The sequence below is a fragment of the Musa acuminata genome, chromosome BXJ1-3 (assembly GCF_036884655.1).
Source record: "Musa acuminata AAA Group cultivar baxijiao chromosome BXJ1-3, Cavendish_Baxijiao_AAA, whole genome shotgun sequence".
Taxonomy (NCBI): Eukaryota; Viridiplantae; Streptophyta; class Magnoliopsida; order Zingiberales; family Musaceae; genus Musa; species Musa acuminata.
Window position 1 is genome coordinate 29,700,072 of NC_088329.1, and position 72,089 is coordinate 29,772,160.

Here is a 72,089-nt window from a genome sequence, read left to right on the forward strand (position 1 = left end):
TCAATCAAAATCATTTTGTTTGTTTATCATAAAATATGCAATTTTATCATTTTCGAAATTACTAGCATGATCATAATATATTTTTTTAAAAAAAATATTAATTCTAAACTAAAAAAGAAAATACATCATGAAAGCATCAAGTAATTTCAAAATAAATCAGGGGGATTTCGATTACCTCATCATTGAAAGTGGTTAAGGCATAGTTTGCCACCTCGCCTTTGTTGATTTTCTCCTCGTCTTCGGAGGAGCTCGATTCATCCCACTTTGTGCTCTTCTTCTTTGGCCTCTTCCTTCATTCAAGTTTATTGTTTATTTTAGATTTTTGTTTAATAAACTTATTAAGATTTAGTATTCGAAGTTCAAGTTCATCATTGTCCTCATCACTTGAGTCATCGCTCAAGTGGTATTCATTTTTCCGGAGTTCCAAATCCTTCCTGCTCTTTGGAAGGTGATTGTGTTCAACATGTTCATCATGTGCATTGTGCACCATTTCATATGTCATCAATGAACCAATTAGTTCTTCAAGTGGTAAGTTGTTTAGGTTTTTAGCTTCTTGTATTGTAGTTACTTTTGGATCCCACTTCTTAGAAAGAGAACGCAAAATCTTGTTTACGAGTTCAAAATCCGAAAAATATTTTCCAAGAGCTCTTAAACTATTGACGACATCCGTGAAACGGGTGTACATGTCGCCTATAGTCTCGCTTGGTTGCATTTGAAAAAGCTCAAAATCATGCAATAAAATGTTAACTTTCGAGTCTTTGACTCTACTAATTCCCTCGTGCGTGATTTCAAGTGTTCGCCAAATGTCAAAAGTCGTTTCGCACGTAGAAATCCGATTGAACTCATTTTTGTCCAAAGCGCAAAATAAGGCATTCATAGCCTTTGCGTTTAAAGAAAGATACTTCTTCTCCAAATCCGACCATTCGTTCATCGGTTTAGAGGGAAGTTGAAAATCATTTTCAACGATATTCCATAAATCCAAATTCATAGAAGTCAAGAAAACTCTCATTCGAGTTTTCCAATAAGTGTAGTCCAATCCGTTAAACAACGGTGGATGAAAAACCGATAAGCCCTCTTGAAAGCCATGAAGAGCCATTTCTCTCGGGTATAAATCCGAAATGAGAAATACCCTGCTCTGATACCAATTGTTAGGATCGAGAGCACTAAGAGGGGGGGGCGGGGGGGGGTGAATTAGTGCAGCGGAAATATTTCAGCGATTAAAACCGAAAGCTGCGTTCGAACGATAAAAACAATTTTTGTGTGAAAGTCGATTCTAAGCAAGATTAAAGTCAATCTATGCAGGTAGTTTGCAGCTATGATGAAAACCAGAATATAGGCGCAAACTGAAATCTGACGTTCGTATGAAGAAACTGATTTACGTCCAAATGCTGATTCGTAAATCACTTGATTAGGCAAGATGCAGTTTAAGCAAGAGTATAAAGGCAGTTTGCAGTTATGGTAAATATCAAAACGTAAACGCAATCTGAAATATGATGATCGTACGAAAAAGCAGATTTACGTCTAAACGCAGATACGGAAAGTAAAAGGCTTAAAACCCGATCGTAAAAGCGCAGAAGGCAGTAAGCTTCAGAGGAGGTTTGAAGTAAAGATAATATGCTCAAAGTAAATGCAAACCGAGATTTAGAGTGGTTCGGTCAATCTTGACCTACTCCACTTTTGGCTTCCTCCACCGACGAGGTCACCGACGTCAACTAGAGGTCATCCTTCAATAGGCGAAGGCCAACCACCCTTTTACAGTTTCACTCCTTTTGACGGGCTTAGGAGACAACCCTTACAGAATTTTCTCTCCTCTCTTTACAACTCAGAACTTGGAAGAACAGAGAGAGAAGAACTTTTGGCCTTTACAACAATTTTGAGCTCTAAGAATCACAGAAAAGGATCAAGATTTCGGTGTATGTCTGTGCTCTTTCAGTGCTGAATGGGTGGGGTATTTATAGGCCCCAACCCAGTTCAAATTTGGAGCTCAAAACTGTCAAATCCCGGAATTCCGGGATCAGGCGGTTGCACCTCCTGACTGGAGCGGTTGCACCGCCTGGCAGAGCTCGAAGACTGAGCCTCTGGGTAGTGCCACCTCCTGTCAGGGGCGGTTGCACCTCTCTGCCAGAGCTCGAAGGTTGAGCTCAGGTGGTTGCACCTCTTGACTGGGGCGGTTGCACCGCCTGCCAGAGCTCGAAGACCGAGCTCAAGCGGTGCCACCTCTTGTCAGGGGCGGTTGCACCGCCTAGTCTCATTCGGAGACTGAGCCCAGGCGGTGCTACCTCCTGGCTGGGGCGGTTGCACCGCCCAGTCTCGCTCGGAGACTTAGCCTAGGCGATGCTACCTCCTGGCTTGGGCGGTTGCACCTCCCACAGTAGTCAGGGTCCGATTGGGTTGATTCATTCGGCCCAATTTGGGTCTTTCAGGGGCCCAATTGCCCCAAGGTTAAGTTAATGGGATCACCTCCCATTTCCAACTTAATCATTGTGCTAACTACGATTTTTCCTAAGACATTTACTGCAACTTGCTCCGGTGCGTCAATCGCTTCTTCCAGCGAGCTTCCGGCGAACTTCCGTCGATCATCCGATGAACCCTCGGTGATGCTCCTGCGGACTTCCGGCAAACTCCTGGACTTGCGACGATCCACTTGGCGAGTTCCGACGAGCTTCTTTGGCAAGCTCATGGACTTCTCGGATTTGTTCCCTCAGAACCTCCGACGACAGTCCGAACTTCCGTCGAACTCTCGAACTCCCAACGTGATCATTGTCTTGACTCCGGCGCAACTCCTGTTGCATGTCTTTCTTCCATCGTAGTTAATCCTGCACACAAAACTTCGATCGAGATAATTAATCCTAAGCAATTAACCAAGCTGTCCGGCATGTCATTGGTCCCTCGACGCTTCGTCCGATTCTTCGGCGCATCGTCCTCTCCTGCAGCCTATTGCCCAATCGGCCAGTTGACTCCGCAACTCCGATATCCTTGGCACAATACCCGCTCTTCTTGGCCTGATGCCCGAGTCCACGGCCCGAAGCCTTCTGTCGATACGTCGACCGATCCACCGGCCCGACGTCCAATCTTCTGACATGTTCCTCCGGCACAACATGATTTTCCTGCTTTAATTGTCTCATCCTGATCAAAGCATCCTGCGTCACTTAAAACGCAGATTAAATCATAAACATATATCAAGTAGTTTCATCATCAAAATATGAGATTCAACATAAATACCCCACCCTTTCAGCACAGAAAGGGCACCCAAATACCACCGAAATTCTGATTTTACTTTGTGATTTTTAGAGCTCAAAAGTGTTGTATAAGTTGAAAGTTCTTCTTCCTCTTTTCTTCCAAGTCCTAATCTGTTAAGAGAGGAAAGGAAATTTTGTAAGGGTTGTCTCCTAAGCCCGTCAAAAGGAGTGAAACTGTAAAAGGGTGGTTGGCCTTCGCCTATTGAAGGAAGGCCTCTAGTTGACGTCGGTGACCTCGTCGGTGGAGGAAGCCAAAAGTGGAGTAGGTCAAGATTGACCGAACCACTCTAAATCTCGGTTTACATTTACTTTGAGCATCTTATCTTTACTGCAAACCTCCTCAAAAGTTACTGCTTTCTGCGCATATACGATTGGGTTTCAAGCTTTGCACTTTCCAAATCGGCGTTTAGACGTAAATCTGTTTTATCGTACGATCATCATATTTCGGTTTGCGTTTACGTTTTGATTTCTATCATAACTACAAACTACCTCTATATCCTTGCTTTAACTGCATCTCGCTTAATCAAGTGATTTATGAATCAGCATTTAGACGTAAATCAGTTTTTCCGTACGAATATCATATTTCAGTTTGCGCTTACTATCTGATTTGAACCATTACTGTAATCTGCATTTATATCTTTGCTGCATCTTGCTTAATCAAAAGTTAAAGTGATTTACGAATTTACTTTCTTACTGAAATCACTTTTATCGAACGAATGCAGTTTATTTTTATCGTAGAAGGTTTTCCGCTGCACTAATTAACCCCCCCCTCTTAGTGCTCTTGATCCTAACATGAACGAGAAATATATGAATTGATGCTATGAGTGCCATATTTGAATTTAATGCTATATGAATTGATGCTATAAGTGCCATACTTAAATTTAAATTATGCTGAAATATCAAAAGATTGCATCGAAATATATGATAAATTTGCGATAGAATTGCTATGATTGCCATATTTGCACTATGCCATATTTGCACTATGTTATTGCTATATTTGCACTATGTTAAGATATCTTGAACTTACATCGCAATTCTACTAAACACTTGAACTATTTGCATTATGTTAAGATATCAAGAACTTACATCGTAATTTTACTTGTTGATATCTTGCCATATGATGAATTGCTACAATTGCTATCTTTCACATTTGAAATGTAAAACCTGAAAATGGATGTCAAGCCTTGACATCATTTTCAGAGAAATACATCATGATAGGAATCATGATGGGAGTATTGATAAGGTTAAATAATCTTAATTTATCAATATATCTCTTGAATTCAAAGTCTTCGAATTCAAGAATGACTTATTTCAAGTATGGCATATAGATAGGGAGAGTTAAGGTTAACTCTATTATCAATTGATTGTCAACATCAAAAAGGGGGAGATTGTTGAATCTCGGATTTTGATGATGAAGTCAATTGTCATTTGTTATCTAATCCATATGTTGAGATAAGTGTGCAGGATTAACTACGATGGCAGTAAGACATGCAGTAGGAGTTGCGCCGGAGTCAAGACGATGATAATGTTGGGGGTTCGAGAGTTCGACAGAAGTCCAGATGGTTGTCGGAGGTTCTACGGGAACAAATCCGAGAAGTCTAGGAGTTTGCCAAAGAAGCTCGTCGAAACTCGCCAAGTGGATCGTCGCAAGTCCAGGAGATTTGCTGGAAGTCCGCCAAAGCATCGCCGAGGGTTCGTCGGATGTTCACCAGAAGTTCACCGGAAGCTCGCCGGAAGAAGCGATTGACGCACCGGAGCAAGTTGTAGTAAATGTCTTAAGAAATATCATAGTTAGCATGTAGATTAAGCTAAGAATGGGAGGTGATCTCATTAACTTAATCTGGGGGCAATTGGGCCCTTGACAGACCCAAATTGGGCCGAATGGATCAGCCCATTCGGACCCAGATTTCCTGGTCGGCGGTGGCACCGCCCATGAGCTCAGTCTCCTAGGAAAGCTAGGCGGTGGAACCACCCCAGTCAAGCGGTGGCACCGCCTAGGCTCAGTCTCCGAGCAAGACTGGGTAGTGGAACCGTCCTAGTCAGGCGGTGGCACCGCCAGAGCTCGATCTCCGAGCTCTGTCAAGCGGTCGTACCGTCCAGTCTGGCAATCGTATCGCCCAATCTGGCGGTAGTACTGCTAGGACCCCGGAAATCCGAGGGATGACATTTTTTAGCTCTAAATTCAAACCAGTTTGGGGCCTATATACACCCCACCCTTTCCTGCATGAAAGGGCACCGAAAATCCAATCTTACTCTGTGATTTTTAAAGCTCAAAAGTGTTGTAAAGGCTAGAAGTTCTCCTCCCTATTTTCTTCTAAGTTTTGATCTTTTAAGAGAGGAGAGAAAATTCTGTCAGGGTTGTCTCCTAAGCCCGTCAAAAGGAGTGAAACTGTAAAAGGGTGGTTGGCCTTTGCCTATTGAAGGAAGGCCTCTAGTAGACGTCGGTGACCTCATCGGAGGAGGAAGCCAAAAGTGGATGTAGGTCAAGATTGACTGAACCACTCTAAATCTCGGTTTGTATTTACTTTCTGTTTTCTATCTTAACTGCAAACTACCTCCATAGCTTTACTTTAACTGTACTTCTCCTAATCTAAGTTAAAGCAATTTCTGAATCGGCTTTCATACCGAAATCACTTTTATCGTACGAACATCGTATTTCGGTTTACAATTATATTATGTTCTCTATCTTAACTGCAAACTGCCTCTATGTCTTTACTTTAACTGCATCTCGCTTGATCACAAGTTAAAGTGATTTCCGAATCGGCTTACTTACCGAAATCGTTTTTATCGTACGAACGTTATTTTAAATCATCGAAAGTTTTTCACTGCACTAATTCACCCCCCCCCCCCCTCTTAGTGCTCTTGATCCTAACATCCTCTGTCTCATTTGGGGACTACGGCATAGTAGCCTAGTATATCCGTAGTCGATGAGTCAAGCGAATTGTTATGGAGATAATAATTCACTGAGCCAAAAGGAGTTCTGACAGGTATTACTCACAACCAACTCGATATTGGGCCTAGAGGGTCACACACATATGGTAGGTATTACGATGAGTAAAGGTTCAGATATGAGATATCCGTTGGAGCCCCTATCTTATTGGATATCTAATAAGCACATAAATTATTGGATCCTATGGATAGGATCCAATAAGCCTAAATAAGATATTATTGAATGGAGATCCATTAAGCACCTAAGAGACTTGGGTAGTTGGATGAATATCTAATACCCAATAGATCATTAGGGTTAAGTTGATAAGGGGCCTCTATAAATAGGAGGGAACCAAACACCCATAGGCTAGAGGTTTTTTGGTTGCCACCTCTTACTCTCCTCTCCCCTTCTCTTCCTTAGATAGTAGGCTTAGAGATTTGAGGGGCGTCATCGCAACCCTATTGTATGGATCACTGCTAGAGAGGAGGACGTTTGACCTACTTCATCCTCTTCTACAAATCTATAGAGATTCAGGGATATACGATCTCCCTAGGTAAAACATAATCTTTCATATATGTAGGGTTCGATTTTATGGATTTTGCGCACCAATCTTTTTATAACGACGAACACAATTTATGAAAAATTTAGGGATTTTTATTTTCTATTCTTCTGGTGCGCATGTGATGTTGCCCCTAGATTTCCCTACATATACCTTTACTAGTTCTTTAGTTGTAATTTATGAAATTAGTTTCATACTTGTATGGCTTAATCTTTTATGCCAAAGTCATGCATCATCATTTAAAACCGAAAAGAAAGTTTCATCACAAAACTCATCAAGATCAATAATATAGACATTATTGGTCCTTAAGGCAATAAAAGATCTATTTATGTGTGGTATTTCTATAATGCAAACGTTAGATTCAAATTTAATGTTACAACCTTTATCACACAATTGACTAATGCTTAGCAAGTTATGTTTTAAACCATATACTAATAAAATATTTTTAATCAAAAGGTTTGATTTGTTACCTATATTTCCTTTACCAATAATTTTTTCTTTGTCGTTGTCTCTAAAGGTGACAAATCTTTCGCCTTGGCTAGTAAGCTTAGAGAAGTGTATTGAATCTTCGGTCATGTGCCATGAGCATCCACTATCAAAATATCATCTCTTGCTCCTAGCTTGTGATTATAGACATATCTATAAGAAAGAAGATTTTCTTTTAGGTACTCATTTAACCTTGGATCTCTAATAAATATATCTACATGACATTGAGTGATTTATGGTTCCTTTGGGAACCCAAACTAATTTATGTGGACTATATCTTCTAAATGGACATTTATAGGCAAAATGATCATATTTTTCATAAAAATTATATTTTTCTCTAGGTGAGACATATAATATAGGTCATTTAACGAAGATAGTTAGCTTTTATTGAGTGTTACTCATAAAGTCAATTCCTTCTTTCTATAAATATAACCCTTATTAGCAATGATCATGTTTAAATATTTATTACCTATTTTAAAAATTTTTAATATTTCTTATAATAAGACATTTTCTTTCTCAAGTGAATCTATCTCATCACACTTAGTGCAAGAAGATAACATACTATCATCATGCTCATTTTTTAATATATCAAATTTACTAACACAAGAAGCATACTCTTTTTTTAACAACTTATATTTTTTACCAACTAGCTTATATTCATCATATAGATTATTAAAAGCAATAAGTAAATCATCATAAGTTAAATGAGATTCGATTGAGTTAGTTACTTTGTCATTGAGTGCCATTAGTGCGTAATTTGTAACTTCGTCTTTGTTGATTAACTCCTCATCGTCAGATGCACTCGAATCGTCCCAAGTTGCTTTAAGCACCTTCTTTTTCTTTGGTAGCTTCTTTTTCACTTGGGGACATTCATTTTTGAAGTGTCTTATCTTCTTAAATTTATAGTAAATTATTTAGTCCTTTTTTAGTTCACTTTTGTTCTTAAAGTCTTGTTTTGTTCTATTCTATTTTAAGAATTTTTTAAACTTTCTTGTAAGGAGTGTTAAGTCATCATCATCATCATCAGTTGAGTTTTCACTCAAGTGGCCTTCTTTGGTTCTAAGTGTCATGTCCTTCATGTTCTTTGGAAGGTTGTTCTCAAATTTATTATGTGTTATACATGTCATTTCATAGGTCATCAAGGACCTAATAAGTTCTTCAAGCGGAAAGTTATTTAGGTCCTTTGCTTCTTGTATTACCGTTACTTTAGGATCTCAACTTTTTGGAAGAGATCTTAATATCTTGTTAACAAGTTCAAAATCAGAAAAACTTTTACCAAGTGCTTTTAGACTATTGACGACATCCGTAAAATAGGTATACATGTCTCCAATGGTCTCGCTTGATTTCATGTGAAACAACTTATAGCTACGAAACAAAAAATTAATTTTTGACTTTTTAACCCTACTTGTGCCTTTATGTGTGACTTCAAGTGTATGCCAAATCTCATATATAGTTTTGCATATAGAAACCCAATTAAATTCATTTTTATCACAAGCACAAAATAAAGTGTTAATCGCTTTAGCATTTAAAGAGAAAGTCTTCTTTTCCAAATTATTCTATTCGTTCATTGTTTTGGAAGACTTCTCAAAACTGCTTTTAACAATGTTCCAAAATTCGAAATCCATAGAGAGCAAGAAAATTCTCATTCTAGTTTTCTAATATATGTAGTTTGTCTCATTGAACATAAGAGGATGAGTGATAGAAAGACCCTCTTGATTGCCAGCAAAAGTCATCTCTCTTGAGTTTTAAACCAAATATAGAGTAACCTTGCTTTGATACCAACTATTAGAATCATGAATGATACTAAGAGGAGGCGAGGGGTTGGGGGGGGGGGGGGGGTGGGGGTGGTGGAGGGGTGTTGTTAAATTAGTGCTATCTAAAAAATTAAGTCAATTTGAAACTTTTGGCTTCATAAAAATGTATTAGAAAAGATATTGAAAGTGTGCTTTGTTGAATCTCGTATTTTGATGATGAAACCAATTGATAATTATGTTGATATTTTAATCTGTGTTTTGAGTGACACAGGATGCTTCGATCAGAATGAGACAATTAAAGCAAGAAAAATCAAGTTGTGCCGGAGGAGAACATGTAAGAAGATTGGACGTTGGGTCGGTGGATTGGTCGACGTATTGACAAAAGGCTTTGGGCCATGAATTCGGGCATTGGGCTAAGAAGAGCGGATATTACGCCAAGGATATCAGAGTTATGGAGTCAACTGGCCGATTAGGCAATAGGCCGCAAGAGAGGACGATGTGCCGAAGAATCGGACGAAGCGTTGAGGGACCAATGATATACCGGACAACTTGATTAATCCTTAGTATTAATTATCTAGATCGAAGTTTATTTTACATATGCAGGATTAACTATGATGGCAGTAAGACATGCAGTAGGAGTTGCGCCAGAGTCAAGACCATGATCACGTTGGAGGTTCGAGAGTTCGATGGAAGTCCGGACGGTCGTCGGAGCTTCTGTAGGAACAAATCCGAGAAATCTAGGAGCTTGCCAAAGAAGCTCATCGAAACTCACCAAGAGGATCGTTGCAAGTCCAGGAGTTTGCCGGAAGTCCACCGGAGCATCGCCGAGGGTTCGTCGGATGTTCGCCGGAAGTTTGCCGGAAGCTCGCCAGAATCTTGATCTTATTATGTGAATTTGAGAGCTCAAAAGTGTTGTAAAAGGCCAAAAGTTCTTCTCCCTCTTTTCATCTAAGTTTTGATCATTCAAGAGAGGAGTGAAAATTTGTAAGGGTTGTCTCCTAAGCCCGTCAAAAGGAGTAAAACTGTAAAAGGGTGGTTGGCCTTCGCCTATTGAAGGAAGGCCTCTAGTGGACATCGGTGACCTCATCGAAGGAGGAAGCCAAAAGTGGATGCAGGTCAAGATTAACCGAACCACTTTAAATCCCAGTTTGTATTTACATTATGCTCTCTATCTTAATTGCAAACGGCATCTATTACTTTTCTTCAACTGTACTTCGCTTAATCTTAAGTTAAAGAACTTTCCGAAACGGTTTTTCATCGAAAGTATTTTTATCGTACAAACGTCGTTTTTCCGCTACACTAATTTAACCCCCCCCCCCCCCCCTCTTAGTGCTCTTGATCCTAACATGCTTGACTTAGAATAAGAATAATAAGCAATTAAGGCAAAAAACAATAGTAATGAAGAGCAACAAGAAAGTGTATACTAATTTTATAGTGGTTCAGTCGTCGTGATCTACATCCACTCCCGATTCCTCCTTCGTTAAGGCCATCGACATCCATTATTGGTCTTCGTTCAATAGGTGAAGACTAGCCACTCTCTTACAACACATTTTCTATTTTTATAGATTTAGGAGACAACCTTTTACAAGCCTCACACCTCCCTTATATTTAACACAAAGCTAAAAAAGGAAGATGATGACAGTTAGCACTTTTTCAACACTTTTATAACCGAAGTCTTAAGACTTTTGTTCACACTTTTCGTGCCCTTTCATGCAGGAAAGAGTGAGATATTTATAGGCCCTAATGACTTCAAAAATGAAGTTAAAAAGTATCTCATCTCGGGTTTTCGGGGTATTGGTGGTACCACCGCCTACAGATTGACACTGGGCGGTACCACCACCTAGTCAAGATGATACGATCGCTTGATAGAGCCTCTGAGATCAAGCTCTGGTGGTACCACCGCTTAGCAGCATTAACTGTCGACGGTACCACTGCCCATACCACTTGCGATGTTGAGCCTCAAGTGGTTCCACCGCTTAGTCTCGACAGTGCCATCACCCAATCTAGGCAGTGCCACCACCCAGTCTGGGCAGTGCCACCGCCTAAATAGCTCCAAGTGGTTGAATGGGCCATCGAACCGACCTAATTTAGTCCTGTTTAGGGCCCAATTAGCCCCTAATTGAGTTAGTAGGATTTCTTCTAAAATTAACTCAAATTAAAGTCCTAACAACGATAGTTAAGGCTAAAACAATTTACGATATAAGGAATCTAAGTTGTACAATACATCAATTGTTCATCCGAACTCTCGGTGAACTTTCGATAAACTCCTAGCGATCTTTCAGCGAGCTTTTGACGAACTTCTTGCAAGCTTTCGTTGAACTCCCGATGAACTTTCGGTGAGCTTTCACTGCATCATTCGATCCTTCGGTGTATCACCCAATTCATCCGTCCTAATGCCTGATCACCAATCATTGACTCCGACCCAATATTGGATTCTTTTTTAATCATTTTGCCTATATCATGATCGTAGTTAGTCCTACATCACTTATCTCAACATATGGATTAGATCATTAATTCATCAATTGATTTAATCATCAAAATCCGAAATTCAATAATAATGAAGCTGAAGGGGAGGACGAAGCCAAAGAGAGGATAGCGAAGCTTTCACATAAGTTACTCTTCTATAAATCAATATCTTTAGACGGTGAGGATCAAAATTATATTTTTCTCTTTTTTAGTGTTATTAGTACATGCGTTATCTTCTATTAATAGAATTGACAACGTGAGGAAAAATAAAATTAAATATTTTATTTTTATAAATATAAGAATGTCAATATAATTTTTTAAAATGTAGTGATCTGGATATTAAGCATAGATAACTATAAGAGGTAATATGTAATTAATCATATTTAAATTATAAAAAAATAAAAAGAAAGTATAATATTGTAATATATTTTTAAATCATTCTAATTATTTGTGGAATGGAGAGTACGTGGCCTTGTTTTTTGTTTTTTTTATAGAGGACAACCCGAGTGTTTCTGACTTACCTCTTTTGCCAAGATCCCTAAATCTGATCAAATTTGAGGTGTCATTGAAATCATGATTTGGATCTAGTTTATGCTTAAGGGTATACAAGAATTTTGAAGTACTACATTTTTCTTTTTTTTAAGCACTACAATTTTTGTTGCTTTGAAAAAAATACAAAATTGATCTGGGCCATCCAACGAGATTGTAGCCGCCTCAACCCACTCCGGGAAGATGCTGTAGCCGTCCGATCGGCATACCCTGCTACTCCATGATCGGTCGACGGTAGGATGATGGGAGCACGATCCTCAAAGCGAAGGTGCGGCCCCGATGCCATCCCCATATAAACGATGGTTCTCTCAGTTCATTCGGTCAGCTGATGCTTGTGAAGGCAGCGAGGCAGGGGTAGGGTTGCAGCATTAGATACCTCCTCTCCGCTGCTCCGCACCCCTACCACCAAAAGAATTGAAGACGAGAAACCCTTTCGACTCGATCCTTCCCTCCTTATCCTCGCCCCGCTCCTCCTCTTCTTGCCCTTCTAGGGTTTCCTTAGATCTCCACCAAGGATGGGTTCTTCTCTTCCCCCCAAGGAAGCCAATCTCTTCAAGGTCATCGTGGTAAGTGCAACTTCTTATGGTCCATTCGCTCGATCATCTGCAGTTCCATTTCATCCGATGATTTGCTTAGTTTGCCTCATCAAGACCCTAACATTTACTTGGTCGTCAATGTTCATCTTGATTTTAATGCTGGTCTGATCAGGGTTATCGCTTACCTGTTGTTCGTATTAATTTGCACGAGTTACTAAATAGGTTTTCCTTTTCAAACTTAAAGTTAGTTAACTGGTCCCGCTGTTGTATATTAATGTGTGCAAAATTCAGTAATCTTGGCTTTGTTGGCGTATTTGTTTGAGACATTATTCGCTATTTTTTAACAATCTCATGAGCTACCATATTCTAACTAGACCTATATAGATATCTTATTATGAGGGATAAGGATGCATGATTTTATACAATTTTGTTCGATAAAAAGTAGGTTGCTGCATGTTCTTTGTCGATATGGTTTCTGCTGCATATGCTCAAATGTTTGCTGTACTTGTTTTGTTAAATTCAACCTGCAATCACATTTTCTTGAATGAGCTTCATAAACTCCAGCACCATCCAGTTCTGGTTTATGTGCGTCATGCATCATGCACGATGGTCAGCATCTTTCTTTTGATAAAGAATCCACTTGCAAATGATAATATCTTACCAGTAATGGGTTTTTATTTTGACTGCCTTATTAGATGTGTTTTTCATGGCTTTGCTTTGAGGAAAATGTCAACGTCTGAACATGTTTGAACAGAACATTAATGGTTTCAAACATACAGAGAATATGAAATTTCAGTGTCCATATTGTTGTGTCATTGTTTTTGTTTGTTTTATGGCATTGTAAGTTTTATGACATTGATTGTGAGAGTATGGTGCTTACTAGTTTTCCCAGGCTAACCACATCAATGTTTTTGGCAAGTATAAGACAGACCAATATGTATTTGGCAAAGAATTTTTGTGAGTTAGCACTTACGTAGGCAACACCAGATATAGTTGTGTAGTTGCAAACATGATGCATAGGAGTGCTGGATTTTAATGCCAATTAGAATGTATATTGTCAGCGTGCAATTCCACAGAACAAGTTTGTTATTTCTTCTGATCTAAGAAAGTTTGTGATATTTTGTTAAAATGGATTGCTGCCTTTTGGGCATCTACATGTCTGCTTCATGAAGATTTTTGGTAGTGCTAGAAATAGGGTTTTCTAGCGCATCAAAAGATTTAGCAGCTAAGCTTAAAGCTTGTGCAGGTGATGAATTTACGTCTTCTATATTCTAGGAACTCTCCTGTACTCTCATGCAACTTCTTTTATCTATTGCATGGGTGTTCTGTTAGATTATTAGATTCATTATCATGTAAATTAGGAACACTGCTTGGAGCTGCTGTGACTTTTTAAATATAATGTTTGAATATTTAGTGTAAGAAACATAAGTACTGTAAAAATATGTTTGATCCATTATGATTCTTCATCTATTATTTAAACAATTTCTGGAAAAAAATTGTTTCATCAGCTTTTTTGTTGTTCGGTCTTGTCTTCCTCATATGGTAATGAATCCTCAAGCTCAAGCAAGCAATTTTCTGTTTTTCATCAGAAATCATATGAGACCAAACAATATAAAAAGGGACTAAAGGCTGCAGATGCCATATTGAAGAAATTTCCTGAACATGGAGGTGGACTTCTTTGTTCTTGGTGCTTTGCGTCTTTGTGTTCTGACCAACTTGTTTCAATGTAAGTGTTGGCTGATGTCCTTTTTTTTTGCGGCTGTTAGAAACCTTGTCCATGAAGGGATTAACATTGAATTGTATGGACCGGAAATCAGAAGCATATGAGCTTGTTCGTCGTGGTCTCAAGGTTATCCAGTGTTCTGCATATAGAGATAAAGGTTGCCATTTATTTTATCTAAAATATACTTTTGCTGACTCTGAAAAAGGTTTGCAGAATGACCTTAAAAGTCATGTGTGCTGGCATGTTTATGGTCTACTCTATCGATCAGACAGAGAATATAGGGAAGCAATTAAGTGCTACAGAAATGCTTTGAAGATTGATCCTGACAACATTGAGATCTTGCGGGATCTATCACTGTTACAGGTGTGTATAAAAGTGGTTAGCTCTTGATCTTACTATTAGATCGTGTGAGTTTCTTGTTATCTCTTTACAAATTTTTATCTCATCTCCTACATATTTTAATTTGATGATATTAAAGTTATCTTTTTCTTTGTACTGCTGAAGATGGTTATTCCGTTTGTGAATTTTATGGTGATGATAATTGCTATCTTAGGCATGTCTAGAACTTATAATTCCGTTTGTGAACTTATATCTTAGGCATATCTTAAGATGGTTATTCTTAGGTCTTTGTTTTACCATTCCTCATACTGCTAATCTAAACCGACTCATTAACTTACTGACATTCTCATTTCACAACCCCTGCATTTTGTTCTCAGTCATAACTATTGCTAATTTTTCAAGATGAAAACATTTCCTTATTTAAAATCTAAGATATAGGATGCTAAATTTTGCACAGATAATTTATGGCATAAATTTAATCAAGAAGAGTTGTTTGATGGCCTAGTCAAAGTTACACCAAGGTTTGAGCATTACATGTAGTCCAACCTGGTTGCTGTAAATGCATCATATATATTTTCTTTTGTGGCCTATACAGAAATATCTTCTGGTCGCAAATTTAGTATGTATGCATTTGTTTATATTTACAACTTTGATTTTTGGTTTTTACCAACTATTGTCCAGAAGCTTTAGTTTAAGAAATGTTCATTACCTCTATTAACTTCATGGGTGTCTGTTGCCCATAACTGCTCATCTTCTTTTGGTTTGATACTGGTTATTGGGTGGTTTTGGTCCCTTAGCTAAGTGGTCACTTTTCATAGCTTATTACACATGCATTCTTAGATTAATGTGATCTCAGCTTAAAATGTTAGGCTTCTTGAGGTTTCAGTTTAGCTTTGGTTATTTTTTTAAAATGTTGTTTTGTTTTTTATATGGTTTGCATTATTGGTCCGTACCGGTGTATCGACCTGCTGTCAGTACAATATGTACTGAGTTGTATCGAGCATACTGACATATAGTATATTAGAATGTACCAATGTACCGCCCATACTAGTCTTCTATTGGACCGGTATGTAATGCCCGTACCGAGCAGTACACTTCGGTACATCAAATCTTGGTTTTTTATTTACATGCTAGTTATGTCATAATTATTATATTAAGTACAAATCAAATTTGATTTACTATAGGTACATTCTTTTTGCAGGTACAAATGCGGGATTTGACTGGGTTTGTGGAAACTAGACAACAACTTTTGTCACTTAAGCCAAACCACCGCATGAACTGGATTGGCTTTGCTGTTGCGCATCACTTGAATTCCAAGTATGTGTCATTTTCTTAGGGAACTCATTCTAATAGTTCACTGATGACTACCAGTTGTTCTTACCATTAATATGTTTATGAGATTTGACAACATGTTGAAAGTCCTTTATTTTGTGGATGATAGATTACATTAGGTCACACCTTGTCTCTTTTTAGGAATATAGTGGGACAGTTCAATCCTCTTTGGTTAAGTAAATGCATAGCACATTAATTCTGTTAAGTGGTAGATGGTTGAGTTATCATTTCTATATGGAGAATATAAATGCCCTAATATTCATTCCATGTGATGGAATCAGATAATAGTTCTATTGAAGCATTACTGTGCAGAGGGGCAGAAAGAACCAACAAACATCTGATTGAAAGAGAAACATGCCCAGATCTCCAGGATTTTATCCCAGCATAGAGCTGTGCTTTTTCCTGCCTTCTTCTATAAATTCGTGATATTTTTGTGTAGTTACTTTGATTGTGTTGCTATTGGTACATAAGTTATTAATCCTTATTTATTTCTATTGACACTTCCCTGAGACCACATAAATGTTCCAAACAACGTCCTTCTTGTGATTTTTGTTACACATTCTCTTAATCCATAGGTGAATCTGAGATGACTGGACAGGCCATTCAAACTCTATGGTTGTGCACAATATAGTGTCATGCTGAAGATCTGAGTATAAGAGAGCTGGTCAGCCTTTGACTTGCCCTGGTCCAGATCCTTTGTGCAGGCGAAATTTAGAAGCTAGTGCTGATCCATCCATCAGGCTGTTGACATTGAAAAATAAAATCTTCTAGATGAGGTCACTTTTAGTTTGAGGACCTCAGGTTGGTCAATTAAAGTTCAAATTCTCGACTTTTTTATTTTCTTGAGATTCTATCACCAAGCAGGCTCTAGAATCTTTGAAATTAGTATTTGATTCCAACACAATTTTTGAAGTCTTGATTTTTGGGACTTCAAAATGCCATTTTTGGTGGACATCAACAGCATGGAGTGGCGTTGTTTCATGTCAGTGCTGGATTGAGTAAAGTGCTGCAGTACATTCTGCATTATGCCATTGATGCTCCCCATATTCTTTGACATGTGCTCATAAAATCATAATTGTGGATTTACACATATATTTGGAGGTCTGTCCATCGTGCCTTTATCCACTCACCACATTGATTTGAATGTTTTGACTGTCATAGGCAACACAGTTGACATGGTGGAAGTTTGTTTGAATTGCTCATTAGTAGTAGTCCTAACACAAACGCTAAATTTATATGTTTCTGTTACAGTTTATGTTGTGATTCATCTTGTGAGTTCCGTCGGTGCAAAATTGCCTGTTAGGCATGTAGTTCTAGGTTGGAAGCTAATCTAATTGAAGCTACTTCAGTTTAACCATGCCAACCTTGTTTCTACTCATGAGTGCTTCATGAGTAAATGTGGATAAATTGTTTTAGGTGTTTTCTCTCCAAAACATCAGATCATTAATTAGCACCACAATAGTAGCAATGTTTTGCCATCATCTTTGGTCACAGTGAACTCACAAACTTCCTATCAGTTAAGTAGCATTGGGGTTCTTGGACAATTGCTTTGCTTGCATGTACTATTAGACTATTCTTTTCTTTGATAAGTCACAAGTGCTAAGGGTATTAATTTTTCAATATTTTCTCTGCTTATGATAGATATCACAGTTTATGACCCCATATTTTTGCTGTGCATTGTGGTAAGATGGAGTATTCTTGGATGTTGATATTAGTAATTTTAATATCCAATGATTCTCTAATATCCAATGAACATTATATAACTTTTTGTTACTTACCATTGATTTCTGTGCGTGTCAGTGCTTTAAAGGCTGTTGATATTCTAGAAGCTTATGAAGGGACACTTGAAGATGATTATCCCCCAGAGAATGAGCGTTATGAACATGGTGAAATGCTTTTGTATAAGGTAGCAATGTTTAGATAATGTAACTTAAAGAGATATATGTATCATGTTTTTTCATTTTGTTAATTAGATCTTGTGCAGTAATTTCTTTCTTTTGCATTCTTTGTAGTAGCTTTCTTGATCAGGACTTTATAACTAGGCTGGTAGACTTGCCGGTTACTCTGCATGAAGAGTCGTGCTAGGAAATTCTTTTACGTTGGAAGGATTTGCAGTTTTGATACTTGTCCACATAAAAAATGTTAAAAAAAGAAAATCTTGCTATATTTTGTAATCAATTTGCAAAATTTTGCTACTATTCTTGCCCTAGTCTGGTCTAGAATTGTGTCTAGGAGTGAGATATTGTCTAAGAAGTATATGCACAATCCCTGTTGATAATTAGGGTGTTGAGAAATGAAGATGGTATCTCCTTAAATTGTAGGGACTTTTGAAAAGAGAGTTCAGTCATGTTAGAAAAGGAAGGTTTTTGTAAGATATTAATGCAAGTAGGATTGATAATGTTACACTGGTAATGAAAAACCTTTGTTATGTAATTATCGGGAGGCTTTTTTAGAGTTGGCAGGCCTTATCCTTCTCATAACTTATGTTATGATCTGCTTTTTATTCTAGTTTTCTTTTAAATCTTTCATCTGATTTCTGCTGAGTTCTGGCAGCGAATTCTTCTTTTTTTTCCCTCTGTTGATGAATTTGGCATATGATACGATCTGTGGACAATGTGATGTTCATCATTATCTGTTGATAAAATGTATGATGATAAATTCTGAATAGCCACACAGCTGTTGTAACTATTACCTTATTTTAACTCCATTACCTTGTAAATGTAACCCTTTAATTTTAGTCTGGAAATTTTAATCAAGCTTTTCAAAATTTCTTGAGAAGTAATCTGGTTTCTTGCTTCATGATGCTGGACGTTGAATATAATGCTAAGCTTCTGCTTAAAATGTTTCATTCTATCTTCATCTGAAGGCTTAAATGAGAAAATGAAAGGCTTGAGTATACTAGTTAAGGAAACAGCCATTTAGAAATAAATGCACTTGGGAATTTATGTAGCTCACTACAGTTTGTTTGGACAAGGCTTTAATTTTTTATGTTTCATTTTGCAAGTTGAAAGTTGATAATTTAGGTAATTTTCTTAAAGTATGACTTCCTTTTTTAATTATAAGTTGTTATCTTAAGTGATTTTCTTAAGATATGGCTTCCATTCATAATGATAAATGCTGTTCCAGGATTTCTTCTTTTGCTTTCTTTGTTTCATGGGTCAATTTTCTTGATTAGTATAAATTGTGGCCACTAACATCTGCAAGAGTTTTCGTGGAAAAATTTGAAGTATGTGAAGAGTATATTTTATTTTGATAGCTAGGGAAGCAGAGTGCTGCTCCATGGATCATGTAGTTTATTTGAAGGTTGTATTGCTAAAACTAACCTCCGAGGGCACCTTGATGCCTATATGTCTCCATGACAATGCATTCATTATCATGTAACAACACCAATAGTATCTTTTCTTCGGCCTTGTTTTCTTGATAGACATAAGGCTTAATCCAACCAGTAATTAATTAACTGACGAAGCAATTTACATTGCCTTCATCCAGCTTTTTTCTGTTATTGTTCATAAATTGTTTGTTATTACTTTAGAATATAGGCTTTGTTGGTGGTTATGGGGAAGGTTATATTCTTACGACTTTTACAGATTTCATTGTTAGAGGAATGCGGGTTGCATGACAGAGCACTGGAGGAAATGCACAGGAAGGAGGCTAAAATTGTAAGTTCTCACTGTAGTTGATGCTATGTAGTTCACTATCTGTTATTCTAGTTATACAAATCATGGTTTGCAATACCGTACCATACCACTTGGTACGGACGGTACATACCGGTCCGATAAAGGACTGATATGGGCAGTATATCGGTACACCTTAGTGTATCATGTATTGATACCTTAGTATAGCTCGGTACATACCATATCGACAGCTGATCGGTATATCGATACGGTACGGTATTCAGAACTTTGATACAAAGTATCGATGGAAAGGTCAGTATTGTCTACACGAAGGTCCTCAACAGTTAATATCAGATATCTTTTTATGCATTAGATCATCTTTTTGACTTGTTACAACATATTCCTTGCTTGCATGCATATTTTCTCATCAGGTGGATAAGTTAGCCTTCAAGGAACAAATGGCATCCATTGTGTTGAAACTTGGTTGCTTCCAAGAAGGGGAGAAAATATATAGGTCCCTGCTCTTTATGAATTCTGACAATTACAGGTAAGTGGCACGGTATATGAATCTTTTAATTATCAAAGGGACGATATTTGAATTTTCTTCTTCTGTTTTTTTTAATTTGTGTGACATGCTTTATTCTGCCAGTAGATTTTTAAGTCTCTTACTTTTCCAGTCAAATATGTTTATGCATTTGGTGGTGAACCCTCAGGTGCTGATACTGCAGCAGATACTTGGTCTCACTTCATTGCTTAGAAATTTGCTTTGGTATTGATGGAGGGTCTTAATTCCTTTTATTTATCATAAGAATCTTGATAGGCATATATTATTCTTTTGGGGTTGAGATAGTTTCCTATTTTCCTTATATATTCAATTAATGGTAATGATCATCTACGAACTGTTTGGGATTGCCTACATGGATTCTTTTTAGCCATTAATCTATAAAAATATTATCTTCTATTCTACTAGAGCATTTAGTGGTCAAACTCAAGGTTCGCCATACAGCTCGATATAGGCGGTATGTACCGGTCCAATAGGAGATTGGTATGATCGGTACATTGATATGTCTCATGCACCATGTGTCGGTATAGCTTGGTATAACTCGGTATATACCGTACCAACAACTGATCGATACATTGGTACGGACCAGTAAGACTAACCATGGGATTGAAACTCTCTTTTTAGCCATCTAGTGCCAAATGCTTTTTTGCTTTTCCATATACTGAGTATGTGGCGTATTCTTAAATGCCATTTGGCTTTTTGGTTATCTTTTATCTCATTCTTTTCTATCCAAGCCATGGACCTATTTTATAGGCTTCAAACTGTATTAATTACTGTTACTTTTCATTAAACAGGTACTTTATTGGCCTGCAAAAATGTCTTGGACTATATTCTGAAAAAGGTGAATATACATCTGATGAAATTGAAAGATTAGATGCTTTGTATAAGTCACTTAGGGAGCAATACAGTTGGTCTTCTGCTATTAAGGTAAAATAATCTTTTCTTGTAATTGGACAATGATTCTGGTTTATATTTTTAGTTACTCTTTCTAAATGCTATAAATTATTTGGTTGGAATGAATCATCTCTGTCTTTCATTTTTGGTTCATGCCTGTTAGAATGTTATTATCATTTCTTTTGAGGCAACTAGAATTCAGGAAGTCTCTGCAAAAGAAAACTCTTCTGTTTTCTTCTTGATTACAATAGCACTGTCATGCCTTTTAGAATGTTTGCTCGAGCAGCTACTCGAGCTTCTTAATCTTTAGCAGAATTTTTATTTTATTTGTATTATTAATATGCTCTATCATCCCTGCAATGTTCTATTTGCAATTACTGTATCACTTACTGGGTTCTTTTTTTTGCTCAGCGAATACCACTTGATTTTCTAGAGGGTGTCAAATTTCGGGAAGCAGCAGACAACTATGTCAGGCCTTTATTAACTAAGGTTAGACAAAATTATTTTACCACATTAATTGTTAAGCTTTTTATATTATACAATTATGACCCTTCTGTAGTGGGTCACGCTGTTTCTTATTTTTATTTTTTTCTCAGTTTACTATACTCTTCGAATTGGGTGTAGTGGCCAATCAAAGCTAACATAACTTGTCACACATTCAGGGTGTTCCTTCATTGTTCTCTGATCTTAGCCCCTTGTATGAACAAAATGGAAAGGTTTGCAGAATCCTTAATGAAAGACCTATGCGATTTCTTCCCAAATTACTCTTCAAATCAAAATTTGATAAAATCATTGAGCAGTTGGATTCATTTTGCAGGCAGCCATTCTTGAACAATTATTTCTTCATCTAGAACACTCAATTAAATCAACAGGATGCTTTCCAGGAAGGTAATTTTGAAACCAGACTTTTCTCTCATGATGATCACTGTGGATTTCTGTTTAATTGATTTGGATTGGTCCATGTACTGGTCATACTGTTGACCATATATAATGGTCAAACCATGCTGAACCAATCAAGATTTCAATTCTTGCATGACAATAATTATCTTCAGATTAGTTATTGAATAGCTATGTTATGAAATAGCCATACAGCATAATTTGGACAGTTTGGCATAAGATTCACCATGCCAACCTAAACTTAAATTCTGGCTGATGAATATCCTCTAGAGCAAGGTATTCAATTTCGAATAATACCATCCGGCACGGGCGGTACGTACCGGTCCGTCAGCTGATCTATACACGAACCGCTCGTTATCGGACGGAACAGAATATATATATATATATATATTAATATATATAAATATTTTTATAAAAGGTGACATCATGTCACCTTTTATAAGAATATTTATATATAAATATATATAATCATATATAAATAAATAAATAAATATATATATAAATAAATAAATAAATAAATATATATATATATATATATATATATATATATATATATATATATATATATATATATATATATATAAACACACACACACACACAAGGCGACATCGCGTCGCCTCGGTGACGTCGCCCCACGTGGGAGAAGGAAAAGGTGATGTCGTCGAGGCGATGCGAGGTCGCCTTTTATAAAAAAAATATGTATAAATATGTATAAATATATATATGTATATATGTATATATGTATAAATATATATGTATGTATATATGTATATATGTATATACATATACATATATTTATATATACATATATATACCATATACTGCTCGGTATATAGTATCATACCAAACCGAACGAACGTCGAAACTCCGGTACGGTATGGTATTTCAATCCTTGCTCTAGAGACTCCTTATTACATGAAACAAGATACATGATTTGACGAAAAATGTTGATCATTTTATAACAACTCAGGTTTAAAAAGAATCTTTAGGCAAGAACTTCAGCTGGATTGGCAGTGAGTATATGCAAGACTGTGTGGTTCTGACATCATTTTATCCTTGTCATTTGACAGTTATTCTCTCTTTTGGAGAAACTCTGATGTAAATACTAAAACCAGGAAATGTTGCATTTTTTTAGACATTGTTAGGCAATCTCTTAATAGAATTATTTTGCATCAGATAGGAAGGAGCTTTCCTAGAATGCTTCATAAATTCATATACAAATACATAAATTGAGCACTACCTTCAGTTAATTTCTTATGTCTTCTAATGATCTCTAACCTGTATTGTATTGGCTCCGATACTGTTCTAATCTTAAATATTTAGCAAAGAATAAGCATGTCATGATGTATTTCTTTCAAACAACAGCCTATGCCTTTGAAAATTATTGCTAAGATTCCATTTAAAATGCATAATTTAGATGTGTTTCTTAGAAATGGCATTTGTGACTGTGGTCATAATTTTTCTTTTCAAATTTCAGTTCCAAAAGAGAGCCTCCTTCAACAATCATGTGGACTTTGTTTCTGGTTTCCCAGGTTTGTTTTGTTGTCTCTTATGAAATTAGATTTATGCCATTCTGAATTTGTATTACATATGTCAAGACTTTTATTTCTGTTGTGATGCAGCATTATGATCGACGAGGCCATTATTCTCTTGCTCTAGCCAAAATTGATGAAGCTATTGAACACACTCCAACTGTCATTGATTTGTACTCCATTAAGGTTTGTGTCATAAATCAACATTAGCAAATGTGGACATATCTGACTTAGCAGTGATGAAACTGTCATATGCAAATTATGGTTTACTATATTTATTCCAATTTTCAAAGACACAAAATAGTGTTTATTTGTTGGAGTTTTTTACTTAAGTTGGTGTGTCTCTTCCATATTTCAGTGTCTTGCTTGTTTTGGGATACTTTGTGTTGCTAAGGAAGGGGGGTGAATTTTTTTTTTCTTTGGAGAAAGAGTTATGGTAAACTATTTAGACCTCAACAGTTGTTGAAATCAAGGGTTGTTTTGGTATCAAGCTTTATATACAATCTCATGTAATTAAAGGTATCTAGGTAAACTCTCTCTCAAAGATTAGGTTGTTTTGGTATCAAGCTTTATATACGATCTCATGTAGTTAAAGGTATCTAGGGAAACTCTCTCTCAAAGATTAGGTTTACCTGGTTACGTCTTTTAGCTGAGGCATCCAAATGACATTTATAATGTCATGACCCAACCTGATGGGATAACCTGAACTATTAGTAAAAAATGTTTAAGCCTTGTCAATTATAGTAGAGTTATACATCTATTTGAGCCTTTTCCCACTTTGTATGTGAGATTAAATCGGGGTATTACATATAGTATTATCTTTTATAATGTTAAGTGATGGGAAATAAAGATTAGAATTAATAGGTTGCATTTAAGAACAACTACAGTTAAGTACTGGCAAATATATTTGTATAAGAAGATATTGATTTTACCATATTGTCATGAAAGATTTTAAAAAGATCAGGGACATTTCAGCAGCAGGTGCTTTATTTGGCAAGATGTATACAACATGTAAAATATGCCTTTTTGTGAAAACTTAAAAGTATGTGTAAGAAGTAAAGTCCATCAAAGTACACTTACTCTTCTCTGTATCAAAAGGTTGTAAGATTTAATACTTTGTCTTAGAATTCCAAATCAAAACTGAGGTAGCAGCAAAACTTGGCTCAGAACTTTTTAATTCCAAGTTTTGGGAAGTTGTTTTTAACTTTTTATGAGGATGTCTTCTTTTTGACTGGTTGATCTTAGAGATTTTCAAAACTGATTTGGTAAGAAGAATCCAAAATGTGATCTTAACAGGAAATCTCTCCGATGGTGAAGTGAGGGATGTGAAAATTTTTGGGGAAGATATTTGAAAGAAGTGACAAACTTGCATGAAGGTGGTTAAGCTGTATATATTGGTCGTAAAAACAGGACTGTGTCAGATAAGAATTATTGGGATGCAGGGTTTTGGTGTGAGTGAGCTTTCTTCAAAGCTACAACATGAGAATTGACAGGCTTTATCGGGAAGGGGATTTGATTTAGATATTTGAAGTGTTAATGCAGTGTCTATGTCTTATAGTAATTAGAGACCTGTTAGAAGCAGGATTAAGAGTCTGAGTTATTACTCACCTTTGGATCTCAGATTCCATCTTGTGGGTTGGAGTAGTAATTTTTTCCCACATTAGATCTATTTTTTGTCTGAGGCTCTATGATATAATTAATTTTTAAGCATATTGTATCTCTTTCCATATACACCTTCCAGATTGACAATTATTCTTACTGTTAGTTCTAAATTAGCCTCTTTAGTAAATAGAAAAAATTTATGCCTTTATATCTTGCAACAATTAGATGATCATTTGCTCATTCATCACATTTATCCCATCTTGATCACAGGGCAGGATACTAGAAAATGCTGGTGATTTGCCTGCTGCAGCTGCCTTGGCAGATGAAGCTAGGTCTATGGATCTTGCGGATCGTTACTTGAATAGTGAGTGTGTTATGCGTATGCTTCAAGCTGACCAGGTATCCAACTTTCTGACCTAGGCATTATATGATATTCTTGTTCGAGTCTGTGGAATTAATATTTTTTATTCATTGATTGACGAAGGTTGGATTAGCAGAGAAAACAGCTGTTTTGTTTACTAAGGATGGCGATCAGCACAATAATCTTCATGACATGCAGTGCATGTGGTATGTATGCTTGAGTTTCCTCCATCATGATCGACTATTTGATTGAAAAATCTCATTTGTCTTTCCTCTTTATGCACTCTTTCTGGCATGTACGTGTTGTGGAAGGTACGAACTTGCTTCTGGTGAAAGTTACTTCCGTCAAGGGGATCTAGGACGTGCACTCAAAAACTACTTAGCCGTTGAGAAGCATTATTCAGACATGACTGAGGACCAATTTGACTTCCATTCTTATTGTTTGCGTAAAATGACTCTACGGGCTTATGTATCAATGCTGAAATTTCAAAACCAGTTGCATTCACATGAGTATTTCCATAAAGCTGCAGTTGGAGCTATAAGGTGGAGTTGCCGTCTTTCCTTGATTCGATGTCTATTTTATTGAGTTCTTGAGTGCATCCTTCTGTCAATAGTTTCAACTTGTTCAGATGTTACCCTTGTTATTCTTTTACTTTGCATAAAATTAGTTACAATCAAAACTTAGAATTATGCATATGATGTGACCATTGACCATAAAAGATTCCTTATCATATACCTGATTAGCATTAAACTGATTGAATAAGTTTGAGGATGGAATGGATAATTTATCTGTTATTTGTGTACCATAAAGGTAGCATTTTTTTAGGATCTTGATTGGCAAAAGATTGCTGAAGAAGGATTAAATAACCAAAAATAGCATAACAGTATTTAGAACCACAAGGCATTAGAACTCCTTTTTCCTGTTTCAAAACTTGTTCAATGGTCAGTCTCATTTTAACATTGATAGCAGATATTGATTTGCTTCTATTTCTGCATCGCACAAGGTTTTGGCTTAAGTTGATTTGTTGCTTCTGCATGACAGTGTTCTCACTGCATTCGACTGTATAATCATTTTTTACGTTTCCAATAAGCTTTCCCAATTGTCAATATCAAACACTTCATATTTGCTACAATCATGTGGTTTACCATTATTCTTCCCTTCTTTCTTCAATTGCCCTAACCGTTCTCATTCTTCATTGATCGTTGTGCCTTCTACCAAGATTTCAAATACCATATAGTATGACAATTGTACCATACTGTTCTGGTCTCATACTGGTGTACTGACTCTGCTGATATATATTGACACAGTAAGAAATTTTTGTTTTTCTTTAGTATACCAAGGCATACAATACTGACTGATACACACTGGTCTGATGAGATTCTGGTTTGGATGCCAGTACTGCTGTTTAAGACCTTGGGTGGTGGGTGTTGAGGTGTGTACTAATATTCTTTGATCATAAATGAAATGATGGTGAAGGAACATAGTCTTCCTTTGAGAAATGGGCATATGGAGGAGCACTTCATGACAGATCTACTCACCCCAGCCAGTTATCTGTGAATATGGAAAGATTATTTACTGGACTTAATTTGACAAACATTTATGCACAGTAAAGTTTATTTTGCTTGGAAAATTAACCAATTGAATGTGACCTTTTAACTGTAGATGCTATATAAAGTTGCATGATTTTCCATCAAAGTTGGCAACGGAGGAAGGTGATGAGATGTCACAGTTGCCTCCTTCACAGAGAAAGAAAATGAGACAAAAACAGAAAAAGGCAGAAGCTCGTGCCAAGAAAGTAATTTAGCTAGAATTTTTTACACTTGTAGATGCTCTTCTGTTGGGATGTTTTCCTCCAAATTTCTCTTTGATATTCTGCAGGAAGCTGAAGAAAGAAATGAGGAGGATACAACTTCTGGCACATCTAAATCTGGCAAGCGACAAAATTCCAGACCAGTTGATCTAGATCCTCATGGGAAAAAGTTATTGCAGGTTCCTTCTAAACTTTCAATGTTCATTTCAGCTCTCAAATCTTTTGGTTATGCAATGCAAGAGCTATCTGGCTTCCTTTATGTTAATTCAAAGAAAGTGATTTCACTGATTTGTGTAGTCTAGAGATCTTCTGCATTGGTATGGTATGCTTAAATAACCCAGTCAATATGCTCTTTTTATGCAGGTTGAGGATCCATTATTGGAAGCCACGAAATATCTAAAGTTGCTTCAGAGTAACTCAGCTAATTCATTGGAAACACATATTCTTTCTTTTGAAGTGAACATGAGAAAACGGAAGATTTTGTTAGCATTTCAGGTAACCTCACTTCACATTCTTATTTATTACTCAAAAAATCAAAATGTTATCTTGCTTGAAACCACAATAAAGAAGCATGGTTCTTGTGCATTATGTACTTTATATGTGATATTTATCAAGGTATGCGATTTCAAATAATACCGTCCAGTACGGGCGGTATGTACCAATCCGTCAGCTGACCAGTACACGGACTACCCATTATCGGACGGAACGATATATATATATATATAAACGAGGTGATATCGCGTCGCCTCGACAACGTCGCTGAGGTGATGCGACGTCGCCTTCGATAAAATATATATATATATATAAATATATATAATCTTTTATATATAAATATACATTTATTAAAATTATATATATATATATACACACACACACACACACACACACACCGAGCCGTATACCGCTCGATATATAGTATTGTACCGTACCGAGCGAACGTCGAAACTCCGGTACGGTATGAAATTGTGTACCTTGATATTTATACTTCTATTCATTACCAAGCTGGGAGCATGGTTTTGTTAGCAGGGTTTGTTCAACTTGTCATTAATAATGTTTCTACTTTTTACATCCAATGAAATAGTAACTTTTAGTATCCTTCATCCTTGGTATAAATATAAAAGGTTGGATATAACTGAGCATAATGGATGAGAAAAAACATATGAGGTAGTGGGGGATATTGAAGGTAATAATCAAGTATTGATGTTTCAATTATTTTTTTAGTTCAAAGAAAAAGGAAGAAGCATGTGTCATGGATGAATTATGATCCTGATATTATCTAAGAAAACAGAAGACCAATTTTGATTTGAGGAGCCACCTACAGCCAATAAAGTTTCTACACATCTTGTTTCTTTGGAAGAAAGGGTCTGTTGCAGGTGTCTGTCCAGGTGCACTGGAAAGGATGTTTTGATCTCCACATTGGATTTCACCAAATGCTGATCTGGTCTTAGCATTAAGTAGAAGATCAGTGTGAACTCAGGCTTCCTCAAGTCAGAGCCTGTCATGAGCTATTCTTTTTGATCTTTGGTGTGGGCATAAATACAATAGCTTGAAACTGAAACTGATGTTATTAGCTTGAACCTGAGCCTAGGTCAATCTGCCTAATTTTTAAAACTTGACAACAACAAAAGCCTAATAGGAACTATGACATGCAATTATGTTATATACCTTGGCCACAAAAGATAATAATATGACAGGTTGGAGGCTTTATTTGCAATATTTTTCTGTGCAATTTAGGTTATGTCAGGTTGGCTGGATGGTCTATGGCTCAAGAAGGAAATGATAGGAACATGTTGAATGGTATGCTCCTAAGAGCTTTAACAGCCAACGTTCTGTGGCTTCTTTGGAAATCTAGCAGTGATTCTCTTCATGAACTTAAGCCTTGAAATATCTTCTAGAAGGCTGTTAATTATGCTCTTAGCTATGTTGAATCCACAAAAATCTGAAGGAATACATGAGATATTTCATCTCAATGTAAGGTGGAAAAAACCTGTCGTAGAATGGTTTAAGCTAAACATGAAGCTTGGACTGACACAATATGGGAGGAGCTAGTTTTTAATATGAGATATGACTGTTGATTGTATCTCGGCTGGGTGTAGGTGTATCCAGGATAGATCAAATTTCCTAAATGCACCTATTGAACTCAAAGTAGGCCTGGAGCATTTACACTTAAGGAGGTTGTGCAATTTATGCATGTTGAGGCCGATGCAGCTTGAACAATTGGGCATAATCTCCATGGAAGATCCTTAATGCAATGAGTGATATTTAGGATTTTATGATGTATGATGTTTTTAATGTTTGTCATGTCTATAGAGAAAGTAACAGAGCTGCAGACTGGCTAGCTAATCATGCCAGGAAATACAAATCCAATTTTTTTTGGAAAGGAACATGGATTGTTGAGTTGTCTAGGATTCTGTGCGCCAATGCTAGGGATGTTCTCTGTAATTGTGAAGCAATAGTTTATTATGTTTTCTGTACAAAATAAAGTGACTTTACTTATTGGTAAGCAGAAGTCTATGTTATAGTCAGCCGATACAACTCCAGTAAAGTATCCCAATCCTGATTCTATTCTAGTGTTTTTAAAAGTGCTAGGTACCAAGGTTGCAAAATGTTTGAGGTGTTAGGAGCCCTCCCGACCGAAGCGAGGTGCTCTAGAATATTAAATATAAAAAATATATAATATGATTGATAAATATGATTATAAAAATAAAAATATGACATGAAATTGATTTTAATATTACTTTGGACACTTGTCATTTTTCCTGAAACCCTAATAGTAGTTTTAAATAGAAATTAACAGTGCTAAATAGGGACTAATAACATTTCTAATATTGATTAACAGTGCTAAATTGATATTAGTTCTAAATAGAAATTAACAGTTCTAAATAGGGTTAACAGTTCTAAATAGGGACTAATATCAGTTTTAAACTATTCAAAACTAGTTTCGGTGAGAAGAGGAGTTACCGATGATTGAACCAAGATACTATTTGTTTACAATCTGGTTAGATTGAACCAAGATACTGTTCAATCGAACCATAGTTGACAATCTGGTTCGATTCTTCACATTTACAGTGAAGCGTAATGCCTGGATACTATGCGAAGCGCTCGGGCCTTGCCTTGCCCGAGCACCCCAGCGTCTTTTAACAACACTGGTCTATTCAAGTTGTGTTCTAGCCTGAACTTTCATATGTGCCATCCTGAAAGTGAAACATTGGCCAAATTTTTTGAAACTAGGGCCTATAACTCAATGTCTAGATTTTGAAACTAGAAAGCAATTAAGTGCTCACTTGTTGATCTGGCTATGAAATGGAAGGTTGAGCTAAGTGCTCACCTCTTTATTGGTTAAAGAACGTCTGGCTAAAGCTTCCTTATAATTTGTTTTTTCTTGAAGGATAGACTCATTCATGTTACTGTCATTCATCTTATGTATGCTTTTTTTTTGGGAGCATTTTCTATACTTGGATCATGTCAGATGTGTGTTACTGTTCTTAAAGCTGGGGCAATAACATTTATAAATTATTTTATATCTCGGTTCAAAACTGGTTTTGGTAATCTGTGGTATCAGTGTATCGGACATATACTGACCTGTATCATCTAGTATCAGCTGAAAAAGTATTAAAAAACTAAACACCAGTACTGGACCACATGGTCTGGTGCAGGTTCTTTCTTGGACTGGTAAATATCAATCGATTCTTACTGTACCAGCAACTAATTAATCTGATCATGTTAGGTAATTCAATTTGCCGAGTATTTTTAGTAGTAAATTATAGTTTTACATGATTTCTATGTGATAAGATTGGAGGAGCAAAACCTGGGGCATCTAACTTCTATTGGCTTGCTTCAATTTTGTATTTCTGACTAGGATGCTAGGATATTGTGGCTAGAACTCAAAACAAGTAAGACATACCATAATTTCCTGATTGAGCTTGATCAAGTTCAATTTGCTTTGCTCCCTATTCATGCAGTGTATGCAACTAATTTAAAATCTTATGTACCTTAATTTGAACTTTGTGTCATATGATGTGTACTCTGTAAATATTGTTCTTTAACCTTGATAATTATAATTGTTCTGACTTCAAGTTTTTTTAAAATCATCAGGCTGTTAAGCATCTACTTAAATTGAATGAGAACGATCCAGATTGTCATCGGTGTTTGGTACGTGTTACCAACTTGTAAACTTGCTTGGTGTAGCTTTTGCTTCTTGGAAGTTTGACTTATTTTGATGAAAGACAGCATATCTAAATTAGCTGCACTGATATGTGATTCATCTACATCTGTGGATATATGACATTCAAAGTTTATATATGTGAATATGTGCAAAATTTTTATGGATTTTAATCATGGTTATGGTCGAAAACCTTTGATTGCATGCACATTATCCAAGTCATTACACCTCTTTGTTTGCGATGATCAGCAGTCATCATACCTCTAATATCTCAAGGCTCCATACCTTGAATATTAGAGGGGGCCTGAGTGAAGGAGAAAAGGAAGTTTAAATATGGACAAAACAAGATCATTGGGATTGTGGGTTTAAATTTTGCATTGCAAGAATTGTGGGTTTAAACTTTGCATTGCAAGAATTATGGTACTATTTTATTGGAGAAATTACTTGAACTTAAGGGAGAATAACTGAGAAGCTTGGTTGTGGTTATCACTTACCAGATGATGGATTTTGGCTATTCAGTATAGTTGCAGATCATTGAATGCAAGTACTTAGTGATTTGGTTTTCTTCGGATTGTAGGACCCGGTTGCCTAAAGCCAATCCAGACTTATGGCCCCTATGTTAGTTATGGGTATGAGTTAAAGCCTCTTTGAATTTATTAGACCTGGACTAGGATCCTAGAATATTACAAAATGAAGTGTTTTTAATCTATATATTCTGATACTTCTATAAATTTATTAAATTTTTTCTGTAGAATTCCAGTGATGTCCTTGGTATTTCTTTGCTTATTTTGTTCTTGCTTGAAGATTTGGGTATGAATTCTGACCTTCCAGTTTTGTAAATTAGGTAATTTGTGTGATTGACTTGGCCAAGCTTTCATTTGAATTTGTTTATTCTATTAGCTAGTTTTTTACTTTTTAATAATTTAGCATATATTGGACCTTTGCTCCACTGCGGCTGATTTGGAACTGATCTCTTACACCAGAACCCAATAGTAAAATGTTTCGAATCTGATCCTCCGACCCATTGCTTGAAGCAGGTCCATGTCCAGTTTCAATCATGCCTGAACTTGTCCAGGTCCTAGCATATATCACTAGTTTTGTCAAATGCCAGGAATGAAAGTTTTGAAAATTTACTTTGGATGATAATTGAAACAGAAGAGTGTCAATTAGAAGAGTCAAAATTGGACTTTATTGATGTTTAAGTTGGATGGACGTGGAAGTTGGATTATGCAAAACTATTAGGCTTAAAGTGGAGATAAGTCATGCTTATAAAATAAATTAGAATATTAATGTTGTTCATTAATTAATCATCCAGAAACCTTGGAGATAGTGTGACTCACATAAGGTTTTATTTAATATTTGCACTTTTCTCTTTTACACTGTAAACTGGTTTAAGTATCTGTGGAAAAGAAAAATTAAGGTGTCTGTGGAAACTTCAATTAATTCCAATTGTGATTACTAGTCAAAAAATGTGTGGAAGTCATATTTTTCATGGTGCTTAAATAACTTGCAGGTGCATATTCTGATGCATAAGTGACTAATAGAGCAACTACAAGATTATGGAACAAAAAATAACCGTATCCAAAAGAAACTTTTGATTGTAAGACTAGGGTACTAGTCCATTGCTCTCTAGCTTTTCATGAACCTTGAGCTATAAGAACTTAGATAAATAGTATGAGCTTAAAATTTGACATCTGAATTTGTATTTTGACCTTCAAAGACAGATGTTGCATTTTCTCAGAAGGATGAGTATTTTTCCTTGACAGTGTATTTTGTGCAGTGAGAATACAATTGCCTAAACTTTTATATTGATTGATTTAGAATGTAAACATCAAAGAGTAAATTTACTTGTCCACTACCGATTACATTATAGCACCACAAACAAAGTTGTGGTCCTGAGGTATGCAACAAAGCTTTGTTTCTAAAAGTCATCCACAGATTTCACAAGGAAAGGAACTGAAAAATGCTACTGTTTGTTCAATCTATTTCTTCAGCATTTCTTGTATTTTTACTTCTTGTAATCTAAAGATTGTAGAATATAATTTGGCCTGGATAAACTGTCACAATTATTTCTGTTTTGGTAGACTAATTCATTGTACCATTTCACAGATAAAGTTCTTTCACAAAGTTAGCAGCTTGACTTCTCCAACGATAGACTCAGAGAAACTTGTTTGGAATGTATTAGTAGCAGAACGACCACATATAAGGTTGCTGTTGATGCCTGTTTTACTTAAACAAATTCACATTTTTTTTGAAGTGGGTAATAGGTTTATGATTCTCGTTTCTTGCAGTCAGTTGAGCGGGAAGTCAATAATTGAAACTAATAAATCTTTCCTCGAGAAGCATAAAGGTTTTTAAATTGTTTCCTACCAAGTTATCTTTTGGATGACACTGAGGTTGTAAATATAATCTCTCTGAATTTTCAGATTCCTTAATGCATAGAGCAGCAGCTGCTGAAATGCTATATGTTCTTGAGCCAGATAAGAAGCTTGATGCAATTATGTTAATTGAAGATTCGAAAAACACACTAGCAATGGGGTAAGAACGATCTTAACTAGTAGACAATCATATTCATCTTTTAATGATTCTGGACTTTTAAACAGAAATGATGCACTTGGTCCTGTCAACATATGGAAGCTTGAAGACTGTATTGCAGTCCACAAATTGCTTGAAGATGTGTTCAAGGATCACGGTTCTGCTTCTAGTAAGTGTACATGGATATTTCAGTAGTCAAATAAGTATTTTATGCATTTGTACTTGTCTGGGTAAATAAGCTTTGTTAAAATCTAAATTATCATTTCTCCTGATACTTTTGTGCAACTACAGGATGGAGAGCACGGTGCGCAGAATACTTTCCATATTCAACATATTTTGGAGGCTGCAGTAGCTCTGCTGTCATGTGTACAATCAGTAATAACACACATAGTCCGCCAGAAAATGGAATTGCAGCTTGCCAAGATGCCAAAATAGTAGATTCTCATTTCTTAAATGGAAAACTACATGGCTTGAAGGACCTGAAAATTCAATAGTGAATGGTTCTCTTGTCTAACGCTACAGGTGGATCCAAAAAATGCTTGAGATGGGAAGTGGAGTGATCTCTTCAATTGTAGAATCTTGCCTCACTCATTACAGTACAAAAGTTTATTTTTCTTGCCAGGGCACTTAGAAGGTATTTTTGATGGCTCATTGCAGTAAAGATATTGCTGGGTTGGTACTAACACCTTGAGTAATTTTGTAGTATTAGATCTGATCTCGCTAAAATGGTGGAAGCTTTTCCTCGCATCAAACAGTCAGTCATTTATCAGTTTTGAGCTCCGTAGCAAAGATCTGTAAGTGGTCAGCTAGCTTGGAGATATATTTAAGCAGTGGGTCAATGATTATTGCCTGGATTTACTTTTGTGCACTCCTTTAGGACAAATTTTGTGTGATCTGTGTTATTATTAAAGTACAAATTTTGGCATATGCTATGTGCGATCCCATTATTGTCTTCAAGAGCTGAATAATGTTATGCATTCAAATCTGATTGGCGACAATAAGAGAGCTTTGTTTGTCCCCCGCATGATAATATTTACAAGCTTTTGATACACACTCGTATGGTCAGTGTAAATCAGTTAAATACCTTTTATTATGCTGGTGTCAAAATGTACCTCAATGTGGTGTTCTAGTTTCCTATAACTTTCATATATGCATACACACACTATGATGTCGGCTCGTCAAAGTAGAATAACTACTGTGACACGGTAAAAGGTTATATATATATATATATATATATATATATATATATATATATATAACCTTTTACCGTGTCACAGTAGTTATTCTACTTTGACGAAGCCGACATCATGCGTGGTTTTCTTAGCAATACTGAAGCTACTCTGTCCATTGGAGACAGCGGCAGTGTGTCATTTGAGTTGTCACTTTCGAATTTTTTTTTCCTGCACTATTTGCTTTCGCCTTCATCGATCAGGCCCTCGTGGTTATGTTTTGAGGTACGATGCCCAAGCAGGAAACACCAAGATGCATACGTCGCCATTTCGTCCTCTTTTTGTCCCCACCACCTGCAGTGGACAAGATAAATAAAGGGGCAACAAAAGGGTAGTGGCAGGCAGCCCATGGATGATGACGACGATATAACCTAAAAGAGACTCCTAGTTGGCGTTCTTAAATTAGGACAGGCGCCTGACGCTAATCATAGTATCGTTAAAGCAACACGGAACGTAGCTGTTTGATTGGTGTGCTCTGCAATTTCTCGAGTCGTCTACGGACGCTGATCCCAGCCAACCTCGCACGATACGCGTTGGCAGTCCCCGCCCTTATTCCTTCTTTTCCTTTTCTCTTTATAGTCTTTCCGTTGCCCCCTTCCTTTGTCTCTTTTGCTTTCCCCTCCTCCCTCCACTTTCGTTTATTTTCCTCTTCGGTCGCCCGTAGAATTGCTAAACGAGCTGTGGTAGAGGAGACAGCCGCTTTGCTACGGGGCCCTCTGGGCAAATCTTTACCGCCCGATCCCGCCACGCGTCCGTCGAAGGCTGCCCGAGACTCGTCCTCTCCTCTCTTCTCTGTTAGTAACTACTCACCTCCCGTACTGCTTCACCTGTTCTTCGGATCGACTGCCTTTGGGAGGAAAAGATCGGAGCAGGAGATGTCGACGACAGAGACGGGGAATAGCTTGACAGAGTCGGAGGTGTCCGGTCTCGACTACGAGGAGACACAGCTGACGCTCGCCCCGCCCGAGGGCTCGAAATCGGAACCCGAGAGGAAGCGCGGTTTCTCGGAGTCTGTCGATCTCAGATTCGGGAGGCCTGCGTTGGAGGCGCACGCCAAGGATCCCGCCTCCGGATCCTCCGACGGGCCCGTCTCCGGTGCCGGCAAGTCTCCAGCCTCCAAGTAAGTAGCGCATGCGTACAACTTCAACTCATGTTCCGAACTTACGCTTTTGCCCCTGTGAACTGTCTCGATTTCCGGTGCCGAAGTTTGGTGGGTGTTTTGGGTCGTCTCGATGGAGAACGGCAAGTGCGCCTCCCGACCGTAGATGAGAGGACCTAATTACCCCTAGATTGTTCTGATATTCACTAAGCTGTGCCCTTCATTCCTACGTTGCCTTGCCTGGACTTATCTTATTCTATCAGTTACGAAGACGAGCGTCGATTACCGATGTCAATGGTGTGCCCAGTGATTCCACGATCTGGTTGATGCGCCCTTGAAGCAAAGAAAACGGCTGTCTTAACGCTCTCGTCCTTTTGGTTGAGGCGCGATGGGGTTGACTTCAATTGTAATACCATTGATCTTTAGTTTGTTTTCTGCTTTTGACAGGGCACAGGTGGTGGGTTGGCCGCCGGTGAGGTCGTTCCGGAGGAACGCTTTAAGGAGCTGCACCTATGTGAAGGTGGCCGTGGATGGGACGCCCTACCTTCGTAAGGTTGACCTCGACGCCTACGCAGGGTACCAGCAGCTGCTGACCGCCCTCGAGAAGATGTTCTCCTGTTTCACCGCCCGTCAGTCCATTTCGTCTCTCTCTCTCTCTCTCTCTCTCTCTCATACACCTACCGATGTATCATCGTTGCGGACCTGATTACCGATTTTATCCTGTCACCCTCCATCATCTTCTTCTGGTTTGGCACCTATGAGGGCGATTGATTCCGTTGCTGATTTGCTGCAGGAGACTATACCAACGAGAGGAGGCTGGTCGACCCCGTGAACGGGGCAGCTTATGTCCCTACTTATGAGGACAAGGACGGTGACTGGATGCTTGTTGGTGATGTCCCCTGGAAGTAAGTTTCTCCATTTCCTTCTGTTTGTGAAGGGAGGTGGGGAATTGGGAATTGGGAATCGGAAACGAAAAAGAAATATTTGATTTGGGTTGTTCTGAAGTTAGATGCATGGATCAATACCAACATATCCAATCTGCAAGATTGAGTTTTGATGATTTAAATTCTCAAAGCCATTCAACTTTGCCATGATGCATAACTATAGGCAGGTTCAAATGAAGAAGAACATAAAGGCTTTCATTCAGGGATGAGAAATGTCTTGAACAAGTTGTTTTTGCATTAGTAAATTTTTGTCACATGGTTGGAGGACAGGTGGAAATGCATTCTCTAGAATTTAAGCAGGGTGTCCGATGTTCACATGCAACTTTAAGATTCTGTAAATGTCCTCTAAATGGCCATAAATGTATATATATTATATGATGCCATAACAACATTGCTAAGTGGGATGAACTTCATTGTGTAGAGTAAGAAACGGTGGCAATAAAAAGAAGCTTTCCCTTTCTAATATGCTTTAGTGCTTTATCATTTTAATACACCCAATATATCATTACTTTTTAGTATCTGTAATCAAAATCACGATATAGTACTCATTTGCTGTTATGTTGTGTGATGTCTGTAGCTTGAAGCTTCATGATGGTGCACGCCATCATGTTGCATGAGCAGTTCTAATTAATGCTTCCGGTTTCTAGGATGTTTGTTGCTTCATGCAAGAGACTGAGGTTGATGAAAAGCTCAGAAGCTGTCAATTTAGGTAACTTGGATGAACTTCTCACGCTCCATTGTTTTGAACACTGATCACCCATTGATTATTGAGATATTACATGGAGTGTGGAGCACATAGATGCATGTTTATGTTTGAAATCCATGAATTTTTTATCTTCTTTTTTTGTACTATCCATTTTCCATTAAGCGGCCATGTAATATCTTGTTTCCTACAGTCCTCATGGGTTCAACTTAGTCTTTTTGCTTGCTGTGGTGCTTGCAGCTCCAAGAACACCTCAGGGATGCGCCAATGCCAGGTGAACCAGGACACAACATCAATAAAAACAATGAGATGTGTACATAAATTGTTTGTAATCCTTCCATGTTTCACATGTTCTGACTAGCATCAAGGAGAGTAGGAAATAATAAGAATTGTTGTACTTAATGTGTCTTGGGTTATAGTTTGTAGCAGTTTAACAGTTTGTTGCGTGATAATAAGCAGAGTTGGGTTTTCTGCCTGTTGTCTTGTGTGGCTGCTCCTTATTAGCGTTTTGGGTTGAATTTACTTGGATGAGAACATCGCGTATGATGTGCCTGCGATGAACAGAACACATGATGATTCCTAAATCCTTGAAATGTTCTCAACATATTCGGAGTGAATCAAGAACTCTAACCGAACAAAATATCCCTCGCCCTCGATGCGTCAAGGAACAATATTTCTAATGCTGAATTCATAAAGTCATTTTGAATTCTCGAACCAACCAAATGGAATCATAGATGGGTTCGGGTGGAATCTCCTTAAGTTGACAGACATCTTTCCTAGTCAACTTCTTGTGTCGGTCTTTATTTCACATCGAACTTCTTGCCAATGACATTTGAATAAACGAGACAAAAATCAAGTCAAAATTATCATCTCGGATTGATGCCCATAATTGACACTTACATATCCCAACACAATTAAGAGTATAGATGTTTGACATTTTCCTTATCTAATATGTTTGTGTAAGATGAAAATATCCAAAACACTCAAATGTGTTTTAATTAGACAAAACATCTTCAATCGGAAGTATTTGAAGCACTAACAAACAGAACAAAGTATCTCTTTGCTCGATGCACCCATCTTAGACCCAAAAAAAACAAAAACAAAAACAAAAACAATTCATCCGAATACCCCATGATGCCGGTACTGCCGCCATCTCACTTAGTCCGATGCATCTATTTTGGCCGAATCATCCGGGATATGTTCCAACCATTCTACGCATCTAATATCAACGGTTGACGATGTAAATCGATGGCTCTGTTTATTTTCATCGGTGAATCTCTTGCCGACGGCACAGATGAATCGAGCTGCGCCAGGCGGGCCACCAGAACCGTTCATTCCGAACCGCAAAAGAATAAGCTTCTGCGAGGAGAAGGGAGGGACAGTGGTCACTTCTGCTGCTGCTTCTGCTAAAATTTGTTTCTATTTCTTTAACCTGCCGCTTCTCGTCTCCTCTTCCTCTACAGCAGATCTCGCAATGCGGGTGGGAGAGATCGAAGGCGGCGCCCATCTCTCGAGTTCCTGCTGGAATTCGTCGCCGCCTCTCGGAACCAAGCTTCGGATCGACCTCTTCTCGCTAGATCCCTAAACGTCGGCCCGAAAGAAAACCTCGATACCGTCTTTCTCCAGAGGTTTCCGTGCGCTTGCGGTCGGTCCCCTTCTTCCAAAGCGTTCCCTCGGTGGAGATCTGCAGTTGGTATAGTCTCGGTTACCTTGGAGTGACGGTAGGTGATATTTGTGCTTCGGTTGGCCGTTCTTGAAATCCCTTGTTTCTGCTCCTCGATCTTGGCTTCTGTTTGCGTGATCACTTATTTAAGCGCAAGGATTTTCCTTCTCCTACTTAATCTCGATATCTCAGAGCTTCAGAGGAAGTGGTGGTTTCAGTATCATTCTAATTTAATTGCTTTCGGTTTCTACTTTCCCTTTTCTTTTTCTGATCAAGAACGGTTGTTGTTGTTGTTGTTGTGGTCGTCGTCTGGCGTCGCTTGGTATTTAGGTTCTCTTTGCACCATTTGGTCTTTCATCGGCATCGGTGTATCCCAAAACAAAATTGGGTTTAGGCCTGCCAAACCCCGCCAGCATGAGCTTGATCTGAGTGGCTTCCCCAATCTCGGCACCATGTGGAAGCAATTCCTGAGTAAATTACCTCGCAAGTCTTCCAAATCTGATGCTTCCTCGGGTTCCGATAGTCATCCCAGCAACGATTGTACGGGTCCCTTGAACGGGAATCCGATCCAGCGGACTAGCAGTGGCAATGTGGTTCCCTCACGATCAACCACGGTGAAGCGGACTGCTTCTGCTATCTTCCCCTCCAGTGTCGTCACCAGCATCGAACCTCTTTTGCTATTCAAAGATGTTCCTAACTCACAAAAACAGAACCTTTTCATCAGTAAGTTGAACCTCTGCTGTGTTGTCTTCGATTTCTCGGATCCAAACAAGAACTCCACCGAGAAGGATATGAAAAGGCAGGCGCTATTGGGTCTCATTGATTATGTTGATGCTGGGGCTTCTCGTTTCACCGAGCCTATGATTTCTGCTTGCTGTAAGATGTTTGCAGTTAACTTGTTTAGGGCCTTTCCTCCAAACATGCGATCTTGTACTGGTGGTGGGGAGAATGAGGAGGAAGAACCGATATTCGATCCTGCTTGGTGCCATCTGCAACTTGTCTATGATTTGTTGCTCAAGTTTGTAGAGTCATCCTCACTTGATGCTAAAATTGGGAAGAAGTATGTTGACATTTCATTCATCGTGAGACTGCTTGACCTCTTTGATTCTGAGGACCCCAGGGAAAGGGATTGCTTGAAAACAATTTTGCATAGGATCTATGGAAAATTTATGGTGCATCGCCCTTTCATCCGTAAAGCGGCGAGCAACATATTTTACCGATTTGTTTTTGAGGCAGACCGGCACAATGGGATTGCTGAGTTGTTAGAAGTTTTTGGTAGTGTGATCAGTGGTTTTGCACTGCCTCTGAAGGAGGAGCACAGGCTATTTTTTCAGAGGGTTCTAATACCTTTGCACAAACCAAAAACATTAGGTGTCTATCTTCAACAGCTGACTTACTGTGTGACACAGTTTATAGAGAAAGAGCCCAAGATGGCATGTTCAATAATAAAAGGGTTGGTAAGGTATTGGCCGGTTACAAATAGTCAGAAGGAAGTCATGTTCCTGAGTGAGTTGGAGGAGGTCTTGGAGGCTAGTGACACTGCAGAGCTTCAAAACTGTATGGTCCCATTGTTTCAGAGAATTGGTTTCTCCATTAACAGCTCCCACTTCCAGGTAATGAAAACTGTTGTATCTAGTCTTCTTTTATTGTCCACTGGAGCATTATGCTTGTTTGTTAGTTAGCCTGAACCTACTGTACAATTTGAAAGGTTGATCCTTGTACCCATAAGTTTCCAAGAATTTTCTTGGTAAGGGATGACTCCATCTTGTGAGCATCAGCATTGAGTTCCCAACTCACTGAATAATTCTGTTGAATCACCAATAGAAAATTTCTGTTGACTTCTCTTGCCTTTTCCTCTTAGTTGTTTTTTTTTTCTTTGCCAAAAAGAAGATATTGTAGTGTCATCTGAATTTTTTTTCATGTTACACTGGTTCCTCTCTGGATGATGTGAACATTCAGAGGTAACCTGACAGATTAGACTGTCTATTGATTGGCATTTACAGGCTTGCCATTCAACTTCCTTGCTGATTGCAGAAAATTTTAGCAAACAAGACTGAATCAGGATTTATCTGTGTTGATAGTTTGTCACCTAGAATGTGTTATGCTTTCCAGCTCTAGTGAAGATAAAGTGAGAAATTGAGCTTAATGTGTTGAGTGCGCAAGAAATGATGGAAGGCTGATGACTATTTTTAAGTTGCAGAAATAAAAAATAAAATCATATCCAAATTATTGAAGATCATATGGGAAAAATTGTAGCCTAACATGAGTAATAGGAAAAGAATGAACTATAATGCTACCAGTGTCATAAGCCTCTGAATTATCTTTATTATGGTTGAAGCCAGCTCCTTATGCCCTAACTAGCTCATATGATTCTTGAAACATGGCAGTTATATCTAAATGTTGATACATGTGGTTCTTCTAATGGTGTATTGAAAACTAAAATTGTTAGACTCACTATTTGAGGATGGAGGAACAAATATACTTGGGATCAGAAGTTCTCTGTATGGTCCTTTCTTCTGATAATGGCAAGTATGAAGCATAATGATGGATCTGAGATACAAATATGAAACAGATAGGCCCATGTTCATACAAGTTTGGAAAGAGAAAGTAGATATCTTATATCTAGCACATGAACAAAATTGGAGAGAAAAAAATGCCACTCACAGCACAGTGGTATCTTTATATAGGCTGTAGGTTACATATGGTTTTCTTTAGTTAATAAAGTACATTGTACAAGAGCACTTTGAAGTGCTGGAGAAACCCTGACTCTAAGCACAGCACAGTAGATAAATTAACGATTATTATATTATTTCAAAGAAATACCATCAAGTGTTTAGTGTTTTTGTTATTATGTATAGAAGGTAGTTTAATCAAGTATATATTGTAATAATGATGACTTTAATTATTTGTTCATCTGAAATTTACTAGTACCTCTTATTCACACTTGAAGGTACAACCAAAAATACATTGCATTATATATATATATATATATATTTATTTATTTATTTACACATACATACACACACACACACACACACACACACACACACACACACACACACACACACACACACACATATATATATATATATATATATATATATATATATATACACATACATACATACATACATATACATACACATACATACATACACACATACATACATACATACATACATATATATATATATATATATATATATACATACATGAGGTTCCAATAATGTGGAGTATAGGGAGGATATCTATGCAACTTTACCCTTGTAAACAAAATGTTTTTTCCACACTTGGAGCATTTGACAATGACACCTAAAGTCACCTTCTACGTGTTCAAATTTCTCTGTAGACCTAAATTTAACCATTTCTTTCTAGTTTCTTTTTGTCCTTTTAAATAGTAACGTCTGCTTGAGAGTTCTATCATGTTCTTTTTGTTTGCTAGTATTGTATTCTCCTGTTACTTTATTGTTCGTGTTGTTCTTTGATTGTATTCTCTTCATGAATATGCTAACAGTACGGCAAATCAGTTCCTGGTGGTCAATTATAGCAACACTAGAAAATTTTGAAGAACAACTTATCAGTAAGGTCACATTACATAATTCTTCCTATGCTTGTTTTTCTTCATTGTGATTACCCAGTCTCTAAACAGATAGTGATGTAAAATAAGTGTGGTCATCTGTTTTCTCCATTATGGTGGTTAGCAAACAATAAAAAATGCACTATAATCATGAATAAATTTTTTGGAACTGTATCATAAAAAAAGTGGATGATGTCTTAATGAATAATCTGTAAGATCATCTTTGGTTATGACAACCTGTCCATCACCTTACATTGTCTTCCTTAAATTTGTTACCAGAATTTATACCATTTCTTACAGTCAGCTTGTGTTTCATTTTTCATATTATCATCAATATCTTAGATGTCTTAAATGATTTTCAGGTTGCAGAGAGGGCGCTATTTTTGTTGAATAATGACCATGTGATTAGTCTGGTGTCCCAAAACCAGCAAGCAATCATGCCTCTCGTTTTGCCAGCTTTAGAAAGGAACACACGGAGTCATTGGAATCAAGCGGTTATTAATCTATCACAAAATGTGAAGAACATGTTATCTGAGATGGACGAAGAGATATTTTTGGCTTGCAAAAAGGAGTTGGGCGAGGAGGAAGAGAAGAGAAGGATAGCAGAGGAGAAACGAAAGATGATCTGGGAGCATCTGGAGGGCAGTGCGGCCTTGCAGCCAGTAACTGGTAACACAGCCGTCCTAGTAATGCCTACAGTGGCTCCACCTATTACTGCTGCTCTTACTTAGGCCGAAGAAGTAGAAATGGCGCGAGAGAAAATGAGAACGAGTAGCCTGGGGTGTGTGTGCAGTTTCCACAAGTGCTTTAGCCCACTCTTTTCTGTTTCTTTGGGTTTATTGTTGTGCCCCCTAATTGCCCTGCTAGAGATCGGTGGTGTATTTTAGGGAATGCTTGTAGGAGTAATAGCAACCATTATGGGTACTTATGCTATTTATTAGGAGCATAAGCCAATTCCCGTAGTTCTTGTTTGCCCACTTGGTGGTTCATCCGATTACAGTTGTAAGTATCTTACTCAGCAGCACGAGGCACGCAGGGTTCTATGCATTGTTCGATGCAGTGACGTTACCGACAGGAAGTGGGATTTGGTGTGGTGTTGGACTGATGGATGTTCTTTATTTAATCGTATTGTGTTTCTGAGTGCTGGATTTAGGGTTTTGTGACATTAGTTGGCTGATGCTATGATGCGAGACTGACGGAGTTGTGACGTGTGTCGCCGGTGCTCCTCTGGCTTACAAGGTGCTTGCTGCCTCCAGCGAATGAGGCTCCGTCCTCAAAGGTAATGTTATTGCCTTGTGAGGATGCTGGAGTCGAGCCACTGTTCGCAGCGAAATTCTTCACTTCTTAGCGAAGCTGTGGCATGATGAATGGTGGTGGTTTCCCGCGCTTATATGATAGAAATCATGTAATGAATGATCACCATTGTCGTCGTGTCCTAAGCTTATCTAAACTTATCTAGGAGTTTGAGAGTTAGGGTTTTCTACTATAGAATCTAGTTATTCTAACATATAATATAGATTGGGTTTGGGGCTAATTGAGATCCACTTTTAAGACAATCTCAACTTGAGGTGTCGAAAATTATATCGGGAGCATTCACGGTTAAATATAATGCTTAAGTAAGAAAGGATTCGATGAATTCGATCAAATGTCAAAGTTAGCTGATGCATTAAGTCAAAAGTACTTGAGAATATACATATGAGCTTTCTTATATATGGTGGGCGATCATTGGGTCTTCTTATAAAATGAAAAATATCGGGAATTGATATGCATATTAATCTGAATGGGCTATAGGATTATATATCGAACTTGGTGAATACATTGTAGATTTTGTTCAGTCAACTTTCATGCCAATGTTGTGTAGCTGATCTCGTGAGACCAAAGTGACATCCTCATTGGTGTCACATCACCAACTTTGTAGAATGGGTTCCATTTGACTTGTTGGTCAAGTGTGATATGTTGATGGTTGCCTTCATGTGATTTCTCTAATATCATTTGCTCCCATTATTTTTTAACGAGTGAAAGGGTTTGGGAGCCAATGTGTCATTCACGACCACATTGAGCATTTGTTAGATGATGTTTAATAACTAAATTGGTTGTACTTTCGTGGGTCATTTCCTTGTCGAATATGGCTGCATTGTGTGATAGGATGCTTTGATTGCATCATCTTAAAAACATGCTTAATAGTCAATTTCAGTCACATCATAGTTACATCATTGTCACAATGTTTCACCCTCAATATCAATATGATCGAATCAACCATAAACCATTCCTCGATAATGATATAGTCGAATCTGATTATGAAACGTCTGTTAATAATAATACGATCAAATTTAACTATGAAACATCCATTGATAATTACGCAATCCAATTTGACCAACGAAGCATCCCTCAACGATAATGTAATTGAATTGGTGGGTGTTTACCTACCAATAACGAGATAGTTGAATCTGTCCATAAAGTGTTTCTCGACAATGATGTCTTTGAACTAATCGTGAAGCATTCCTCGATGATGATATAATATATTGACCATATAGCATTTCTCGAGCGATGCAATTGAATTTGACCTTGAAGAGTCTCTTAACAATGATGATTGAGTCGATCATGAAGTATCCCTTGATAGTAACACGATTGAATACAACTAAGAAGCATCCTCTGATAACGATATTGTAAAATCTAATTATGAAGTATTCCTTAATAATAATGTGATCGAATCAGCTATGAAGCATCTCTTGATAATGACATAATAGGATCTGATCATGAAACGTCCCTTGACGACGTCACAATTGAATTGGCCATGAAACGTCCCTTGATGCTAATGCAACTAAATTTGATCATGAAGCATCTTTCGATAATGACACAATTGAATCGATCATGAAGCATCCCTCAACAACGATGAGACCAAATTTTGCCATAAAGTATCTTTTATGACAATATAATAGAATCAACCATGAAGCGTCTATGATAACAATAGTTGGTCTTATAAGGAAATGACCCTTTGACACTATAACCAATTTATTCATAGAATATTATCCACAAAGCATCTAACATGCATAGTATCCTAACTTCTTTCTTGTGTCGAAACACAACGGGGCAAATTGATGGGGATATAAAGCGAAATAAACTTTTGTATATGAACAAATACTAGCAGGCCATGATATGCAACAGAATTAAATGAAATCATAATCAAATAGAACACCAAGATATACGTGGAAAATCTCTCCAATATGAAGGGTAAAACCATGGGGCAAATTAGAGAGAATCCATTATGAGAATAATGAATATACACATCTCAATCTCTTGCCCTAAACCCTAGTAACAATCACAAGAGAACAACTAGGATATAAGGATCACATCACTATCTACGATATCTAAATCCTCCTTAAGTAATCACAGCAAGAGTCTACTATAGATTTGATCTAACTTGAGATGAGAATACTACTAGATGATTGAGAACAGTCTCTCTGCGTTGTCCTTATTTTCTTCCCTTTCTTTCTCTTCTTTTTCTACCTTTTTCTTCTCTCTTTACTGCTGCAAGGATCACCACGTTGCTGCCCTTTTCTGCCCAAAAACGTAGCCACCTTCATGCCAAAACGCAGCCACCACACCCCCTTTATATTGATCTAGGGTTAGGTTAAGAGGGGGTGTGAGCTGTGGGCTAATAAAGCCCACCATGAGCTAAATATGGGCTGTTAGCCCAACAACCTCCCCCTTCAGCCCATAAGGGAGGCAGTCCCATGACTCCTCAATGTGAAGCCATACCGACCAGCTGTCGGCATATCTCGTCTTTCTTTTGGTAAAGTCTTTGTCAACATGTCTGCTCCGTTGTCATCTGTGTGAATTTTCTGAAGCTGCAACTGCTTCTCTTCAAATACATTTCGAATCCAGTGGTATCTGACATCTATATGCTTTGACTTGGAATGAAACATTGGGTTCTTATACAAATGGATGACACTTTGGCTGTCATAATGTACCACATAATTTTCCTATTTCAGCCCCAATTTTTGTAAGAATTCTTTCATCCATAACATTTCTTTGCATACCTCTGTAGCAACAATATATTCTGCTTCTGTGGTGGAGAGAGCAATATACCTTTGTAACCTGGATTGCCATGACACAGCTCCCCCTGCAAAAGTAAGTACATAACTTGAAGTAGACTTCCTTGTATCTATATCTCTCGCCATGTCTGCATCTGTGTAACCTGTTAACACATGTGGTTTACCTCCAAAGCTTAAACAAACCTTAGAGCTCCCTCTAAAATATCTAAAAATCCACTTTACTACTGCCTAGTGCTCTTTGCCTGGATTTGCAAGAAATATGCTAGTAACACCAACTGCATATGCGATGTCTGACCTCGTACATACCATTGCATATATTAAACTTCCAACTACTGAAGCATAAGGAACCTTTTGCATTTTCTCCTTCTCCTCATCACTTGATGGACTCTGTTCTGAGCACAATTTGAAGTGACCTACAAGAGGAGAACCGACTAGTTTTGCATTGCTCATACTGAATCTTTTTAATACCTTCTTGATGTATTTCTCCTATGATAACCAAATCTTCTTATTTGTCCTGTCACGAGAAATCTGCATACCTAGTATTTGCTTTGCTGGCCCCATGTCCTTCATTGTAAAAGACTCATTCAGTTCCTTCTTCAACTTGTCAATTTTAGACATATCTTTCCCAAGAATAAGCATGTCATCAACATAAAGTAAGAGAATAATAAAATCCTCACCAAACCATTTGATGTACACACAATGATCTAAAGCCATTCTTTTGTATCCATTTTTATCATAAATGAATCAAACTTTCTGTTGTTAGGATCGGAGCGGCACTAAGAGGGGGGGGGGGGGGGGGGGGGTGAATTAGTGCAGCGGATTAAAACTTCAGTTTTAGAAAAATCTTTCGTACGATAAGGACGAAACTTGAAAAGCTTAACTTGAAGGCGTATTCTTAAAGTTGCGCAGCAAAGGTAATAAGGAACTAAAGCATGTAAGAAGGTTTGCAGTAATGTAAACAACAATAATGAAATGCAAACCAGAGATTATGCCGATTTTAGAGTGGTTCGGTCAAATGACCTACATCCACTTGCGAGGCCCCTCTTCGATGAGGCTCCCACCTTCCACTAGCAAATCTCTTGAAATGGAAGGGTAAATACCCCTCTTACAACCTTTTACAAACAGTTCAACCTCTTACAAATTTTTCAATAAGAAAGAAGGAGGAGAACTCTCTAGCAAATTGAAAACAAGACTTGCTAAGACTTTCTAAGACTTTTCTCTCAATCAAAATGCTTCTCAAAAGTTATAATCTCAGCTGAGATTTGAGGGGTATTTATAGGCCTCAAGAGGATTCAAATTTGGGCTCCAAAATTTGGGCTCCAAAATTTGAATTCTCTTTGGGTTCCCGACGCTGGCGGTGCCACCGCCCAGCCAAGCGGTGCCACCGCCCAGCGCTCGGGTGCTGGACGGTGCAACCGCCCAGCCCAGGAGGTGTCACCGCCCAGCCAGGCGGTGCCACCGCCTGGCTCTCCGGTTCGCTGGTTTGGCTTAGTTTTAGCCCAAACCAAATCTGACTTTGGGCCCAGTTGGCCCCTAACTAAGATATAGGATTATCTCTTAATCCTAATCCTAATTACAAGTGAACTACATAACAAAACACATCCTAAGCAAGTTTTCAACCGCGAACGTCGAGTCTTGTTCCGGCGAGCTTTCCGACGAACTTTCTTCCGACGGACTCCCATCAAGCTCCCGATCTTATGATGACTTTAACGAGTAGCCGAGCCTTCGTGGTAATCTCCGTGAACCTCTGACGATCTCTTCGGCGAACTTCCAAAAATTCCGATAGGTTCCCGATTTCTTCTCGGTTGGTTCCGGCAGCATCTCCGACGATTCTTCGGACTCTTAAACGTCCATCGATCTTGACTCCGGTATTCTTGCTTTGTGTTTTCTGGTTATCGTAGTTAATCCTGCACACTTAACTCAATAATATGGATTAGATCAATTAACCCACCAATTGATTATATCATCAAAATCCGAGATTCAACATCTGTACCATTGTCTTGGAGCTTGCTTTAGCCCATACAAGCTCTTCTTCAATTTACAAACAAAGTTCTCTTTACCTTTGACTTTGAAGCCTTCTGGTTGCTCCATATAAATTTCCTCCTCCAAATCCCCATGAAGGAAAGCTGTTTTCACATATAACTACTCAACCTCCAAGTCCTGGCTAGCAGCAATACCAAGAGCAACACGAATAGAAGACATTTTAACAACAGGAGAAAAAATCTCTTCAAAGTCAATGCCTTTCTTTTGACCAAAGCCTTTCACAACCAATCTAGCTTTATACTTTGATTGAGAACAATATTCTTGAGTATTCAATCTGAAAACCCACTTGTTCTTCAAGGCCTTCATTTCATTTGGTAGTAGCACCAAATCATAAGTGTGGTTCTTCTGAAGAGCATCCATCTCTTCCTGTATAGCAACTAACCACTTCTCTTTTTGCTCACTTTCAACTACTTCTTGGTAACTCTCTGGGTCACCTACATAAGTAAGCATCACATACTCATCTATAGAGTACATTCTGGAAGGTTGACGTTGTCTAGAAGATTTTCTCAACTGAGGTTCTGTGGGAAGTTGCTCTCCAACTTCTTCTTGCTCAACATGTCCTACAGGTAGATCAACTTCAGGCTCTACACTATCTTCCTGCACATCTCCCCCATCACCTTGATATACTGGAGGAGTAATTGGGTCACAATATGCTAATCCTTCTATAGAAGTATTGGCTGGTGCCTTCTTCTTCAAATCTTCAAAAGTTTGATATTCAAAGAAGACTACGTCTCTGCTTCTAAACACCTTCTGCTTTTCTGGATCCCAAAGCCTATAACCAAAATGATCATGTGAGTAGCTGTGTGCAGGTGGCCAATAAGCAACAATCGGTAATCTATGGCTAGCAGCATGCAAGCCACAGTCAAGCAACTGCAACCTAAGAGGGCACTAAGAGGCAGGGGGGAATTAGTGCTTTCGATAAAACCGGCATTGATTCGAAGATTCGTTCGATAAAGCTTGCATCCGAAAAAGTGTTTAAACTTGAAAACATTCGTAAGTGATTGAAGGCAGTGAATAAGTAAATTAGTGAGTGATGAGAATGAAAAGCATAAAAGAAATGACACAAAAAGAAAGCACACTGGATTTATAGTGGTTTGGTCATCATGCCTACATCCACTTTCAATTCCTCCTCCGTTGAGGCCACCGACAGCCACTAACGATCTTCCATCAATAGGCGAAGATCAACCACCCTCTTTGTCACACCCCTAAAAAATATCCATGATATTTAAAATTTTTCAACACAAATCCATCCAGGATCCAAACACACATTTGAGGTCACTAAGAAAACATTCAGATCAAAATTTTACCTCTATAATCTACAAATTTATAAACCCTGTGCAGTTCATAAACATACAACACATCGCTTGATAATTCATAAAATATAAATTCAACTCACCAAAATAATAACCACAACATAAATTCACAAGTGTGGGAGTCTGTACAGTCACAAAACCAACGTTTACCCTAAGTTCATATCGTTACACGAATTAAACTTAACATTCCAGAATCCTAAACATGAGAGGTCCTTTAAACTTATACAAAATCCACAAGTTTAGATTCATCGTCAATATTTCATTAGATTAGAGTGTGCTTATACAACAAAACATATATACTAATAAAGATCTACCCTAAATCTTTTAGCTTTCCACTACCTCAGCCCAATATTAACATTTAAGCAAGCGACAAGCTACCCTGAAAAATTTATACAACAACGGGGTGAGCATATAAAGCTTAGCAAGTGACTAACATATCCATGGTAAAAGAGAATAATTTCCAAACAAATAAGGTTTCAAAATGCAAGGCAGAATATAAGAATTCATAGACGTAATCTCATTAGGTGCAGAATCTCAAATGTCATTTCAATCAAACATATTTGGTTCATAACAGATAGAGCATAGAGTAATTGGAGCATATCAATAGCGTACGAGATGTTCCGGAGCATATCAATGACAAATAGGACATTTCAGAATATATCAGTTTATAGCAAATGGAGCACAAAGTAATTGAAGCATATCAATAGCATATGAAATGTTCCAGAGCATATCAATGACATATGGAACATTTCGAAGCGTAACAATAACAGATGAAACAGATAGAAGGTGAAGTGGGATTCCAAACATAATATGGTCCATCCATTTCTGAATGACCACCAAACATAATCTAGAGCATCATAGGCTCTAAGCACATACCCTTTACCATTTCTGGCAAAGGTCCAAATAATCCCACAAACACCAGAGTACAAAAAGGTATTGTGAACAATAATTTAAGACAGTAGCAGATAAAGCATTTCGGAGCATATCAATGGCTTATGAAATGTTCCGGAGCATATCAATGAGATGGAACATTTCGAAGCGTAACAATAATAGATGAAACATTTCAGAGCATATCAATGGGGTATGAAATGTTTCGGAGCATATCAATAACAAATGAAACATTTCGGAACATATCAATAACAAATACCAAACAGAAGCTCAAATGTCATATTTGACGTTGCATTCATATCATTCTTATCCAAAGTATGTATAGAAACACATAACCAAAGCTCTGGATATCATATCAAACATACAGAAGGTGTAGTGGGACCACAGACAGAATGTGATTCATCCATTTCTGAATGACCACCAGACAGAAGTCTCCCACGTCTCGGAGGTCTCCCACGTTTGGGAGCTCCATCCACCCACGTCTAGGTGAAGTTAGAGGGGGCCGGCAGAGCATCGCAGGCTCTATGCATAACTCCCTTTACCAATTCTAGCAAAGGTTCATAATATCCCATAAACACTAGAGTATAAAAGGATAGTATGAATAATGAATAGCACATATCGGAAGCACACGTGGAACAACAAAACGTACATGTGCCTTTACGAGTCAATACGAAGTAAGCAATAATCTTTCACAATTGTATTCAGATTTGAAAGGAAATGAAAGCAAGAGCATTCAAGGATTCCAAGCAATCATATATAACTCAATTCAAATAAGAAGGTTAGATAAATTTAATGTCCAAAGGAATGAAACTGGAATAGGCACATATCGAAAGCAAATGCGGAACAATAGGATATACATGTGCCTATATGAGTCAATACGATATAGCATAAACGTTACACAATAGTTTTCAAGAATGCAAATAATTTTAAGGACAAGAGCATACAAGAATTCAAAGCAGTAATATAAAGCTCAATTGAATAAGAAAGCTAAAGGATATCAATTTCCAAAGGAATAAAACAAGAATATGCGAAATCGACCAAAGCTCGATTTCTGGCAGAATTCGAGAGGCACATTGGATAAATCCTTCAGATTGCCAATTATGCTCCAATACCCTCAAGAAATATAATATCGAAAGATATATCAATCTATTTTATGATGAAATAAATTTTGTTGAATCAAGGTCTCCAATAAGGAGTTACCATTGATTTAGTAACCAAAGGTCAAAAACAAAATCACTGTTTTGCAAAATTCATAGGGTCGAGTTCAACAGATAACAAGATAGGCATTTGAATACCAAAATTTTCAATCTATATGTAAAAACAAAGGTTTACAAGTTTAGTTTCAAATGAAGTCAGTTTGGTACAAATCAGAATTTCCAACAGGGACTTATAGGCATTTTAGTATCAAAAGGTCAAAAATTTTGATCCCTGTTTTGCAGCATCCATAGGCTCATTTGAAACAGACGTTTGGGTAAGTATTCGGTGTCCAAAATTTTCAAAATTAGTGTCAAAAGAAAGGTATAAGAGTTTACTTTCAAATGAATAAAGTCCTACCTAAATCCACGTTTGGTGCTAAAAATTATGGCTAAAACAATATATAGGATCAGTTTACCAAAAAATTTCAGATCCATGATTTTTGTATCTAACAAGAGAAATATCAGGTTCTAGGCTGAAATCTCTCAAATAATTCAGAATAAATATGAGATCAAAGACTAATAATTCTATATGATAGGATTATAATACTTGCCTTTGAGAATTATGACCCCTAAATGAGAAGATTTGAGCAAGAAACCTCAAAGCCCCAAATTTTTTTTCTTCTTCTTTCCCCTTTTTTTTCCTCTTCTTCTTTCATTCTTTCTCTGTTCTTCCACACAGCTGCCTTCTCTAGTTCCACGAAGGCAAAGAGGCTTAAACGGTGGGATTTGTAATTTTGTATATTTTGCAGTTTAGTCCTTGTATTATTATATTTATGATTAGGTCCTCAGGGTCTGCATATAGGTTCTCAGATTTTTTTTTTTGAACAAATCCCCCAAATCTTATGAATAAGTTCTCAAATTCATACTTTAGCTCTTTTATCAAATTTTAAAATAGATACTTATATTACAACTAGAAACTTATACGAAAATTCAGAAATGAGGGATGTTATACTCTTACAACACTTTCTCCTTTTCACAGGTTTAGGCGACAACCCATACAAGCCTCACACATCTCTTGAATGATCACAAAACTAGAAAGAGAGGAGGAGGACACTTAGTAATTTTACAACCCAAAATCTCATAGTTTTTGTTCACACTTACATTGCTATTTCATGTAGGAAAGAGTGGGGTATTTATAGGCCATAATAGCTTCAGAAATGGAGCAAAAAGTGTCTCATCCTAGGTTTCTAGGGTACTAGCCATACCACTACTAGTACTAGGTAGTACCACCGCTTGCAAACTGACATTGGGTGATACCACTGCTTGACAGATCCTCGGAGACCAAGCTTTAGTGGTACCATCACCTGATAAGGTGGTTGTTGAATCTCGTATTTTGATGATAAAATCAATTGATATGTGTTTATGTTTTAATCTATGTTTTGACTGACGCAGGATGCTTTGATCAGGATAAGATAATTAAAGTAGGAAAAATTATATTGTGCCGAGGGAAAAATGTCAAAAGATTGGACGTCAGGCCGGAGGAACAGTTGACATATCGACAGAAGGCTTCGGGCCATGGATTCAGGCATCGGGTCAAGAAGAGCGGATATTGCACCAAGGATATTAGAGTTGCGGAGTCAACTGGCCGATTGGGCAATAGACCGCAAGAGAGGACGATGTGTTGAAGAATCGGACGAAGCGTTGAGGGACCAATGACATGCCAGACAACTTGATTAATGCTTAGTATTAATTGTCTAGATTGAAGTATGTTTTTATATGTGCAGGATTAACTATGATAGCAAGGCATGAAGCAAAATGAAGTCCCGGAGTCAAGGACACGATTACATTGGGAGTTCGAAAGTTCATCAGAAGTTCGGATGTTTGTCGAAAGTTCTGTCGGAACCAACCGAGAAGTCTCGGAGCTTGCCAAAGAAGCATATCGAAACTTGCCAAGAAGATCATTGTGAAGTCCAAGAGCTTGCCGGGTGTCCGCCGGAACAATACCGAGAGATCGTCGGAAGTTCTTCGAAAGTTCGCTAGAAGCTCACCGGAAGAATAGACATAGGCACTTGTTTAGCTTAGCAAATGTCTTAGGATTTCATAGTTACTACGTAATTGGGCTTAGATTTGGGCCAACCCAATTAGGGGCCAACTATACCAATGTAAAAACTGTGTTGGGTCCAATAAGAGGCCCAAATACTGTCCCAAGAAGTCTCACCATCATGGCACAATATTCGAGACTATGTCAGGCGGTGGTACCGCTTAGACACAGCCTTTGAGAGGCTGCAGGTGGTGGTACCGCCAGGTTGGGCAGTGGTACCACCTAGTGCCAAGCGGTGGTACCGCCCAGTGTAGTGTTAGTATCAGACTGACACTGAGCGGTGGTACTACCCAACGCAGGCGGTGGTACCGCCCGGACCCAGGAAACCTGGGATAAGAAGTTTTTAGGCTCCAAATTTGAATCAACTTAAAGCCTATAAATACCCCTCTCATCCCTGGTTAAGCACATAAGCACAGAGAGATTAACAGTAAGAAAATGCTATTGCAATCATTAGTGGATCCCCTCCTCTAAATTCTAAGTTTAGAATTATGTAAGAGAGGAGTGAGTACTTGTAAGGGTTGTCTCCTAAACCTGAAAAGAGGAGAAGAGGGGTGTAAAAGGTGGTTGGTCTTCACATATTGAATGAAGACCGATAGTGGATGCCAATGGCCTCAACGGAAGAGGAATCGGCGAAGTGGATGTAGGTCACCACGACCGAACCACTCTAAAATCTGGTTTGCATTTCTTTGAGCAATTTATCTTTACTGCAAACCTCTTTAATAGCTCACTACTTTCAATACATTTACGAACGTGTTTCAAGTTAAGATATTTATGAAATGATTTTACATCGGAAACCGATTTTATCGAAACAGAGTCTTTGAAGATGTTATTTTACGGCTGCCTTAATTCACTCCCCCCCCTCTTAGTGCTGACCCCTGATCCTAACAATTGGTATCAGAGCTTCATAATTTCTCAATTTGTTTAACACCCATGAGAAATGGCTCTTTTCGGCTTTCAAGAGGGTCACTCTCTCATTCATCCTCCCTTTTTCAATGGGACAGACTATACTTATTGGAAAACTCGAATGAGAGTTTTCTTGCTTTCTTTGGATTTGAACTTATGACATATAGTCAAAAACGGATTTGAAATGTCTTCTCTTCCAATGAACAATTGAAATGATTTGGAGAAGAAGACGTTTTCTCTAAATGCAAAGGCTATGAATGCCTTATTTTGCGCTTTCGACAAAAACAAGTTTAATCGAATTTCTATGTGTGAAACGGCTTTCGAAATTTGGCATACTCTCGAAATCACACATGAAGGCACTAAAAAAGTTAAAGATTCAAAAATCAATCTTTTATTGTATGATTTTGAACTTTTTCGAATAAAACCAAGCGAAACTGTTGTTGACATGTACACCCGTTTTATGGATGTTGTCAATGGTTTAAAAGCTCTTAGTAAAAGCTTTTTGAATTTTGAACTCGTTAACAAGATTTTACGATCACTTTCTAAGAATCGGGATTTGAAAATAACAGCTATACAAGAATAAAAAAATTTGAATACCTTTTTTATCGAAGAACTTATCGGGTCTCTAATGACATATGAAATGACGTGCAAGGCACGTGAAGAACTTGAGAACCACCTTCCAAATAACAGGAAGGATTTCGGACCAAGAATAATTGAAGACTACTCAAGCATAAGCTCAAGTGATGGTGAACTTGAACTACAAATGAACTTTAAAAAGTTAATGAAACAAAAATTAAAGAACAAAAAAAATGCAACTACTTGCTTTGAACGCAAGAAGAAGAACACACTTTGGGATGAATTGAGCTCCTCCGAAGACGAGGAGAAAATAAACAAAGATGAGGTGGCAAACTTCGCCTTAACCACTTTCAATGATGAGGTAATCGAAACCCCCTTAATTTATTTCGAAATTATATGATACTTTTCATGATGCATTTTTTTAATTTAGTTTAAAATTAATTTTCTTAAAAATTACATGTTTAAAAATGAAAATGCAAAAGAATATGATCATGCTAGTAATTTTGAAAATGATAATGAAAACTGCATGTTTTATGTTAATGGAATAAAATGTTAGATTTAAATCTAATGATCCTATGTATGTTTTTTTTTAGAAGCATTAATGTGTATCTTGATGATCTTCATATTTAATTGAAAATACTTTATGAAAAAATGCTTGATGACTTAATGATGCATAATGATGTTTTGATACCATGATTGATGATCTTATTCTATGCATGAGATTTTAAAAATTATGCATGATGATTCTTGCGATTTATGGATTATCGATGTTTATCATGATGAAATGTTACTTTTTTGGTTTTAAAAATGATACATGTCATGATTTGGCATAAAAGAAAAGAACATATGTGTATGAAATTAATCAATAAGTTGAAACAAAAAGAGAAAAGCATTTTTCTTGAAAAATTTTCTTTTTCTCTATCTTATCGATTTTTCACTAAGAGACTAATAAAATTGTTTATGCCATTTTGAATCTCTTGAAAGTAATGTTGAGATTTTGATGATTTAAATTTAATGAGTTTTATCACAATTATGATCTTGATTTCTCATGATTTATAACTTGAAATCATTTATGAATCAAGATCTCCTACTATGTGTTCTTGTATCTTCTTATTGAAATTTATCGAAATGAATCATGATTTTTTTTTTGAAATTATATTTCATAAAGAATTGAGAGATTTTATACATGAAATGAGATCATTTATGTGACATCTTTTTGCTATAGGAATGTCTTCATCTCATCATCATCTTGATTTCTCGATATTCGATACATGATATTTCTCTATGAATCAAGATTCTTCGTACTATGATACTTCTTGATATTGTCCATGTGATGGAATGATACATGCAATACTTATTTTTTTTATGATGATGTATGTGATGGATATGATGTGTATCATGAATGCTTTAAATGATGAATGTTTGGTATCATGATCAACATGTTGATAAATGCTTAAAAATTTTAATGTTTTAGTATCATGTATGATATGCTCATAATGATGATTGATTTATTTTTCAGTATCATGCATGAAAAATGAAATGTAAGGTTTTTGAAATTGTACATATTTTAATTTGAATATATAATGATACACAAATAAGATTGATACTTACTTTTGTCATAATTTAAAAATTGATATAAAGGGTCTTCCCTTCATTTTGATAATGACAAAGGGGGAGATAAAAGATGCTAGCTCGCACAATCCAAGAAGAAAGCAAAAATTGCACTTCTCAAAAGAGAAGAAAGAACTTGCTTCTTGAATATCTCAAATTGTTAGCTTCCATGTTTTAAAATAATGTAAAATTTTGTTAGCTTGCACTTTGCAAAGGAAGCAAAAATTGGCACTTCTCAAAAGAGAAGAAAGAGCTTAGTATCTTGAAACATCACTATCTTGCCTATCTCAAGAAGCAAAACTTGCAACTTGCATATTGCAATAGGAAGCAAGAATCGCTAGCTTGCACACTTCAACAAGAAGCTATCTTGCATTTGCTTTCGAAATTTTGCTAGCTTGTATGAAGTAGAACATGCTATCTTACTACCTTGCATATATACAACTTGATAGCTTGAATGTTCTAAGCATGATGTAACACTTGCTAAATTATAGTTTCAAATTGCATGATGATAAAACTTGATATTATGTTTTTCATGTAATGAGTTGAACTTATATTTCCAAACACATGAATAATTGGACTTCTCCTTTTTATTGATGACAAAGGGGGAGAAGTATGTTGATGTTATGCATGATTTGATCATGACATGTTTGCTTGGATTTTTGAATCCAGGAGTTTCTATAAATAAGGCATATTGATGGAGGAGTTTGTTTAAACTCTGGGAGTTAAGGCTAACTCTGTTGTCAATTGGTTATCATCATAAAAAAGGAGGAGATTGCTGAATCTTGTATTTTAATGATGAAACCAATTGATATGTGTTTATGTTTTAATCTACGTTTTGAGTGACACGGGATGCTTCGATCAGGATGAGACAATTAAAGTAGGAAAAATTATGTTATGCCGGGGGAAAATATGTCAGAAGATTAGACGTCGGGCCGAAGGAACGGTCGACGTATCGATAGAAGGCTTCGGGCCATGGATTCGGGCATTGGACTAAGAAGAGTGGATATTGTGCCAAGGATATCAGAGTTGCGGAGTCAACTGGACGATTGGGCAATAGGTCATAAGAGAGGACGATGCGCCGAAGAATCGGATGAAGCGTCAAGGGACCAATAATATGCCGGACAACTTGATTAATACTTAGAATTAATTGTCTAGATTGAAATGTGTTTTTACATGTGCAAGATTAACTACGATAGCAAGACATGAAGTAAAATGAAGTCCTAGAGTCAAGGACGTGATTACGTTGGGAGTTCGAGAGTTCGTCAGAAGTCCGGACGTTCATCGGAAGTTCTATCGGAACTAGTCGAGAAGTCTTGGAGCTTGCCAGAGAAGCTCATTGAAACTCACTAAGAAGATCATCGTGAAGTCTAGGAGGTTGCTAGGAGTCCATCGGAACATTACCGAGAGATCGTTGGAAGTTCGTCGGAAGTTCGCTAGAAGCTCGCCAGAAGAATAGATATAGGGACTTGTTTGGCTTAGCAAATGTCTTAGGATTTTGTAGTTAGCACGTAATTGGGCTTGGATTTGGGCCAACCCAATTAGGGGTTAGCTAGGCCCATGTAAGAACTATGTTGAGCCCAATAAGAGGCCCAAATAGTGCCCCAAGAAGTCAAACCATCATGGCACAGTCTTCGAGACTGTGTCAGGCGATGGTACCATTAGTCTGGGCAATGGTACCGCCCAAACACAGCCTCCAAGAAGCTACATACGGTGGTACTGCCAGACTAGGTGGTGGTACCGCCAGACTGGGTGGTGGTATCGCCCAGTGTAGTGTCAGTGTCAAACTAACACTAGGAGGTGGTACCGCCCAACACAAGCGGTGGTACCACCCGGACCCAGGAAACTGGGGATGAGAAGTTTTTAGGCTCCAAGTTTGAATCAACTTGAAGCCTATAAATATTTGTCTCATGCCTGGTTAAATATACAAGCATAGAGAGATTAAAAGTGAGAAAACACTATTGTAATCATAAGTGAATCCCCTCCTCTAAATTATAAGTTTAGAATTCTATAAGAGAGAAGTGAGTGCTTGTAAGGGTTGTCTCCTAAACCTGGGAAAAAGAGAAGAGGGGTGTAAAAGGTGGTTGATCTTAGCCTATTAAAGGAATACCGATAGTAAATGCTGGTGGCCTCGACGGAAGAGGAATCGGCGAAGTGGATGTAGGTCATGATGACCGAACCACTCTAAAATCTTGTTTGCATTTCTTTAAGTAATTTATCTTTACTGTAAACCTCTTTAATAGCTCACCGCTTTCAATACATTTACGAACGTGTTTCAAATTAAGATATTTATGAAATAATTTTACGTCGGAAACCGGTTTTATCGAAACGGAGTATTTGAAGTCGTTTTTTTTCCACTGCACTAATTCACCCCCCCCCTCTCTTAGTGCCGACCCCTGATCCTAACAGTGGTACCATCGCCTGACAGCATTAACAATTAGTGGTACCACAATCAAGTTAGGGTAATATCACCACCTAGACCACTTAGGAGGCCGAGCCTTAAGGAGTACCACCACCTAGTTTGGGCGGTGCCACCACGTGCCTAATAGAAGAACAAAAAATAAAAACCCTAAATTTCTCAAAAAGGTGTTCATTATCGTGCGAAGATTGGTGTGCAAATATCTGTAAAACTTAAATCCACGTGTGAGATAGTATTTTTACCTAGGGAGATCGTATATTTCTGAATTCCTGTAGATATATGGGATTGGATGAAGGAGTTCAAGTGCCCTCCTCTCTAATTGTAATCTATATAGTAGAGCTACAATGACGCTCCTCCAATCACTACCCAAATCTCCATATCTTCTATCTAAAACGGAGAAGAGGAGAGGAGAAAAGGAGGTGGCAACAAGGAAGCCCCAACCTATGGGCCTTTGGTTTCTTCCTATTTATAGAGGCTCCCAATTAACTTAACCCTAATTGATCTTGCCCTATTGGGTATTGGATCTCCATCCAATTACCCAAGCCTCTTAGATTAGTGGGTCTCTACCCAATAAACTCTTATTAGCTCTTATTGGATCTTATCTATGTGATCCAATAATTCAGAGGCTTATTGGATATCCAATAAGATATGAGCTCCGGTAGATATCTCATATTCGAGCCTCTACTCTCACAATGCCTACCATATGTGTGTGACCCTCTAGGCCCACTATCGAGCTGGCTATGTGTCATACCTTTTAGAACTCCTTCTAGCTTAGTGAATTATTATTTCTATAATAATTCACTTGACTCATCGACTACAGACGTACTGGGCCACTATGCTGTAATCCCTAGATGATACAAGGGAATCCAATCTTTTGGACCTATTTATCCTTAGTTACCGTGTATCTATAGTCTCTCAACCATCTAATATCCCAAAAACCGTATACCGGGTGTTGAATCTCGTATTTTGATGATGAAACCACTTGATATGTGTTTATAATTTAAACTGCATTTTGAGTGATACAGGTCTACTCGATCAGGATTAGACAGTTGACGCAAGAGGAATTGACGTTGCGCCGGAGGAGATCACGTCAGGGTATTGGACGGTAGAAGGCTTCGGACGTCGGGCATCGGACCAAAGAGAGCGGAATTGCGACAAGGATATCGGGGTTGCGGAGGTCAACCGCCGATTTGTCACAAACAAACTTCTAAACAAGATGTTTGATGTAATGCTCATGTATGTCCGTGTCTTTTGGCATGTTCATGCCTTGTACAACATGTAGAGGGGCGACCGAAGGCTTAATAGTCACATTTTAGTTGGGTTGGTGGCCTCTTTAGGCTTGTAAATAAAGGTTGTGTCATGTGGACACGTGCGAGAGATTTTCGGTCTATAATAGACCATTTTACCCTTTGTTGTGCAACTATTCAGAGCTTGTAAAGTCTGTTTGTAATTTGTATTGTCTATGAAGTATTTTTCGGAGATGTTTGCTTGTGGATCCCGATTCAGGCGTTCTCTCTAACCCTTTCTCTCTTTTGTTGGTCCTAAGGGACAATGGGAGGTATCGGGGAGGCTGACCTTTGCGGACGGACACGTAAGGGTGCCGCACGACTTAGGCAAAACTAGCTAAGTCCGTGATAGATGGTATCAGAGCGGGACAAGCACTCATAGAAACACTTAGCATGCAAATGTGGGGGACCTAGCGGGGCTACGTTGAGGGCAGTCAGCACACGCACGACCGTTTGGGGGAAAACGGGCATGGAGATATAGGGAAAAGGAGTCGCTCGGAGGAGCGGGCATCTGACATTGGCATTCAGAGGAATGGCCAACCCTACGCGCAAGAGGCACCACGAGAACAGGCAAGCTTGGAAGAATTTGGAGCGCACAAAGGTTGGGATGGCTGAGTTTGAGCTACGGCTCAACGTTGACAACTATACTTGATGGTGCTCAAGCCAAGCGAGGCGGTTGGTAAAGGATGAGACCATGCAAGGTGGAATGAGTTGCTCAACGACCAAAAGAGTTAGTTAAAGCTCAAAGAGGTGAGGGAAATTGCTAACTCGAAGAATTTGGTACTCATGCATGGGCTTGTATGCGGACGATGGAATGTTCGTGGCCATCCCAAGGTGACCGAAACTCAGCGCCATGGAGCATTGAAACTTTCTCTTCGGCATGTGAAGGATACGTCCGTAGGAGGTTGAAGTGTGCATTGAGTTTAGCATGTTGCTAGGCCTTGAGTGGTACAACGGGGGCTGTATTGACGTGGAGTCGCAATCTAGCAAGTGTGTTTGCAGGAGGCAGATCAATGCATAGTTTGTTCAGTAGATCGGAGTAATCCAAGGGGATGGTGGTCTCCGAAACGAAGAGAGATGTTGCTCCAATGGGACAGTTATCCAGGAGGGATAAGTCCCGGCTCTCCAAAGGGAGAACATGTGCAACGGACCGCACATGTTGAGGAGGAGTACCTCAATAAACAATAACTCCACGAAGCTCGATGGACTGAGCAAGCGGCGAGGAGTCGTTGCATGATCTCGCTTGAGAGAATGCATTGGTGGATGCATTGCGAGATCAAGTGGGAGAGCGACCCAAAGCAACTCAAATGAAGGCACACTTAGAGTTGATATGGAGATCGGACTCAAGGGAGGGTTGACCCGTGAAATGGTGGGCGCGAGGGCCACCATCGACTCAATGCAAAAACGAGGAGCGGAGCAACTTGGGTGTTACTTGGCTAAGTACCCAAGCCGCATGAAGGGAGCCATCGTAGAAGTTAGAACATGGAGCAGAGGAGTAGTGCTTTCCTTGGACAGAGGTCAAGGACATGAACTCTTGCAGAGGCAAGAGTAGGATCATGTTGTTCCATAGGTCATTCATTCTATCAGAGAGGACTCATCTTGCATGGTGCCAAAGATGAAGGGAGCTTCTGGTCACATGCACCTTATTTCGGAGGAGCATTTGATGGAGGAACTAAGGTGACTCAATTTGCGGAGGTGAAGTTGGGTTCAGAAGGCCTTAGCACGGGGCAAGAGGATGCAGAGGCGGGTACTCTTGAAGAATATGCCACAGTGTTGCCATTCAAGTTGCCATGAAGGAAGTGGTGCGCAGCGGAGATTGTGCTGGTAGGGGCAGAGGTCCAGGATCCAGACAATGGTGCACAAATTATAGTGAAGTCGGTGGACTTCGGAAGCTACTAGGCGACGGACTGTCCTAGAGTGGTGCTTCATCTCGGTGTGACACAAGAGTGGGTGGATGAAGGTCGATTGCCAAAGGAGCGAACAAAATCGAAGGTGGAAGAGACCCTGCGTTGTATTGGCAGAGGCCACACATGGAGGGTTCACAATTCGAGTTTATTCCACAAGGATCAGAATGCAATGAAGATGCCACCAGGAGGTGACATGGTGTAGCGGATCGTGGTGGAATAGTTCGTGGCAATGCGATACACACGACATAGTCCCGGGAGGGACTAGATCATATGGAGGTATGATCGGGAGCTACTGGAAGCTCCACTTCGGTGAACAACACGATGGTAAGAAGGGCTATGGATTCAAGGAGTGAAGGCCATGGTACCGCAGAGGTGGGTCTTCCGTGCGTGCATCAAATTTTTGCATCGGATGAAAACCTTGGTCATCAGCATATGGGGGCTGTGTTCCACCAAGGGAAAAGTTTGAATGCAAGTACTAGTGAGTTCCATGGGAGGGACTTGATCATGCAGAGGTATGATCGAAGCAGCTGGAGAGTTGGACTGCTCCAGAGCTCATATTCGCTTAAGGGAGCCCGGCAAGTCAGAGGACAAGGCCGAGTAAGCGAACGTTGCTACCAAGGAAGCTAAGGAGAAAAGAATCGGTGCAAACCCTACAACGTGATGGCAGAGGCCATACATGGGAGTTGCAGTCTGTCTTTCCATCGACCAAACGGACTGCTTGGAGAACACAAAGGTGTTGAAGCAGGGGGTCGAAAGGGGCAAGGAAGCGACGACGAGTCCAAAGGGACTTAGCTACCCAAAATCAAGCAATCAGTTAGAATAGAGGTGGACTCGGAGGAGTGTCACGGAGGCATATCTACTGATTGTGAAGAAAAGGGATGTAGATGCGAGGCGACGGATAGTAGTGCCATGGGCATGGCAGCGCCATGGTATCGCAGAGGCAAGACTTCCGTGAAGGTCATTGATCCCTTGCTCTCATGGAGGGAGAGCGCTTGGTCATGAAAGGGGCCGAGGAGGTGGAGCATGCAGAGGCAATCTCCAAGTACCGAGACAAGGCTGAAGGGCAGAGGCCAAGGAACTTCGTAAGACCGGTGTCAATGTGCTTCTCATCAAGATAGCCGAAAGTGAAGGACTTCGGGTCATGCAAGAGTGCATAACTAGAACGAAGCAGACAATACATGGTGTTGTACCTTTGCTACTCAGTGGAGTAGGCGGTAGGGTTGATGGAGAAGACGGTACAATCCCAGAGGCGACCAAACCTTTGAGAGAATTACTCCAAGTTAGGGTGAAAACTTCCTGCATTCCAGAAGTTCAATGGCATTGAGAAGGTGAATCACAGTAGCTAACTCAACGCAAGGAGTGCAAACACTTCAAGTGCTTCAGAAGTGTGAGCAAAGAGCAGGCGAAGGCCAGTAACCAGCTCGATGCATGGAGTACAACCTCGAGGAGGCGGGCGAAGTCAAGTAACCTTTGCCTTCTCAACTCTTAAGAGAATGGGCGAAATCGAGTACCCCAATTCTCTTATCTATCCAGCAGAGGAGCTCTGCATATGTTCAAAGACCCTTCGAAGATAATGGAAGACAATAGTTGTCAAATCCTCACCAACGGTGATCAGTGCTACTGAGAGTAGATTGTCCGCTTCATTTCCCAACGAAATGCCAATCGAAAGCAGAAGTGATGCGAACCTACTTGGATGTGACAACTAAGTGAAAGAAGAGTCAATGAGCAAATTTTGTGGAGGAAGGACCCAAAACTTCAGAAGTTTACGAGACGATGCTCGTTAAAGCTCCAACAAGCATCCACCCAGTTCAAGCAGCATGAGGAATTTGAGAGACTGGCGCAGTAAGGATGGTCTTTTCCTTCATCTGGGGGATCCGCAGTAATCAACAATGATCAACACAACTCAGCCAACCCCACACCAGAGTCAGAGTCATTGGTGAGTTGAAGCAGCATGGCGGATCAAAGGTTCGACTACTCAAAAATAGCAGCGGAGAGCAACTAGGAGCCAAGAGGCACATTGTAGCTGGAGCAGAAGATTGAAGACTCAGTAAAGGCGAGGAGTTGTAGTGTCGACAAAGGCTTCAACGAGGACGTCGAAGGAATAAGTGGGGGAGAATGTCACGGACAAACTTCTAAACAAGATGTTTGATGTAATGCTCATGTATGTCCGTGTCTTTTGGCATGTTCATGCCTTGTACAGCATGTAGAGGGGCGACCGAAGGCTTAATAGTCCCATTTTAGTTGGGTTGGTGGCCTCTTTAGGCTTGTAAATAAAGGTTGTGTCATGTGGACACGTGCGAGAGATTTTCGGTCTATAATGGACCATTTTACCCTTTGTTGTGCAACTGTTCAGAGCTTCTAAAGTCTGTTTGTAATTTGCATTGTCTATGAAGTATTTTTTGGAGATGTTTGCTTGTGGATCCCGATTGAGGCGTTCTCTCTAACCCGTTCTCTCTTTTGTTGGTCCTAAGGGACAATGGGAGGCTTCGGGGAGGCCGACCTTTGCGGACGGACACGTAAGGGTGCCGCACGACTTAGGCAAAACTAGCTAAGTCCGTGACAGATTATGCAACAAGACACAAGAGAGGACAATGCGTTGAAGAATCGGACGAAGCGCCAACCAATGACGTGCCGGGCTACAGAATGTCAATTTGCGTTGTAATAATTGTCTAGATCGGAGTAGTCTTTTTGCTTGTGTGTGTAGGATTAACTACGATAACGACGAAGACATAAAGCAAAACAAAGTGTCAGAGTCAAGCACGAAGGATTCGTTGCGAGTTCGAGAGTTCGACGAAAGTCCGAAGGTTCGTCGAGAATGCTGCCAGAACTAGCCAAGAATAAGTAGGGAGTTTGCCGAAGGGTTTTTCGGAAGCTCGCCGGAAGGTTCGTTAGAAGTTCACGGAGCTCACTGAGAAAGATCGAAGCTTGCCAAAGAAGCTCGTTGGAACTCGTCAAGATCAAATCGTGAAGTCTAGGAGCTTGCCGGGAGTCCGCAGAATGGTTTCCGAGAGTTTATCGGAAGACCGTCGGAAGTTCGCCGGAAGCTCGCCGGAAGAAGTCTTGACTTACTGACTTTGTAATAGCTTAGAAAATGTCTTTAAATTCGTAGTTAGCACGTTAATTAGGGTTAGGATTAGGTGTTAATCCTATAACCCAAGTAGGGGCCAATTGGGCCCGAGTTCGGACTGGTTTGGGCCAAGTTTGGAGCCCAACTAGTGAGTTAAATTGGCCTAGGCGGTGGCACCGCCTAGACTGGGTGGTGGCACCGCCCAGCACCCGAGACCTGGACAGTGGCACCGCTTGACTGGGCGGTGGTACCGCCAGTCCACTGTTAGTGTCAGACACTGACAGGCGGTGGCACCGCCATTGACAGGTGGTGGCACCACCGGCCTCAGAAACCAAAGAGAATTCAAATTTTGGAGCCCAAATTTGAATCCTCTTGAGGCCTATAAATACCCCTCAAATCTCAGCTGAGATTACAACCTTTTGAGAAGCTAGAAGTTGAGAAAAGCTTTAGGAAAAGTCTTGTTTTCAATAGCTTGAGTGTTCACCTCCTTTCTTTTCATTGAAATCTTTGTAAAAGGGTGAACCACTTGTAAGAGGTTGTAAGAGGGGTGTATGAAGGAGGTTGATCTTCGCCTAGTAAAGGAAGATCATTAGTGGATGCCGGTGGCCTCGATAGAAGAGGAATCAGAGGATTGGATGTAGGTCACGATTGACCGAACCACTATAAACTACCGTCTTCTCTGGTTTGCATTTACTTCCTGCTATTACCTTACTGCAAACCCCTTTAATAGCTTACTGCCTTCAAGTTAAAACACAATCGAAACGTTTTCAAATGAAACATTGCTTTTATCATACGAAGTTTCCGAAAGTGTTTAAATCGTTGAAAGTTTATCATACTTTACCGTTGCACTAATTCACCCCCCCCTCTTAGTGCCACTCCGGTCCTAACAATTGGTATCAGAGCATGGTATTTCTCATTTCGGATTTACACTCGAGAGAAATGGCTCTTCATGGCTTTCAAGAGGGCTTTTCGGTTGTTCGTCCACCGTTGTTTAACGGATTGGACTACACTTATTGGAAAACTCGAATGAGAGTTTTCTTGATTTCTATGAATTTGGATATATGGAATATTGTTGAAAATGGTTTTCAACTTCCCTCTAAACCGATGAATGAATGGTCGGATTTGGAGAAGAAGTATTTTTCTTTAAACGCAAAGGCTATGAATGCCTTATTTTGCGCTTTGGACAAAAATGAGTTCAATCGGGTTTCTTTGTACGAAACGGCTTTCGACATATGGCACACTCTTGAAATCACACACGAAGGCACTTCTAGAGTTAAAGATTCGAAAATCAATATTTTAATGCATGATTTCGAGCTTTTTCGATTGAAGCCGAGCGAAACCATTGTTGACTTGTACACCCGTTTTACGGATGTCGTCAATGGTTTACAAGCTCTTGGCAAATGTTTCTCGAATTTTGAACTTGTTAGTAAAGTTTTACGATCAATTTCTAAAGCTTGGGAATTAAAAGTAACGACAATACAAAAAACAAAAGATTTAAATATTTTTCCACTTGAAGAACTTATCGGCTCATTGATGACATATGAAATGGTGCACAATGCACACGATGAACACAATGAACACTTGAACCACCTTCCAAAGAATAGGAAGGATTTGGAACCCCGGACAAATGAATACCACTTGAGCGATGACTCAAGTGATGAGGACAATGATGAACTTGAACTTTGAACACTAAATCTTAATAAGTTTATTAAATAAAAATCTAAAATAAACAATAAACTTGAACGGAGGAAGAGGCCAAAGAAGAGGAAGGCAACCAAGGATGAATCAAGAACTTCCAAAGGTAAAACGGCGAATTGGGCTTTGACGGGCTTCAACTACAAGGTAAGTAACTCAACTCTCTTGAATTATTATGAAATTACTTGAAGTTTTTCATGAGTTCTTAATTTAGATAGTAGGAATAGGAAATAAAAAAATTGTTTTTCAAAAATTATAACATGTTTTTCTTTTTAGCATCTTTGAAAAAATTAAAAATTTGATCATGAAAAGTATATTGCTAAGGTTTCATGCATGTTATGTTTTGAAATGTTGAAAGATGTATGCAACATTATGGATGATAGTTATATGATATGTGATAATGCTTAGGATTAATCCATGCATGTGTATTTTGATGATTTTATGTCATGCATGAGTTTTTGAAGTAAATGTTGATTTGATACTCTCATTTTGGATTAACATATTTTTGGTTTAATCAGTTTTATGACGAATTAAGATGACATTTTCATGACATATTAAGATGACATAGTGCATGTACATATATGTATGAATTTCTTGATAGTCTTTTGATGATAGATGTGATATCATGATGTTTTATTTTTGATGTGTTTGGTCTTGACGGCTTTATGACGAAACTTATGTTTTGACTTTAAATGATGATACAATGTTTTCACAAAAAGACTTGAACACCCTCACATAAAATCAATTGTATGAAATGGAAATGAATTTTATATCCTATTGAGATTAATGAATTTATTTTACCAATCTTGTGAATCTCATGAAAATAAACATGATGAATATTTTAAAAATAAATGAGTGTATCATGCATTTGGTCTTAATGATTTCTCGTGAACATACTTTTTGAAATCATACCTGATAATGAATATCAAGATATTAAAAGGATGTTATCATGGAATCATGCTTGATAATTTATTTTACTAATTTTACCTTTCTATCTTGAATGTTGACTTTTTTTTAAAAGCAAAGGCATGTCATAAGAAGCAAATCACATGAATAGAAATTTATAAAAATAAAATGTAATCCTCTATCTTATTGATTTTTCAATAAATCTATGCTTGTCATATATGAATTTATTGAATGTAATTTTGAGGATGATTTCAGATTTGACAAATGCTTGATTCGTATTTACGACATAAGATACATTTTAAATATGAATCATGCTTCAATCATGTTAAATGCTTCAATCATTTTCTATCTCTAGAGTTCTCGATTTTGATGAAATACAAGTGATAAATTCATTTATGATATCTTGTAAATCACTTGAATTATAAATAAGTTTTTTTTATGATGTGTTAAAAGAATCACTTAAAAAGAAAATGCTTTTCCCATCTTATCGAGATTAATGATTTCATGATATTGTGTGAATCTCGAAATTGAGTTTGATGAAATAGTAATAACGTTATTCATGTTATGAATCTCAAAAATGATGATTTGATTATGATTTTTTTTTAATTAACTTGAATGAAATTTTGTTTTAACCGAATCATGAACTTTACCTTGACTTCTTGACTTAAGAATTTTGAAGAAACATGATGATTACTTGATATTTGATTCTTGAAATTTCTTGTAAAATGTGATCTTGATAAGAATGTTTCAATTTTCTCTTTGTGCTATATCTTTTCAAATGAATCATGAGCCTTGATATCATATATTTCATAATATAGAAATAACAAGATTTCTTTGCCTTGTATGTCTTATGTGATGATTGTACATCAATTTGCTTTATTATGAATTATATGAATCTTGATCGTGAACTTGTTAAGAAGAATTTTAATGAACCATGAATCATATCTTTGGTATTCACGAATTGATCCTTATTGATATCTTTCATGAATTCTTTGCATATTTGGCTTGTTGAATGGTTGAAATTTTTAGCCATTGAGTTCTCCCTTCTTTTCGATAATGATAAAGGGGGAGTTAGTTTACTAGCCTGCATATTTCAAAGGAAGAAAATTTTGCTAGCTCGATCATTTAATTGAAAGAACTTACTATCATAAACACTACCAATGAATTACAAATCTTGCAATATAAAGAGAAACAAAGAATTGCTATTTCGAAAGAAGCAAAAAAAATGCAAAACTTAGAAAACTTGTAATATAATTGCTCTTGCCATGCTTTGTATCAAAAATAGGTTGATATCCTTAAAAGCATCACATTATAGTTTTTAGTGTATCGCAATGTATCACATGTATCACAAATTGAAAATTTTGAGACTATTATCATATCATGTTTAACAATTGATATCTTTCATTGATATGATAAATTATCATCTCATGATATATTGCATAATTATATCATGCTTTGCGATTGTATCATGTGATCTTTGCTGAATTTTCACATTAATATTCTTCATGACATGATTTCTTTGCATTGTTGTATGCTTCATGTGATAATATGAATACATGAAACACTTATGATATGATTTTTATACAATTCCGTGTATTCATAAAATATTTATCTCATCACCCGATAACTCTTCTTGATATTCCTTATGAGATGAAATGAAATAGTGTATGAAATACAAATGAGAAGTTAATGATCATGCATGATAGGATGTAATGAATTTTGACATTTAGATACCATCATTTGAATAGCTATGATCATGTTGCCAAAATGATATATCATGAATGCTTGAATATCATGTTTGATATGCTCATAATGATGATTGATTTTTCGGTATCGTGCATAAAAAAATGAAATGTAATGTTAATGAATTTGTGCACTGAAACTATAATGATGCACAAATAAGAATGATTACTTACCTTTGTCATGATTTAGAAATTGATGTAAAGGGTTTTTCCCTTCTTTTTTGACAATGACAAAGGGGGAGATAGCTAGCTTACACAATTCAAGAAGAAAGCAAAAATTGCACTTCTCAAAAGAGAAGAAATTGCTATCTTGAACATCACCGAGAATTGCTACCTTGAAACATTAAGAAAATGCAAAAATGTGCTATCGTGCCTATCTCAAGAAAAGCAAATATGCCAACTTGCATATATTTGAATTTGCTAGCTTATAAAACTTGCAAATTTCAAGAAGCAAGAGTTGCTTTCTTGAACATCTCTAAATTGCTAGCTTGCAAGTTCTAAAATGTTGTAAAACTGCTAGATTGCATGATGATAAAAATTTAATATTATGTTTTTCATGCAATAAGTTGAACCCATATAACAAATACTTGATTGTGGTACTTCTCCTTTTTGTTGATGACAAAGGGGGAGAAGTATGTTGATGACATGACATGTGATGCATAAGTTTTGTGAATATATTCATGATGATGTGTTGCAAGTATTCATGATGAATATTGCAATGACTTGAATTCAGTTTGAATTTAAGGTTCTATCAATATGGCATATTGATAGGGGGAGTTTATTTAAACTCCGGGAGTTAAGGTTAACTCCGTCATCAAGTGGTTGTCATCATCAAAAAGGGGGAGATTGTTGAATCTCATATTTTGATGATGAAACCACTTGATATGTGTTTATAATTTAAACTGCATTTTGAGTGATGCAGGTCTACTCGATCAGGATTAGACAGTTGACGCAGGAGGAATTGACGTTACGCCGGAGGATATCACGTCAGGATATTGGACGGCAGAAGGCTTCGGACGTCGGGCATCGGGCCAAGGAGAGTGGAATTGCGCCAAGGATATCGGGGTTGCGGAGGTCAACCGTCGATTGGGTAACAAGCTGCAAGAGAGAACGATGCACTGAAGAATCGGATGAAGCGCCAACCAATGACGTGCCGGGCAACATAATGTCAATTCGCGTTGTAATAATTGTCTAGATTGGAGTAGAGTTTTCGCTTATGTGTGCAGGATTAACTACGATAACGACGAAGACATAAAGCAAAACAAAGTGTCGGAGTCAAGCACGAAGGATTCGTTGTGAGTTCGAGAGTTCGACGGAAGTTCGAAGGTTCGTCGGGAATGTTGCCGG

General features: G+C 38.1%; 3 protein-coding genes across 14 annotated transcripts; all 3 read left to right on the forward strand.

Annotated features, from left to right (window-relative positions):
- Nucleotides 1-12,311: 12,311 nt before the first annotated feature.
- LOC103972935 (N-terminal acetyltransferase A complex auxiliary subunit NAA15) lies at nt 12,312-34,807 on the forward strand. Of its 7 annotated transcripts, XR_670811.3 has the most exons (28): nt 12,312-12,548; nt 14,108-14,186; nt 14,285-14,367; nt 14,455-14,604; nt 15,782-15,897; nt 17,713-17,818; nt 19,500-19,571; nt 19,958-20,073; nt 20,883-21,015; nt 21,394-21,471; nt 21,645-21,698; nt 21,800-21,870; nt 23,358-23,412; nt 23,503-23,598; nt 25,285-25,413; nt 25,499-25,581; nt 25,687-25,917; nt 27,038-27,170; nt 27,254-27,364; nt 27,549-27,680; nt 31,281-31,337; nt 33,457-33,554; nt 33,639-33,697; nt 33,774-33,885; nt 33,951-34,051; nt 34,174-34,316; nt 34,405-34,516; nt 34,586-34,807. XR_670811.3 is itself a non-coding variant. In XM_009387349.3 (27 exons), the coding sequence occupies exons 1-27, from the start codon at nt 12,498-12,500 to the stop codon at nt 34,423-34,425; spliced, it is 2,670 nt and encodes an 889-aa protein (XP_009385624.2). In that variant the 5' UTR covers nt 12,312-12,497; the 3' UTR covers nt 34,426-34,807. The 7 variants fall into 7 exon arrangements, 4 of the variants coding, with proteins under 4 accessions (XP_009385624.2, XP_009385623.2, XP_064984163.1 ...); XR_010491693.1 differs by having other exon boundaries at nt 34,174-34,516; XM_009387349.3 differs by having other exon boundaries at nt 34,405-34,807.
- A 738-nt stretch (nt 34,808-35,545) lies between these two features.
- On the forward strand, nt 35,546-38,332 carry LOC135624472 (auxin-responsive protein IAA1-like). Of its 5 annotated transcripts, none has more exons than XM_065128115.1 (5): nt 35,561-36,231; nt 36,637-36,839; nt 37,004-37,115; nt 37,802-37,863; nt 38,098-38,332. In XM_065128115.1, exons 1-5 carry the CDS (start codon nt 35,987-35,989, stop codon nt 38,133-38,135), a joined length of 660 nt encoding a protein of 219 aa, XP_064984187.1. In that variant the 5' UTR covers nt 35,561-35,986; the 3' UTR covers nt 38,136-38,332. The 5 variants fall into 5 exon arrangements, with proteins under 5 accessions (XP_064984180.1, XP_064984206.1, XP_064984187.1 ...); XM_065128128.1 differs by having other exon boundaries at nt 35,592-36,231; nt 36,658-36,839; XM_065128108.1 differs by lacking the exon at nt 37,802-37,863 and having other exon boundaries at nt 35,546-36,231.
- An 881-nt stretch (nt 38,333-39,213) lies between these two features.
- On the forward strand, nt 39,214-44,245 carry LOC135624484 (serine/threonine protein phosphatase 2A 57 kDa regulatory subunit B' kappa isoform-like). 2 transcript variants are annotated; one of them, XM_065128143.1, is made up of 3 exons: nt 39,214-39,578; nt 39,851-41,133; nt 43,460-44,245. In XM_065128143.1, exons 2-3 carry the CDS (start codon nt 39,973-39,975, stop codon nt 43,826-43,828), a joined length of 1,530 nt encoding a protein of 509 aa, XP_064984215.1. In that variant the 5' UTR covers nt 39,214-39,578; nt 39,851-39,972; the 3' UTR covers nt 43,829-44,245. The 2 variants fall into 2 exon arrangements, with proteins under 2 accessions (XP_064984215.1, XP_064984221.1); XM_065128149.1 differs by lacking the exon at nt 39,214-39,578 and having other exon boundaries at nt 39,828-41,133.
- The last annotated feature ends 27,844 nt before the right edge of the window (nt 44,246-72,089 follow it).

Coding starts and splice junctions, on each gene's coding strand:
- LOC103972935 (XM_009387348.3), top strand. CDS start 12,498: ATGGGTTCTTCTCTTCCCCCCAAGGAAGCCAATCTCTTCAAGGTCATC. Junction 12,549..14,107: donor ATCTCTTCAAGGTCATCGTG/GTAAGTGCAACT, acceptor GTTTTTCATCAG/AAATCATATGAGACCAAACA. Junction 25,582..25,686: donor CATGACATGCAGTGCATGTG/GTATGTATGCTT, acceptor GTGTTGTGGAAG/GTACGAACTTGCTTCTGGTG.
- LOC135624472 (XM_065128108.1), top strand. CDS start 35,987: ATGTCGACGACAGAGACGGGGAATAGCTTGACAGAGTCGGAGGTGTCC. Junction 36,232..36,636: donor GGCAAGTCTCCAGCCTCCAA/GTAAGTAGCGCA, acceptor ATTGATCTTTAG/TTTGTTTTCTGCTTTTGACA. Junction 36,840..37,003: donor GTTCTCCTGTTTCACCGCCC/GTCAGTCCATTT, acceptor GATTTGCTGCAG/GAGACTATACCAACGAGAGG.
- LOC135624484 (XM_065128143.1), top strand. CDS start 39,973: ATGTGGAAGCAATTCCTGAGTAAATTACCTCGCAAGTCTTCCAAATCT. Junction 41,134..43,459: donor TTAACAGCTCCCACTTCCAG/GTAATGAAAACT, acceptor AATGATTTTCAG/GTTGCAGAGAGGGCGCTATT.